This window comes from Siphateles boraxobius, unplaced genomic scaffold, assembly GCF_051911475.1.
Source record: "Siphateles boraxobius isolate OS27281-9 unplaced genomic scaffold, OSU_SipBor_1 41, whole genome shotgun sequence".
NCBI lineage: Eukaryota > Metazoa > Chordata > Actinopteri > Cypriniformes > Leuciscidae > Siphateles > Siphateles boraxobius.
Window position 1 is genome coordinate 39,272,188 of NW_027509042.1, and position 71,246 is coordinate 39,343,433.

At 37.5% G+C, this 71,246-nt stretch overlaps 4 protein-coding genes across 12 annotated transcripts; all 4 read left to right on the forward strand.

Annotated features, from left to right (window-relative positions):
- Positions 1 to 869: 869 nt before the first annotated feature.
- On the forward strand, positions 870 to 36,076 carry myh11a (myosin, heavy chain 11a, smooth muscle). 4 transcript variants are annotated; one of them, XM_077199567.1, is made up of 43 exons: positions 1,159 to 1,298; positions 5,606 to 5,968; positions 6,996 to 7,152; positions 9,831 to 9,858; positions 14,007 to 14,106; positions 14,526 to 14,552; positions 18,385 to 18,477; positions 18,567 to 18,630; positions 18,771 to 18,869; positions 19,057 to 19,200; positions 19,332 to 19,427; positions 19,528 to 19,646; positions 19,791 to 19,943; positions 20,033 to 20,206; positions 20,462 to 20,635; positions 21,079 to 21,193; positions 21,421 to 21,614; positions 21,721 to 21,842; positions 23,851 to 23,920; positions 24,015 to 24,175; positions 24,256 to 24,364; positions 24,540 to 24,671; positions 24,760 to 24,966; positions 25,082 to 25,219; positions 25,302 to 25,425; positions 25,547 to 25,718; positions 25,825 to 26,037; positions 26,162 to 26,306; positions 26,407 to 26,613; positions 26,739 to 26,843; positions 26,976 to 27,128; positions 27,219 to 27,467; positions 27,572 to 27,784; positions 27,881 to 28,093; positions 28,174 to 28,335; positions 29,312 to 29,440; positions 29,838 to 29,926; positions 30,215 to 30,338; positions 30,562 to 30,770; positions 31,492 to 31,600; positions 31,744 to 31,916; positions 32,089 to 32,121; positions 35,156 to 36,076. In XM_077199567.1, exons 2-42 carry the CDS (start codon positions 5,627 to 5,629, stop codon positions 32,111 to 32,113), a joined length of 5,832 nt encoding a protein of 1,943 aa, XP_077055682.1. In that variant the 5' UTR covers positions 1,159 to 1,298; positions 5,606 to 5,626; the 3' UTR covers positions 32,114 to 32,121; positions 35,156 to 36,076. The 4 variants fall into 4 exon arrangements, with proteins under 4 accessions (XP_077055680.1, XP_077055684.1, XP_077055681.1 ...); XM_077199565.1 differs by lacking the exon at positions 32,089 to 32,121 and having other exon boundaries at positions 870 to 1,298; XM_077199569.1 differs by lacking the exon at positions 14,526 to 14,552 and having other exon boundaries at positions 937 to 1,298.
- Positions 36,077 to 37,216: 1,140 nt separating this feature from the next.
- Positions 37,217 to 42,470, forward strand: pglyrp2 (peptidoglycan recognition protein 2). The gene is made up of 5 exons (XM_077199576.1): positions 37,217 to 37,407; positions 39,087 to 39,938; positions 40,039 to 40,249; positions 41,951 to 42,245; positions 42,334 to 42,470. Exons 1-5 carry the CDS (start codon positions 37,344 to 37,346, stop codon positions 42,352 to 42,354), a joined length of 1,443 nt encoding a protein of 480 aa, XP_077055691.1. The 5' UTR covers positions 37,217 to 37,343; the 3' UTR covers positions 42,355 to 42,470.
- A 259-nt stretch (positions 42,471 to 42,729) lies between these two features.
- On the forward strand, positions 42,730 to 52,797 carry rasal3 (RAS protein activator like 3). Of its 6 annotated transcripts, none has more exons than XM_077199571.1 (18): positions 42,730 to 44,033; positions 44,505 to 44,644; positions 44,826 to 44,904; positions 47,277 to 47,344; positions 47,465 to 47,550; positions 47,700 to 47,826; positions 47,948 to 48,046; positions 48,139 to 48,810; positions 48,889 to 49,033; positions 49,125 to 49,269; positions 49,543 to 49,779; positions 49,947 to 50,148; positions 50,294 to 50,385; positions 51,265 to 51,535; positions 51,649 to 51,759; positions 51,927 to 52,117; positions 52,203 to 52,287; positions 52,409 to 52,797. In XM_077199571.1, exons 1-18 carry the CDS (start codon positions 43,487 to 43,489, stop codon positions 52,496 to 52,498), a joined length of 3,387 nt encoding a protein of 1,128 aa, XP_077055686.1. In that variant the 5' UTR covers positions 42,730 to 43,486; the 3' UTR covers positions 52,499 to 52,797. The 6 variants fall into 6 exon arrangements, with proteins under 6 accessions (XP_077055686.1, XP_077055685.1, XP_077055687.1 ...); XM_077199570.1 differs by having other exon boundaries at positions 43,076 to 44,033; positions 51,250 to 51,535; XM_077199572.1 differs by having other exon boundaries at positions 43,076 to 44,033; positions 51,268 to 51,535.
- Positions 52,798 to 58,552: 5,755 nt separating this feature from the next.
- wiza (WIZ zinc finger a) lies at positions 58,553 to 68,612 on the forward strand. Its single transcript, XM_077199578.1, has 10 exons — positions 58,553 to 58,634; positions 59,429 to 59,552; positions 60,709 to 61,248; positions 61,419 to 62,165; positions 63,316 to 63,789; positions 64,220 to 64,540; positions 65,353 to 65,567; positions 65,895 to 66,171; positions 66,286 to 66,451; positions 67,351 to 68,612. The coding sequence occupies exons 2-10, from the start codon at positions 59,450 to 59,452 to the stop codon at positions 67,517 to 67,519; spliced, it is 3,012 nt and encodes a 1,003-aa protein (XP_077055693.1). The 5' UTR covers positions 58,553 to 58,634; positions 59,429 to 59,449; the 3' UTR covers positions 67,520 to 68,612.
- Positions 68,613 to 71,246: the final 2,634 nt, after the last annotated feature.

The following is a 71,246-nucleotide window of genomic DNA, read 5'->3' on the forward strand; positions in this document are numbered from 1 at the left end:
CTCGTCCAGATGTGGCGTATAGCATGTAGTCTAAGCTGGGGAATCTCTGCTTTCTTGTTTCACTCCTTCTGTTTCTTTCCTCTATTCTGTATTTGAGGTATTCCTTGACTGCTCCTGCCGGTCCCCATTCACTTTCATTGAATGGAAGAAGAGAGCAGTCTGAACATACTGCAAAACATCTTCTGTTTCATACAAGAAAGTCATATGGTTTTGGAATAAGATTGGCATACAAAAATAATGACAGTATTAAATTTGGGTGAACCATCATTTTAAATCTGTAATTTTTGAATACTACTGATTCTGCAAAAAATGTTTGAGTACTGCAACTAAATTAGCATTAAAATCCATCATATAATATGAATTAGCTTCTATTTTTTTTTAAAACTATATAAATAAAGAATGGGATAATTCTAATCAATTTCAACATTGCTTGAAAATCATTTCAATCATTTTTTCAAAAATGTCAACTCCTTCAACAGTTGCCAGGAGTAACTTTGTCCGTTATCATTTTCCCCCTCAAGTTAGTGTACTTGACAACTATCAATTAAATATTTAAGCTTAAAATGAACTGAGACCCAATGTGTGAAGAAAACTGAAGAAAAAAAAAATCAAGGTAAATTTTACTTGTAAGCAAATTTTTATTGCGTGTCATTTTCAGTCAAGCTTTCTTTTTGTAATACTATGCAAAAAGGTCTATTTAATTAAATATTAAGCATGTGTATTAAGTAAAAAAATTAAATGCAAGCCATGAAATCAGCCTTAGCAAGTCAAATGTGTGCAATTATATTTTTAGAGTCATTTTATTTAATCCAAAAATAGCATGTATTACCATAATAGAAGGATATTAAGTAGGCTCATTTGAAATGTGTGTGGAAGTGATTTGCAGCGAATTAAATCAAGGCGTTTCTGCTTTAGCAAAAATATGAGCGGAGCATCAGAGTGTGCACTAACGAATTCCTGTTAACTTTCATTTCTCTCTTTTCATCATTACTGCCTCCTGAAAACGTAGCACTTACTCTAATGGGACTTTTTTAACATTTAGGTGTTTCACATTGTGTTGAAGGACATTTAAATGGATGCGACCGAAAAGACTATCGTTCACCTGAAATGTCAAAACGCACTGACCAATAACAGTGCGGATCGATTGTGAGGCCCCGCCCACTCCATCCGCATCTCCGTTTAAATGATGTTCTCATGCTTTTCTGTCTAATTTGGACTGTTCGTCTTTGGAGTACCTCACTGTCGCAGGACTCTCCAAACCCTAACTTTCCAAATCGCGGCATTTCTTCATCAGCCTTGTGAGTATGCAGCGATATTACTAATACTGTATTATATATTTCATTGTACTCATTTAGTTGTGTAGGCTATTGCTTACAGAGGCTTTCAGATAGGCTATGTAAATCATCTGACTTAATGCCAGTAGGTTAAGTTGATACAGTGTGCCAAAAATGTGCTTGGGTTCTGAGCTGTGTGAGAAAAACAGTAATCTTTCACTGAATCAACATTTAACTACTTTGAAAGATGTGTTTGACAGTTGTTCATTCAGTTAATTTATGCCACCATTAAACTGATATTTTACTCAAAATTTAAATTTTGTCAACATTTACTCACCCTCATATTATTCCAAACTTGACTGTATGACTAATTTGTTTTCGTTGAAACATAAAAATACATGAATGTCAGGATGTTAGTTCTTGGCAGCCTCAGTCACCATTCACTTTCATTGTATCTTGTTTTCCATACAATGAAAGTGAATGGTGACCGTCTTTCTGCCAAATTTCATCTGTGCTCTACTTAAGAAATAACTTCTAGTGGGTCTGGAACAGAATGAAGATGAGTAAATGATGACAGAATCGTATTTTATCGTACAACTCGTGCATCTCTGACTTTCTATTCAAAACATCATCATAAAGTATCTTGTGAGCTGAAGTGTGAAAACATACTATCCATCCATTTTTTTAAGCATCATTTTGACATCAGCTGAGTCTGTCATAGGAAATGGTTAAAGAAAGTGCGTAGAATGAGAGAAGCAGTGAGCTTGACAAACCAAAGAGTTTCCTGTTCTCCAAATATGGTTGTCAAATGCAGCTTTCGGCTGAACGTTGTGGTGAACAGACAGAGTCAACTGACTGTCCTCTCGTTTCCCATTGAAGTGATGGCATGCATTGATAGCAGCTAACCATAGACAATAGTGTGATGAAGTCTACGAAGAAGAATCGTGATCTTGTAACAAAGTGCAAGGGAAGTAGTCATTGACTGTGTCATCATTTATCCATTAATGTCTTGATAACATAAACATTCTTAAGAGGCATTCTGAAAGAGTAATGAGGGTTTAAAGAGATTTAAAGAGATTATCACCTAAACATTATTACCATATAGAATAAAAGATAATCTCATCCGCCATGTCTTTCCAAAAAAATGCTGGGTTGTTTTTCAACCCATGTTTGGGTCAAATATGGACAAACCCAACCGTTGGTTTAAATTAACCTAGGTTTAAACTGTTTAATTTAAACCAGTGGTTGGGTTTGTCCATTATGGACCCAAACATAGGTTGAAACAACCCAGCATTTGTTTTAAATGTTTTAGAGTGGATAGTTTTCTTTCTTTTATGGAATTTTAAAAGAATAATCTCTGCACTTTTCTCAATAACATTAAAGTAACTGAGCTGTAAAGGGATCCAAAAAGCATATGTATCATACATGTGACCCATACAACATATGCAGTGAAATTCACTTTTTGTATTCAACAGAAAAAAACAAGTCAGAAAGGTTTAGAACTACATGCAGGTGAATAAATAACAACAGAGTTTTCATTTATGGGGAAAACGTTCCCTTATGTGTGCCTTTTATAAATCAAACCGTTGTATTCCATTAGATACATTTCTGACAGCTTTTTTGGAATATATTTTATAATAATGATAAAAGGGGTTGTGCATGTAGCAGAAGTGAGTTTTAATCTGGCTTAGCAGAAAAAGGAAGTTTAACAATTATATTGGTTAGATCGTTAGACCTAGCAAGTTTTTACCAGTTTACTTGCAGCTATCCTTTAATGGTGAATCAGTTTAGCTGTGTTTTTGACTTTAGCACATTTGTAGTCTATCTTTAGACTGCTTACCTGATTATCACTCTAATGATTTAACACATTTTTGCATCACCTGACAGACTCCTACTTGAACTCTTGTTTATTTCTTCAAACCAGTAGCTGGACTACTGTCTTAACAGTTTAATCCACTCTTATCAAACAATCAATGTGTGTTTTGGAGAGAAAAAAGTTGCCATTAATGGCAACATGTTGTTTAAATGTGCCTGAACTAGGAAGCATTATATTCCGTATATATTGTCATTGCAACAGCTTTTAAAGCTGGTGCCGCTGACCTGGTCTGAACATCCATCTCAATATAAATGTTAATAAAAGAGACTGAAATTACACAGCTGCTCATGAGAAAAAGAAGAAAAAAAAGAGGAGGAGGAGTAGAGAAGAGAGGAGGAAACTTTTCACAGGACCGGGGGTCACAAAAATCCATCCGCACAACATGGTCACATGATTTTCTGGGCTGTAGGCCCATTTGAACACAGGCCAAGGACCCTGATTTGTGCTACCTTTTACTTCTGCCATGTAAAAAAAGAAAATGTTAAAATTTCTTTGAAATAAAACAGCCTTAATTTATTTAGGTAGGATTTGCAGTATGTTTGCAGTGGAGCTCCTGATCCATAAAAAACATCATTGAAAACTCGGATGAGTCTCAAGTGCTGAAATGAAGGAGCTTCCCAAAAAAAGGGGGCTGTGAATCTATGCACAGGACACAGGAAATTCCCACTTTTAATTAAATCAGCTTATCATAGAGAAACTTTGTTTGTTTGTCTCGCTCCCAAACAATTACGGAGCATTTAAATGACCCTTTTCCCTCCGTTGTTTTTTCAATGGATGATTTTTGTCATCATTCGGACAAAAGAATGTGGACTGAAAAACTGGTGGTAGAAAAAGAAGCATTTAAGAGATTCGCATTTCATAAACTCTAAATGTTGTATCTTTTAAACATGTTTATGTCGTATGGTCTTTTTTTCTACAGCACAGACTCTGAAGAAACTTCAGTCATTCTCCATGTTTTAATTGAGCAAGTGCAACACCGGTTTTAGATATTATGCACATTTCTTGCAAATTTGCTGCTGGCTGTACAATTTTAAAATTTAGAATTTAATTCTGCAGTTTATTTTATTTTTAAATTAACTTTTTGTTAGAAAGTCAGTAAGTGGGAACAATATTTTCCTGTTTTTGTTGGACTATTAGACCATACAATGTAAATGTACAAACAATTGGTTATAAATGGAGGAGGAAATCGGTTCATATCTAAGGCGTAGCTCGGATATTGTTTCCCAAAATTGCTTTTAAAGCTCTGGGCTTGCATGAACTCCAAAGCTGCACCTGCTGTTTGCCAACTGTACTGTACTCGAAAATACTTGTGTAAACTTCCCTATATCAGCCACCCAGAGGAAAAGAAGGGTGGGGGAAAGTGGCAGGAAAATTAGACCCCTGACTGTCCCTGCCTAATGTTATCATTTTGGAGTAAACTGTGAGTCCGACTGGAGGCATACTATTCCCTATAAGGGCTTTGTTTGGGAGTTCACTTGCTTCTGCTGTTTAGGTCCACAGAGCGTCCACTGACTCGAAGGCAGCCTTATATGGTCATCGCAGCACGGGACCACAGCTGAACACCAAAAGAAACAAGAAAAACAGCATTTGCTGTGGAGATTGTCACATAATCATATACGTTTTATCCAGTAGGATATGGTTTGTACCATTTTTGGTCAGACTGAGGGATTGTTTGATCAATACAGACAACATTTTGATATTTCCCAGGCATTTTTCTCATCCTTTCATCTAAATAGTGGTGTCCCCTGTGACTTATGTAATGTTTGTTTAGGAAGAGGGTTTGTTTGATTGGTGAAATTGGCAACTTGGTACACTGTGGCAATAGTGAATTGCGACCACATCCAAAAATCGTCCATAGAGTGTTTGTTGGATGTTACATATTCCACTGATAGTTGGCCATTACACTGTCTAATGACATTAGATGACTCTCTAATCAGATTCTGTTTTGAGTTACATGAATCACTTAAATGACAGCCTATATTTTCTATTTAAAATGGTGACTTACTGTATGATTTAACAAAAAGTTTTTCGTTTAGTTGGTCACATCTTACCTCGCACTCTTTCACCAAAGCGTCACACTGGCATTTGTGTATGGTTACGGCGAACAGTAAAGCCTGATTTCTTTTATTTGATATGCCATCTCAACCGATTTGATTTTGACAAGCGCTAAAATATCAAATAATGGAGATGACAATTTGCCCATCAAAAATATAAAATGTAAAAAACCTAACTTTTAAATATTTTCAAATATCAGATATTGGGGATGGGCAATTTGGTCATAATTCTCTATTGTTGGGGGGACCTCAATGTCTGTGGTGGTGGTTACAGCCCTGCCTTTTGCAACTTTTATTTAATTAAAGTCTATTGCACAGATCCAATATTGTTGCCAATATTGTTTACATTTAGAAAGAAAAAATTGTGTTTAAAAATCTGTTTTTTCCTCTTAAATTTGTAGTTATCTTAACCCAGCACCAAAATGACGAAAAAGGGCTTGAGTGAGGACGAGAAATTCCTTTTCACCGACAAAGACTTCATTAACAGCCCCGTCGCACAGGCAGATTGGACAGCCAAAAAGCTGGTGTGGGTCCCCTCTGAGAAACATGGTTTTGAGTCGGCCTGCATCAAAGAGGAACATGGTGATGAGGTCCTGGTGGAGCTGGCGGACAACGGAAAGAAAATCACAGTCAACAAGGATGACATCCAGAAGATGAACCCACCCAAGTTCAGCAAGGTGGAGGATATGGCGGAGCTCACCTGCCTGAATGAAGCATCTGTTCTGCACAACCTGAGGGAGAGATACTACTCAGGGCTCATCTATGTAAGTATGCCTCAGTGCTTTTAAATAATATTAAAAATTATAATAATTGCTTAGTAAATTATAATTAACATGCTCTCTAATTTATAAAGTTGACTTAGGGTCAGTGACTGGCCGGATGTTTTTTGTTGGTAATTTATAAAAAAAAATACATTGAAATGCAATTCATACATACAGTGACTTCAATACACCTCTTATGTGATAAGTGTGTGATACAACTGACAAGATATCATAAAAGCCTGATTGAAAGGATGAAATGCTTCAAAAGAAACCCTTAAGTACCCTTATTAGTGTGTGTGTGTGTGTGTATATCACACTTTACACTCTCGTGTATTCAAGGTGCAAGAAAAATTTTATTTTTTTGCTTGATGTTACACAACATTACATTTTCAGAGTCATTAAAATGTTGAAAATGTTATAAATGTTTCAAGCTCAAATGAAATCAACATTTATAGGAGTATATTTAATATTAATATTTTTATTAATTATCTTGGACACTCACATCTGTCATTGACCCCCTGCTGACATTACTATTACATTACATTGCATAACATTTTATTATCAGCCGATGCATAACATTTAAAAATAACTTTATTGTGGCCGAACCAATACAAAACAATTTTTGCACTGACAACCATCTAGCTTAAAATGGCATTGATGATTTGCAGTATCTAATGCACTGAAGTGTAAGAAAGAGGAAGTATACATTCCTCAAGAGTGAAAGGTTATATAACTTCCACAGGCCTCCAAACTATGTTTGCACTCTGTTTTGGTAACAAACCATTAGTTACTGACATTTTGCTCTGAGGAAATCTTGGGAAAAGGAGTCTTCCATATGGAATATGCATCGCCTAATCTTTCAAATATTATGAGTAAAATATACAGTCTTAATCCGAACTTCCTTATATTTATATTTTAAGACACTCTATATGACTCAGTACTGTGCTGCCATGTTTCCTTGTCGTCGTTTACCTGATGGATTCATAACACTTCATATACAGTGGAAAATTGAGATGTTATCTTTCTTCAGACATACTCTGGGCTGTTTTGTGTGGTGGTGAACCCCTATAAAATGCTGCCAATCTACTCTGAGAAGATCATTGATATGTACAAAGGCAAAAAGCGCCACGAGGTCCCTCCCCATATCTACTCCATCACAGACAACGCCTATAGGAACATGATGCAAGGTAAGGCCCGCACTGCTAGACATTCGCATATTAAATCATAGCTTGCTTCTCTTTAGATTTGAATGTTTGGATTTCACAATAGCCGTTGTCTTGGAAACTTCCAACGCTAGTGAATCCGAAAGGCATTTTTATTTCAATAATTGGCAACAGAACAGTTTAGAATCACTTTATAACAACGAATGTCATTTATGTTTGTTGAAATGGAGTGTGACAGCTCATGTTAACAGGTCCGTCAGTGGTGTGAGGGGTGCATGCACACATGTGCCAGCAGGTCACACATCTAATGCCATTTTAAACACTTTAAAAAAACAGCTGTTGTTACCCGCAGAAGTTTGAAGCAATATTAGTGAGTGAAATTAGGTGTTAAATGAAAAGAAGAACCACAAGATATTTTACACCCCAGACTCACAGCTTTTAGCATGGTCAAAGGTGTTGCTAATGAAGTTGTTGATGCATCAATTCATCGAGAAAAGATAAGTGCTTAAGATAAAACAAAACCTTTGTGCAAAGTTTGCAATGGAAAATTTCAGAAACTGTTATCTCATAAGAAACAGTTAAACTTGCAAAAAAATTGCTTTCAAAAAGCAGAAGTAGGAAAGTGTGCTGTCAAGCTGTTCCTCAAGAGTAATTCTGCTCAGTCCACTCATGCTTACATTAGACATGTGCTGAAAAAACATGCTTAAACCATGTACATGTCCTTATTCATGCAGATCATACCTAAATGTTGTTCACAGTGAGACTCATTTCCTGCTATATGAAGAGAGATAATTTATTGTTCACATAGCACAAAATGTGTCCAGTTATAGCACCTAAAAACCACATGAGGGCAAATTTAAATTCTGTCATTAATTACTCACCCTAATGACGTTCTAAACCCGTAAGACTTTCGTTCATCTTTAGAACACAAATGAAGATATTTTTGATGAAATCTGAGATATTTCTGTCCATCCATTAACAGATACTAAAATTTGGACTCGACCGCTAAATTCATATGGATTAAATTTACGATCTCTTTTTGGAGCTTCAAATTGGTAGTTGTGTAGCTGTCAATCGAGGGACAGAAAGCTCTCAGATTTTATCAAAAAGATCTTCCTTTGTGTTCCAAAGATGAACGAAAGTCTTATGGGTCTAACATGTTTTGAGGGCTTCTTGTAGTGGCAATATCTTGAACTGTTACACTTGATGGCATGAGTAAAAATCCAACATGATCAAGCATGAGTGCCAGTGTTCACATTCCTGCTCAGGGGCTTAAACTGATCTTCCTTTGAAGTCCAGCAAGGTTTCCATGCTCAACCAAATGTGAAATGGTGTAGCCTTGTCGTAAATCAAAACTTTAGGAGCCCATATTGGATAGAATGGAAAATAATAGAAATGCTTTAAAGTATGGTATATTTATTGCATTACATCTATTGGATTTGAAAGCACAACTTTCTACTAGCTTGGATAAAACAATACCTGTGCATCTTGCTTTTTGTCAAACATTCTGGCTGAGGTGCAGTTTCCCCATCGGTGTGTTTAGATTTGGTTTTCTGCCTCCCGAATGCCTCGATTCGTGCCTTAATTAGGAAGAAACAAGGGAACAGACTTCATGTTTTATGTGGAAACCTGCCCAGCTTAAGTCATATCCAAAGTGAGCAATAGCATTGTGTTTACAACAGAAGAAGGTTCTATAGTACATGAGCAGAACAGGCGAGCTCACATTCAGCTGATTTGCTGGTTTGGCGTCCGTCCAGTCTCCAGGATCATAGATAAGAACCAAACTCTGTTTGAATTTAATCTACAAATTCATTGGCTTAGAATTGGTTAGAGAGGATCGTATTTTGTTTGACTTGATCAAAATACAAATTTGATAAATGATCTAATAATAGACGGCATTTTATTTCATTCGGTGGTGTACGGTTAGGATTAGAAAACCTTAAATGGAGCCAAGATCATCTGAGAAGGTTTTCAGGTTCTAATTTTAGCAGCATGAATCAATGATTGTCCCATTGCTGAACTCAGTAAGAATTGAGTTGCAACTCCCAAAAGAATACTGGAGTCAGTTTTTCTTTCTCAGCAAATCAAATTGCTGCACTAAAACATCAAAGATGATTAGATTATGTTCATTATTCAATGTTGTAATGACAATGGTATTTGATCATACACCATTTCACATGGCAGGAACTTGACTTAAAGTGACCGTGAAATCAAAATCGACAAGTCTTGTTTTTTTTTTTTATGAAATATTGCATTATTTATTATAAATGATTTATCCATGCACATAGTTATGTGCTCTCGCAACCTTTAATCAAAATAACTTCCCCTCCCACTTTCAGTGACATCTCTGCTCTTCTCTGATGATGTGTTTACTGGCGGGAGGGCGGGGCAACCTGTCACTCACATTAGATCGACCAATATCAAACCACAACGATCCAATCAATTCCTGATGGACAAAATCAAGCCCTGTCCTACTTTTTTTAAAAGAAGCCATTTAATTTGAATAATAGGGAAAAAAAGACTATCTCAACTTCCATTTCATGCCGACTTTAAGAAAAAAGTTATTTTTTCTAGGCTTAAAAGCAGACCATATGTATTTCATGATGTTCAAAAATGATATGGTATATTCTCTTGCAGTTTCCATGAGCACCAGCCTGACAGTTACCTTAGGCCGCTGTAATGTCTGTCTTTTCTTTCTACAGATCGAGAGGACCAGTCTATCCTTTGCACGTGAGTATTTTCATTGTTTTATTTTACATCACTGCAGTAACTGCTTTTAAACTAACTGGCTTTTAAGCAATGCTTCTCAACCAGGACTTCCATGGAGGGCTGCAGGATGTTTAAATGGATACATTTTTAATTTATTTAAGCAATCAAACTCTAATCTAAATTAAAATGCTAAAAAAAACACATAAAATAATGTAAACCATAATCATACTTTCTCTCTCTACTAAGCTTAATAATGTATTATGTTGTTCTAATTGAAGAACAAGCAGTTCTTGAAATTTGCAATCACAAAATGAATAATTTTGTATTAATTTAATAGCTAGCACTTTATTTAAATAGTCCACTTTAAACATTCTACTAACTATAAGTTGCAACTACATTTTAACTAGCAGTCATTATAGTAATAGTAGACTGTCTGCTTAAGATCTGCTTACACTTTATTTGTATATTCCCCAACAGACATTCTTCTGACAAAAAGTAACTTTGCAAGTATATGTTAACTTGTTCTACAAACCCATAACCTAACCTAACAGTCTACTAATACTCTAATGACAGTTAGTTGACATGTTGCAAAGTTACATTGTAGAATGTCTAAAGTGGACCATCGAAATTGTAACCCATTTAATATATCAGTATTCCCATTTTCTGTTAATAAAAAAGTTCGAAAACAAGCAGCTTTGTCACAATTACAGCAGAAACACCAGAAATATCTTATATGAGGAAAAACATCCTTACAAACAGAGTATGGTAAAGTTAAACTTAATTGACTGAAGTCATGAAGAGAAGAGCGCTGAGAATCCAGTGTTTGTTTGCGATAACACCAGCGCCTTGTAAAGCCTGTTTTATGCTTCTGCGTCGAATCGACGGCGTACCCCCGCAGACCCCTCTGCATCGCCGCGAACCCCTCTCCGACCCCTCCGCCATAGCTCGACGTGCACCTCCAAAAAATTGTAACTACGCGTCGAGGCGACGCAGACTGCAAGGGCTGTGATTGGTCAGATGCACGCAACCTTACGCAGAACCATAAAACGGCCACGACGCCGTAGGAGTGACGGCGTAGCTACGCCGTGGAGTTGACGCAGAAGCATAATGAGGCCTTAAGCCTGTTTTATGCTTCTGCGTCGAATCGACGGCGTATCCCCGCAGACCCCTCTGCGTCGCCGCGAACCCCTCCGCTGTAGCTCGACGTGCACCTCCAAAAAATTGTAACTACGCGTCAAGGCGACGTAGACCACAAGGGCTGTGATTGGTCAGATGCACCGCGATGCAACTCAACCTGACGCAGAACCATAAAACGGCCACGACGCCGTAGGAGTGATGACGTAGCTACGCCGTGGAGTTGACGCAGAAGCATAATGAGGCCTTTAGATGCTTTAATTTTGAAGGTGCCTTTCATGTATTCTCTGCTCCCTTTGATATCCTACATTCCTGTGCAGGCACTTAATATAAATAATAAAAATGGTGTTTGAAATGGATTTTTTAAGTTATAGCATTGCAGTCCCTTTTTGTTAAGTCAATGACTGACTGAACAAGAAGGCAGATGTGTTAGCTTTCAGACACATCTAAAGGTTATCTAATGTCATCTGACAGTGGTTAATACTGTTTACATCCCTGAATAAAGGGATTTAACGGGCAGTCGTGGCTTAACAGTTAGAGACTCTAACCCGAAAGTTGCAGGTTCGATTCTCAATACCGGCAGGAAAATGTTAGCTTAGAAATCTAGACGCACCCTAGCGGCAGCAAAAATTATTTTGCAGCAAAGTGTGGTCTAGCAACAATCCGTTGGCATTCGAGCTGGAAAAACCAAACTCTGGTCAGGCTAATCACATCGTGTATAGAGTTGGTGGGCGGGCTTAACATAATGACGGCAGAGTTGTGACGGTTCCCCCACGTGATTTCCATAGGTGATCTGCTACTTGAAAACAAAGAAGATGCTGCTGGCGAACAGCGGTCTTTCGCTTTGGCCGCGACTCTGGATGATTTGGAGTTAAGAGAACGTCACTTAAGTCATTCTTAAAAAAGGAAGATGTGTTCGGAGTTTTGACGACCGGATACGGCAAAAGTTTAATATATCAACTAGCTCCGCTGATGGAAAAACGCATGGGACTCATTCAGCCACAGCCGTTCGTTGCTCTGGTTGGTTGTATCGCTGTCCTATTGCATGCAGAGGGAATTTGAAAGACAACCGTTTATCCCGCCCCTCGGATTGAAGTATGCCAATTGGGAGTTCCCAGACCTAACAACTTGATAAAATGTAGGATGGGGAGTGAATGAATGCTCTTTTCCCCCTTAATATCTACGACTTGAGGTGCCCTTGAGCAAGGCATCTAATACCCAGTCGCTCCTCGAGCGCCGCAGCACATGGCTGCCCACGGTTTGTAGTGTGTGTTCACTATTCACTGCTCCTAATGTGTGTGCACTAACTTGGATGGGTTGAATGCAGAGGACAAATTCCAAGTATGGGTTAACATTCTTGAACTTCATGTCACTTTTAAAGTTAACAGTTTGACAAATTAAGACTAATGTTAAATCTGGAACTCACTCTTATAAGTTCCTTCTAGTATAATATTCAACAATTAAAAAGACGACATCTTTCAAATATAAACATTATGATTAATAGACATAATTTAAACTAAGAGTCCTTCTACTATGACCTTTTTGTTCCAAAATGTCCTTAGCACTGGGAACGAGGCAGATGAACCCAAGGGTCATGTCTCTTCAGAGTCGACCTACTCGCAGGAAATGTGGCCCCTGCCCTGATTCTAAATCCAGATCATCTTGCATGTTGACTTCATTTGTGTTTGTTTTCCCGAGTCATTATTGGACATTTGGTCTGCGTCTGTAGAGGTGCTAAAAAAAATAGCTGAAATAGCTGTCATAGTATTGAATAGACATAAGGTGATCTTTATAGGCAATATCATTGTTTCACATTTGTGTGATAATTAAACAGCTGTGAAATTTGAAGATGTTAAAATAAAATGTTGTTGATGCAATGCGTCAGTGTAACTTCCTCTGAGTGTGGAGTAGGAAATTGAAGCCATTTAAACTGCTCTTGGGCAACTGTTGCTAAGGCATAGAATTATCTGATGACATCAGGATGTTTCCGCATAGCCCAACTTTCCCATAAAGACACTTTTTTAAGCCGCCTCAAAGTTTTTTTTATTATCATATGATTCATTTGGGAATAACCACCCAAAGTTAAAACACATGGACTGTTAAACTGTTAAAAACACATTGATTGTTAAAAAACAGTGATCTGAAGCAAAAATCTACGTGTTTTCCCATACCTCTTATCTAATGCGGTGTATGGGAATTGTCCAATATTTCAATCACCATTTGTTTACATTGTTGGCAACAGTGACTGTCTGTGATCATCATGAATTTTACTATATCTTATCATAAATGGTAAAAAAAAACTGTGGATCTACAAACATTGCTGTATAAAGTTCTCCATTAAATGGCTTTACTGATCTGAGGGCTTCCTGCTCCTGCCAGAGAATCAGCCCTTCGGCTGCACAGGGCCTGTGGATCCCAGACTCGGTTTTCCTAATATGGAAATGTTAGCGTGTCAGCATGAAGGCTCAGTAATATCTCCCTCGTATCATAGAAGGCGATAGTGCACTGTAAGCTCTTGTAACAAAGTAAATTATAGATGATGAAAAATATATATTTTTATATAAAATTTAGTTTAATTTCTGTCTTTGTTGCATGCATGCATATTTTTTAAACACTATTAATTTTGTTTAGACTACCATTTAAAAGTTTGGGTTTTTTCTTTTGAAAGACAGCGATACATCAAATTGATCAAAATTGACAGTAAATACTTTTAAATTGTTAAAATTTCATGTTTCTAAGTATCATGTCACAATGAAGACTGTAATGATGCTGAAAATTCAGTAAATACACTTTAAAATATAGAAAAAAGTTCATTTAAATTTGAAATATTAATTTACAATATTATTGTTTTTACTGTATTTTTATCAAATAAATGCTGGCTTCGTGAGTATTAGAGAGTATTAACCAAATCGTAAAACCTATACTTACCTGTAATGCTGGTGTTTTGATGCCTTGCAAACACTGGTACTTCCATTACTAGTATTATTCAATGAAAGAAAACACAGTTTTGTCATTCAGTGTTGTTTTTTTCCTAGTGGTGAATCAGGTGCTGGGAAGACAGAAAACACCAAGAAAGTCATCCAGTATTTGGCTGTAGTGGCCTCGTCCCACAAAGGCAAGAAAGACACAAGCGCTGTAAGTATGAACGCTCTGGAAAAACTCTTTCTCTCTTTGATAACCTCTGTCTTCTCCTCAAGCCAGTGCTTATGGGTTCAGTCATCATTTTTATGCTTTGCCCTTGCTTTGACCCTGTTCCTTCAGATCAGAGTCTGGCATTTTGAATCCTCTAATAATGACTTGAGTAATGATGTGCAGTAATGAATCACAAGGTCATATTGTGAACAGATAAGAACACCTTTTCGGTATCATATTCAATTTAGCACAAGATTATGCTGGCTATGATTTTGTCTAATACCAAAATATGATTTGCTATTGAGCCTTTAGTATCTCAAGCAAATAAAGACTTCTACAGATGGAGAACCAGTGAATGCAACAGAATGCCCTTAGTTTGCATTCATCTAATGACAATTTCCTTAATTAATTTCCTCAAATAGCAACAATCAGGACAACAGTTTGCCTATGTGAGTAAAAAGGACTGTGAAAAATTTCTTCTTGTGTGGGTTTGTCAGTTTGCATGCTTGAGTTTCTCACTGAGAGTGACATTAGACTAGTCTTACATGGAGGGACTATCTGAATAAACCACCTGTACGGCTACTGTTCAAATGATTGTAGACAAACAGTGTGCCAAAAAGCCTGAGTGTTCGCATGGTGTTTAAAAAAAATGGTACACTGAAATAATAATATCAAGATTATGTCGTTAGAGCACGTGGAGCCATTCCCCCATCTGAGATGTGGTTAACTTTTTCTTTGCCAGAGCGGATGCCTGGCATTGAAATGGTCTTTCTGAGCACAGTGTGTGTGCATGCCAATTTATAGCCTTTTTAATTGACAATCTCATATCTTTTCCCGTTTTTCCTTGATCACTTGCATCACTTGTCAAGCTCATATGTGTGTGCATTAGGAATATAAATCCCACCTCAATGTAGATCTGCGTTTAATGCGTACTTATGAGGTACGACACAGGAAACAAAAATATATGTGCACATTATAGCGGTTTTTATGACATTTTATGCATAACAGCCATGCATATGAGCTTAAAAGAGATGCCCATAATAGTTATGTTCTTGGTTCCTTTAAAAGTAGTTTTGTTACTTGAATGCACTACTTCGAAAATTACTAAACACTTCTTTTACATACTAGTCCTCTGAAAAGTACAAGGTTGAAATTATTAGTTCTTCTTTCAGTTAAACGTAAATAAGGTTAATTGCATGTGAGCGAGAGAGAACACCTGAGTATGTGAGTGGAGTGAATCGACAGCTATTTCCAGTCAAACTCCACACTGGGTTTTTCATTTCCCGCTCGTCGTTCATCCTCCACTCACTGATGAAAGAAACCCGCTCCGAGTTTACTTTATTTGTTCTATTGTATTCTTTCTGTACATTTCTTTAGCATCATGAAGATTTCGAATTTTGAATAGACTACTTATCTGGAAGAAGATTGGATTTTTAGTTTAATGTAAAAGAAACACTTGGTCGACAACTTTAAATTTCCCCACACTTTATCATTAATTTTTACTAAACATTTTTTTATTTTTGTCTGACTATATTTCACAAATCACATATTATTTTTCGCAGAGGTGGACAAAGTAAACAACTTCCTTACTTGAGTGGAAGTAAAGATACTACTGGTCAAATATTACTCCATTACAAGTAAAAGTTGTAAAGACCTATTTTTACTTAAGTAAAAGTACAGAAGTACTCGTTTTTAAAAGTATCAAAAGTAAATGTCAATGTATTGTTTTATTATTGTTGCATTGCTGTATGTAATACTTACCGTACCTTATGCCTCTGAATCTATGCCTGCCTACCTACCCTCATATCAATATCAGATTTATTTCCATAATGCAGTTCCAGTAGTGGGATTGGATGTGAGATTGAATAAGTGTACTCAATAACGTCCACAATGGTTTCGGACAAATGTTCCCTCAAATAGTGCCCTATTTAGAGTTTTTTGGCTTTTAGTATGAATATGTTAGCCTTACTGTTATCTATAAGCTAGTGTGCTCTAAAACAATGACAAAATTTGCATTTAAAAGACCAAACCCAACGTTGAAAATGAAAATCAGGTTGATGTCAGAATCCAACGTCAGATTGACATTAATCTCCAATTTTGGACAGACGTTGTATTATGGTTGAAAATGAAAATCGAGTTGACGTCAGAAACCAACATCAGTAGGGTTCTGACATCAACCTGACTTTCATTTCCAACCAAAATTCAAAGTCCGTCCGACGTCGGGTTCTGACGTCAAACCGACTTTCATTTCCAACCAAAATGCAACCCCTGCAACCAAAATCATCCACTGACTGATGTTACTACTTTCTACTCAAGGACCTTGACAGAAATGTATTGGAGTAAAAAGTACGATATTTGTCTTTCAAATGTAGTGAAGTTAAAGTAAAAAGTTTCCGGAAAAAATAATACTCAAGTAAAGTACAGATACACAAAAAGTATACTTAAGTACAGTACTAAAGTAAATGTTCTTTCTTACTGTCCACCTCTGCGAGTGCATAATAGTATATTAAAATAGTTTAAAATGTGTTGAATACTTATTATGTAATTGCATTGTGGGTTATTAATGTGTTATGTTCACAATGTCAGCAAGGTCAGAATGATCTTGGCACAAGAGAAAACACGTATGCCCTGACTTTCAAAAATATCGCAGCTCCACTCCGCACCTCTCACATACTCTGAACGGCTCTCTATAGACCAATGAAACTGTCATCTGTTAGTTAATATGCCTCTCTCTCTGCCCTGAGACCAATGAAAGAAGCTGTCGAACTTAGCCAAGTGCTTTAAGAATGTTTATACAGTCTTCACTCTGTCCTCTTTCTTCCCAGCAATCTCTCTGTCAACAGACTCTCTGTCTCCATCATTCTAAAAGTTCCTCTTTCTACTTCTTTTCTTGTTTACTTTATTTGTCTTTGTCAGTGTCTGATGCTATCAGCGATCTTCTTTCCCTCTCAGCAGCAAGCTGCCTCTGGTAGATATCTTTTTCTTTTCTTTTTTTTCTTTTTTTTGATGCTCGTAAGAAAGTAATTGAGAGTCTGTGTCACGGTTAAAAGTTTTTTCTGCTTCATTTAAGTCTAAAAATTAGAATCTAAGGCCCTGTTTACACCTGGAATTAAGATGCGTTTTGGTCGATCGGATCACAATTGGACAACCCTAAATACAGGTGTAAACGAGGTCTATAACACTTTGAACTTGTCCACTTTTGACCACTTTCATAGGTAAAACGCATAAGAAAACGCATTTGACCGGATTGCTTTCGTAGTGTGGTCGAATGTGTTCGACCAAGCCACAAAAGACTGTCTAGTGACCTAATGCGTAAACATTATGTGAAGCTAGCCAGACAAGATTTAAACTTTTATCGGCAGGAGACCCAAGTTTGGTTGGAAGAGGAAAAACGAACCAAGGACAAAGTTCTCTCACCATTCCTGATTTCTAACATGCGTTTCGGCGTCAGAGCAGAAACGAAAGTTCTGGTCGTGTTCATATGTAAATTGCTTATTTGTCCATTAGATCGAAATATCTGAAAAAGCCCATACATTTACCTGCCTATAGACCCTCCCCTCGAAGAAATCAGGACAAAAGTGGTCAAAAGTGGACAAAAGAGACGTATTAAAACACCAAGTGTAAACCTATATGTCTCCATCATCTACTTGTGATCCGATCGACCAAAACGCATCTTAATACCAGGTGTAAACATGGCCTAATTATGCTGTGTGAACCACAGGCAGCACTATTCTCTCTAAGAACTTGGTGTTTCATCCCACAGATTAACTTCTATCTTGTTAAGAGAACTCTTAAACATCTATGGGCCTAATTGAGATCCATTTCATGAACCCTATTACAATGTCCTCTCTCCCCGTGCTTAGTATTCCAGACTGACCTCAACTGCTCCTCTTGATATCCTTGTACGAGGTGGACATGGCAGGCTTGAGATTTAGCAGCTAGTAGAATATCACTCTTTTGATCTAAGGGGATTATGCCAATCTAAATTGACATGACCTAATGTGCTTTGCACTGTTGAAGGAACTTGCATCTTAAATATTGCTTCAGGCCTTTGAAGAAATAATTTGCACCTAAATGTATTAAACTTCACATTTTTTACCTGCCAAACATTTATAGTTAAATGTTGCATTGTATAGAGTACACAATGTAACAAAGAAGAGCCTTTTCATCTGAGTTCTTTTGTTTTATTCCAATCTTGTAGCATGTCCCCTTCTCATTTTTTCCTCCTTGACTTGTTTTCTATGGAATGGTTCTCATTACTTTTTAACCCTGGTACTGTAGGGTGAGCTGGAAAAGCAACTACTGCAGGCCAATCCAATTCTAGAGGCCTTCGGTAATGCCAAGACCATCAAGAATGACAACTCTTCCCGATTCGTAAGTTTGCAAATTTTATATGATAGCAGATGTAACTAAAATAACCAAGACTGTATCTAATGTATGGACTCAAAATCTTTTCTTCACAGGGCAAATTCATCCGCATTAACTTTGATGTGACAGGTTACATTGTTGGAGCCAACATAGAGACCTGTATCCTTTAAGACTTAATATATAGGCCATGTACTGATGCAGATTAATCGTACAACGTGAATTATTAAACAATTCAATTATTTATTATTTTTAACATTTTAATTCTGCAGAGTTTAACCTTAATGTCGAAACCACTTCAGATCTGTTGGAGAAATCTCGCTGTATCAGACAAGCAAAAACAGAAAGAGCCTTCCACATCTTCTACTACATGGTAGCAGGAACAAAGGACAAATTACGCGGTAAGTGGAGACACCTCAATGTGTTCAAACATATTGGCATATGGTGACAGTTTTTCAGCTTGACTCATCAGATCTTTACCTAATGACCGACAGACTAAGATTTCTAAATGCAAAACTGTTTTGAAATGTTCTTGTATCAATGCCATTCTTGCTGGGATATGTCATGATTTTTATTCTCTATCGGCAGAGGAGCTTTTACTCGAAAACTTCAACAAGTACCGTTTCCTCTCGGCTGGCCATGTTCAGGTTCCAGGCAACCAAGATGATGAGATGTATGATGAAACCATGGAGGCCATGGATATCATGGGCTTCACTGTTGAAGAAAGAACAGGTATCAAATGCAATAAAATATACACATGGTATACACATTTTCTGCTTATTTTTACCAACATATGAGCTCAAAATGAAGAGCTTTTCTAGTCTTTGAAAAGATAATCAATTCTGAGAAATTATTTTTGTCAGATGTCCTCAAAGTAGTCTCAACTGTGCTGCAGTTGGGTAACATTGAGTTCAAGAAAGAGAGGAACCAGGAACAGGCTACCATGCCGGACAACACAGGTCAGACTCCTTTGGGAAAATGGCAAATGAAAGACATCTCAGGCTAATATAAATCATTATTACAAACCTAAATTACTGTTGAAATGTGTCTCATTCTCAGCTGCCCAGAAAGTTTGCCATCTCCAAGGCATTAATGTGACGGACTTCACAAGAGCCATTCTGACGCCACGTATTAAAGTGGGTCGTGAGGTTGTGCAAAAGGCCCAAACTAAAGAACAGGTGAAGAGAGAGAGTTTATAGTTGTGCTGCGATGTTGTGGAATTTGTGTAATGTTACTCAGGTCTGTAATGAAACTGGAAAACTGCACGATTATCATTATGGAAGGACGTACAGTATTACCAAAAATATTTTTTTCCTTTTCAGGCTGATTTTGCCACTGAAGCCTTAGCTAAAGCTATGTATGAACGTTTGTTCCGTTGGATCCTTCTAAGAGTTAATAAGGCACTGGACAAGACGAAACGTCAGGGTGCCTCTTTCCTGGGGATCTTGGACATTGCTGGCTTTGAGATCTTCGAGGTTTGGACAAATTTAAAGGAAAGAATTAAATTTGGTAAACAACATCTGTAAAGTGTTAGTGCAAATGGCATACTGTATTTCTCCTTTAGGACAATTCCTTTGAGCAACTCTGCATCAACTACACCAACGAGAAGCTCCAGCAGCTGTTCAACCACACCATGTTCATCCTGGAGCAGGAGGAGTACCAGCGTGAAGGCATCGAATGGAACTTCATTGACTTCGGGCTAGATTTGCAACCTTGCATTGAGCTTATTGAAAGGCCGGTAAGTTTTTGTGTGTGTTGATTTGCAGGAACAGAATGATTCTTATTCTCTGCTGTTTTGAACTGAACCAACTGCTTCTTGCAGAAATTTGGTTAATAATAATGACAATAAGAATGTATTTTCATTTAATACATTTGGCTTGATGGCTGGAACAGGCATTCTTTTGGTATCAAATTCTTTAGGCTGAAATTATGATGTCTTATTTTTACAGTACTGCCAGTAATGTCACTCACGTTTACTGAAACTCCTCCACAGAACAATCCTCCAGGCATCCTGGCTCTGTTGGATGAAGAGTGTTGGTTTCCAAAGGCAACAGATGTTTCCTTTGTGGAGAAACTTTGCAACACTCACGTTAATCATACTAAGTTTGCTAAACCTAAGCAACTGAAGGACAAGACAGAATTCTCTGTGCTTCACTATGCTGGACGGGTGAGTTTTGAAAGATATATTTACTGATTTACATGTGGACAATATCGTGATCCAGATAATAATAACCCAAGGAATACAGACTCTGGGTCAAATACACTACACAGTTTTGCCACTTTTATATGCAGCATTTCAGCACATGTCTCAATCACTGAGCAGTCGCAATCGTGTTTAACTAGGCTTAATGCACTGAAGTAGCAGTGCAGAGTATTTACATCAAGTCATTGTCTGTGCAACCACACCTTTTTTCTATGTAAATTAGACTCACTTTAGATTGCAAAATAGGCCATTGTGCTGTGCAAATAATGTCAAGCTTGAATTTTGTGGTCATTTATACCTTTATTGTATGAAACGTAAAAAAAAATGCAGACAGGGCATCATTGGGCACAGCTAATTCTTCCCTCTGTATTGAATATCATTACCCAAACCTACTCTTGCTCAATTAGGTGGACTACAATGCCACATCATGGTTGACCAAGAACATGGACCCTTTAAATGACAATGTTACATCACTCCTGAATAATTCCTCCAATCTATTTGTGCAAGATCTGTGGAAGGATGGTCAGTATGAGCAACGCATGCTTCTTATATCTCGTCTAAATGTCTAAAAACTAAATATATAGTTGATAAAAATGGTTTATAAAAAAGGCAAATCAGTCAATTGCGACCACTTAATTATTGGTAAACATGTTCTCACTTTTTTGTTTTGGTGAATCAAAGCAGAATATTGGCAAGTATAACTGAGATAAGAATAATGGCTGATATCTTCTATATTTTCTGTTTCTCAGCTGACCGTGTGGTTGGATTGGAAACCATTGCCAAGATGTCCGACAGCTTTGCACCTAGTGCCTCTAAGACCAAGAAGGGAATGTTCCGTACTGTGGGTCAGCTTTACAAAGAGTCTCTGGCTAAGCTAATGACAACATTGCACAACACGCAGCCAAACTTTGTCCGTTGCATTATCCCCAACCATGAGAAACGGGTAAGTCACTATTGCATACCATGTTAAAATTGGCAGTGCCCATGTTGTTTGGGCAAAGGGTACATTATCAGACTAGTTGTGTTAAAGGTACATTTTTCACCTGCAGGCAGGAAAGCTGGATGCCCACCTGGTTCTTGAACAGTTGAGATGTAACGGTGTGCTTGAAGGTATTCGTATCTGCCGCCAAGGATTCCCCAACAGAATTGTCTTCCAAGAGTTCCGGCAGCGGTGGGTAGCTCATGTCATTTTATATGGAGCTTTTCATTTAGAGACTCATTGACTTCTCTAACGGCATATCAACTGTAAAAACAGTATATAATACTCTAGAACAGTTCTTTTTCAAACTTGTCCTGCGGACCCCACACCACTGCACATTTTGGATGTCTCCCTTATCTAAAATGCCTGACTCTACTCACTAGCTCATAGACTTGCACTGCGTCTGAAATCGAATGCTTCCCTACTATTAGTAAGCAAAAAACAGTACACCAAAAGAGAAGTATTTCCGAATGCATAGTATTCGAGAAAAAAAAGAAGGTGCAAAGTCATCGGATGACCTACTACTTCCGCTTAGATTCTGAAGTGTGCTTTCGATTGACACTTTATTATCCCTGTGAGACCATGGAAGGAGATTTATGAATGGAACTGAAGCAGCGCAACTGACACTGGTAGGTCATGTGACAGCATTGGCGGGCCGTGCATTTCACACCTAGGCCTTCAGTGGTGTTCAACCTGAATTAATAAATTGTAATAGTGTAGCAGTGCACAGACTCTCTATAATTCTCATGAAATTGCTGTTTTTATGTTGCACCGGCAGTTATTGGGTTAATGCGGTGAGCTCGGAAAAGGCCGGTAGAGAGAAACGAGCGAGTGAGTTCGGCTTGTGCGTTAGTGTTCAGTTGTTCTTGCGTTCCGATTATAAGTTCAGAAGCAGAGCCTCCCTTTTCTTGTCGTTCAAGGGTTACAGTCCCTTGTTAGACGTTACAATAGTATTAATGTTTGAAAAAAAAAATGAAGTTTCGATCATACATTTCCAAGAAAAATTAAGAAGAAAATCAGCGGGGGCAAAAAAAACCATTATACTCACCAAAACTACTGATTTATTGATTTTTTACACAAAATCCATCCTAATTTCTTTCCTCAAAAAGACTTCAAAAAGGTTATCTGTGCGTTTCAGTCCCAACAACCTTTTCTACCGCCATAGAGACTGATGCTGAAAATTGAGTCTGTCCCGTCGCATTTCTGGCATAAGTTTTACTTCGCTTTAGGGCTGAGAGTGTCTGCTAAACATAAGCAGTGGACACAGGGACAGTCACAGCAAAACATGTTGGTGTGTACAGCTGTCCCATGCTCTCACACAGAGTTTTGAAAGAAATCAATGAGATCAGCTGGACTTTTGCCTTCAAAATCAGACCTGGCATACATCACATTCAGTCAGTAATACATGTACTGTGCTCTGACCATTCAATCAAAGCATGAGAAAATGCCGACGTTATTGTACACCATCTAGATGGCCCCAGTGCAGTCAAAGCGAAATCTGATTGGCTGATTAAATCTGACTGATTATCTGATTGGTTAAAGCAACAGTTTCATTGCCATTCATTTTAAGCTACAGGCGCCAGCACTATTGATTCTGAAGGCCTCAAGGCAGATTTCTTTAGCCACATGATGGCAGAAATATAATTAAATAAAAGCTCTAACATAAACATTCACTACTGGAAGCAGCCAACCAAGAGAAAATCTATGAAATTCAGAGAATTGACTATTTGGAATATTTTAAAACTCATTCATGGAAAAAATATATTAAAGTGCAAGTCAGTGATTCTGATAGTGTTTAGGCCAGCAGAGAAGGCCTTGCTGGCCCTGACGGCCCACCACTGCCCGACAATAGCAACATGGAGGATGTAGTATGTCCGAATTTCATTCATACTACCCATATTCATACTACATAGATTGTACTTTTTAACTGTCGCAAAGTAAATTCAAATTCCAATGTATACCTTCTCAGACACTACGCGATTTCTGACGCAGCGTTGAATTGGGTGTGGCCAATAAAGGAGACATACAAAATGTGTTTGAAAAGCACTGCTCTAGAATCACATTGAAAGATGTGAAAAAATACATCCCTACCTGGATTTAGATTTGCAGTTCAATACAAGTGTGGTGTTTATGTTGTGCCAACTTTATTGCATGGTACAGGTATGTTATGCAATTCTCTTTATTTTACCTTGACGTAAAGATATGAGATCTTGGCAGCGAATGCTATTCCAAAGGGCTTCATGGATGGCAAGCAGGCCTGCTGTCTCATGGTAAGATATGATACAATGAAATCTTGTTAAAGAGCATCATACAACAATAATGATGTAAAAGCTTTTTTTTTTTTATACCTAACCCTTTCTGTAGATCAAGCACCTAGACCTGGACCCAAACCTGTATCGTATTGGTCAGAGCAAAATCTTCTTCCGCACAGGAGTCCTGGCCCAGCTGGAAGAGGAGCGTGATCTAAAGATTACGGTCATAATCATTGCCTTCCAGGCACAGGCCAGGGGATTCCTAGCTAGAAAGTGAGTTAAATTTACAAATAAAGTATTTTACAAAAACGTATTATGCAATTTGAGTTATTCATATATAAAACCGTGTGTAGGGCCTTTGCTAAGAGGCAGCAACAGCTGACAGCTATGAAGGTGATCCAGAGGAACTGTGCTGCTTATCTAAAACTCAGGAACTGGCAGTGGTGGAGACTCTTCACCAAGGTGAGACATTTCTTAGATTCTGAATTTCTTATCTATTGAACAATGTGACTATAAACATAGTTTATATTTCCTGTGACACAACTGGTTGAAAATGGTGCTAACGTGCTAACAATTTGTTTCTAGCAAAAACACTTGTCTATGTTACATCGTAACACATTTCCCTCAATGCCCACAGGTAAAGCCTCTCCTGCAGGTGACACGCCAAGAGGAGGAGATGAGTCTGAAGGATGAGGAGCTCCAAAGGGCCAAAGAATCTTCACAAAAATTTGAAATTGAGCTAAAAGACATTTCACTGAAACACACGCAGGTATGCTGACATCCTTATGTTGTCCTTTTGCATTAAATGCCAATTCATTAAACACTGATTACAAACAATATTATCCTTCCATCTGCAGCTTATGGAAGAAAGGAACGAGCTCCAGGAGAAATTGCAGGCTGAGACGGAGCTCTATGCAGAGGCAGAGGAAATGAGAGTACGGTTAGCTAGCAAGAAACAAGAACTTGAGGAAATCTTGCATGAGATGGAGGCCAGGTTGGAAGAAGAGGAGGATCGTGGTGCAGCCCTACAAATGGAAAAGAAGAAAATGCATGACCAGATCAGAGTAGGTTATCATCTATTGGTTTTCATTCACAGGCTACCAGTACTTCTTCGAATTCTGTCCTTAGATTAAACTCTACCATTTAGTCTCTCTCTTATCTCTCAATGAATGTTCTAAGGATCTTGAGGAACATCTTGAAGAAGAAGAGGATGCTCGTCAGAAGCTGCAACTGGAGAAGGTTACATGTGATGCCAAGATCAAAAAGTTAGAGGATGATATCCTGGTGATGGAGGACCATAACAACAAATTACAGAAGGTTTGACTTCAAACAAGATGGCATATTTTGGCGGTGGTGGTGGAAATTTAGGTGTACTCAATTTTAAGTACTCTGTTTGCAGGAGAGGAAGCTTCTAGAAGAAAGGGTTGCAGATTATAGCTCAAACCTAGCTGAAGAAGAAGAAAAATCTAAAAACCTGACAAAGCTGAAGAATAAGCATGAGTCAATGATCTCAGAACTGGAGGGTTTGTCCATTATTTACTTTTGATATATAATGATAACGTTTGTCTGGAAATTAATCACAATAATGTCTGATTACTGATTGACTCTGTTATAAGTGATAATATATGTTTTTTTTAATCATAGTGCGCTTGAAAAAAGAGGAGAAGACTCGACAGGAGCTAGACAAAGCCAAAAGAAAGTTGGAGGGTGAATCAAATGACCTTCAGGAGCAGATTGCTGAACTTCAAGCTCAGATTGCTGATCTGAAAGCCCAGCTTGCTAAGAAAGAGGAGGAGCTTCAGGCTGCACTGGCACGGTATACTTATAGCAATTTTTCGTCTATTAAGCTAATTTGGAGGTGCTTTCATTTCATATTTCACAAACCTATAGTACATATTGTATTCTCTCTGCATTCGCATCAGAATGGAGGACGAGACAGCTCAGAAAAACAATGCACTGAAGAAGATCAGGGAGCTGGAGGGACACATCTCAGATCTTCAGGAGGACCTAGAGTCAGAGCGGGCTGCCCGGAATAAGGCTGAAAAGACCAAGAGAGACTTAGGAGAAGAGCTTGAAGCTCTCAAATCAGAGCTGGAGGACACATTAGACACCACAGCTACTCAGCAAGAGCTCAGGTGTCTGGATATGATGAACTGATTTTTAATCTGAAGTTTCATTGTATTGATTTAATGTATTACAAATTGAGAAAAGGTTTACTAGACACCATTGACCTGATCGTCAGGATGCATATTTTTTCAGGGCCAAACGTGAGCAGGAGGTGACTCTTTTGAAGAGAGCCATGGAGGAAGAGAGCCGTGTCCACGAGGCTCAGGTGCAAGAGATGAGACAGAAACATACCCAAGCTTTAGAGGAGATAACAGAGCAGCTGGAGCAGTCCAAGAGGGTAGGCCACCATATCTTCTGTTGACATGTTTAGCTTTCTGAAGTACTCTGTGTTATGTAAAATATGTGCTTATGTAAAATATATACAAAATGCTTCTTAGGTGAAGGTAAACCTGGAGAAAGCCAAGCAAGCTCTGGAGAAGGAGACATCAGAACTTCACGTGGAGATCCGTTCTCTTGCTCAGGGCAAACAGGATGGTGAACACAAGAGGAAGAAGGTGGAAGGACAGCTTGTTGACCTGCAGTCTCGCTTTAATGACAGCGAGAAGCAGAAAGCTGAGCTGGGTGATCGGGTCTCTAAAATTACTGTGAGTGATGGATGGATGTATTATTAGATATGTTGCTGTTGGGAGAACCTACAACATGTTTGTAAGTTTATAGGTTTTTGATCTTAGAGCAAACACAGTGTGATTAACATGTGGTTCTTTGACAGGTGGAACTGGAGAGCATTACCAACCTTCTTAATGAAGCAGAGGGGAAAAACATCAAGCTTAGCAAGGATGTGGCAAGCTTGAGTTCTCAAGTCCAAGATACTCAAGTATGTGTTACGTTATGGAGTGTTTTTTAATTATAGCTTCAAAACAGAAGCTTTACGCTAACACCATTATTTATCGATGTGGAAAGGTATTGAGTTGTTAGCTTTAATGTATTTTGACTCTGACGTTTATAGGAGCTGCTGGCTGAAGAGACGAGACAAAAGCTCCAGTTCTCAACCAAACTACGACAAATGGAGGATGAGCGCAATGCCCTACAGGAGCAGCTTGAGGAGGAAGCAGAAGCAAAGAGGAACGTGGAGAGGCATGTCTCCACATTGAACATTCAGGTAAGGTTAGCGAAATTAAGATAAATAATCTGTGGTCTTGCTCCAGTCACACCGTAGTATTTTCCTTTTAAATATCCTTTGCTTCCACAGCTCTCTGACTTCAAGAAGAAGCTGGAAGAGGTGTCAGGTAATGCAGAACTTTTAGAGGAGGGTAAGAAGCGGCTGCAGAAAGACCTGGAGGCATCCAATACTCAGTTTGAGGAGAAGGCAGCAGCCTATGACAAGCTTGAGAAGACCAAGAACAGACTGCAACAGGAGCTTGAGGACACACTGATGGACTTGGACAACCAGAGACAGCTGGTGTCCAATCTTGAGAAGAAACAGAAGAAGTTTGATCAGGTTTCTGATTATCTCTTAAAATATTACGCAATATGTCTACTTAATCAGTTACATGTTTTTCCATTGTGTATGGACATATCTTCATCTCTACTGTTTCCTTTCAGATGCTTGCTGAGGAGAAGAGCATCTCTAATAAGTATGCAGATGAGCGAGATCGTGCAGAGGCTGAGGCCAGAGAGAAGGAGACCAAGGCTCTGTCTTTAGCTAGAGCTCTCGAAGAAGCTCAAGATGCCCGTGAGGAGTTTGAGAGAGCCAATAAAGCCCTTCGTGCTGAAATGGAGGACCTGGTCAGCTCCAAAGATGATGTGGGCAAGAGCGTAAGTTCAAAGTGTAAACCATTAAACAAATCAATCATAAACAAACCTTCCATTGAAGTCAGAGAAATTTCAATCAAACTCATTTTCAAATTTTAGGTGCATGAGCTTGAGAAGTCAAAACGTGGCCTGGATGCTCAGGTAGAAGAGATGAAGACTCAGTTGGAAGAGCTGGAGGATGAATTACAGGCTGCAGAGGATGCAAAATTGCGTCTAGAAGTAAACATGCAGGCTCTAAAGGCCCAGTTTGAGCGAGATCTCCAGGGCAGAGATGAGCAAGGGGAGGAGAAGAAGAGGCAGTTGGTCAAACAGGTGCAGTACCTCTTCTTTGTTCAGACTGTGACATCCACATCCATGTGTATAAGGATTTAAACAAACATCTATACCAACAGGTGCGTGAGCTGGAAACTGAACTTGAAGATGAGCGCAAGCAAAGGACTGCAATAGCTGCTTCCAAGAAGAAACTGGAGGGAGACATAAAAGACCTTGAGGGCCAGATTGAGACATCTAACAAGGGTCGAGACGAGGCGATCAAGCAGCTCCGCAAGCTCCAGGTAAAAACTAAAAATTTTATAAATGGGTGAATTTTAGGGCTAGTCCCTAATAGTCGACTAAAGTTAGTCGACTAGAAGAGGCTTAGTCAACCAAAATTTTATTAGTCGGTTTGTCACAGTCTGTGAAGGACAGATCGTTAACAGTAGTTCTTTGTGGTAAGTGCGGAAACAACTTAAAATCCTCCTTCATGTTCGGTCATACAGATAAGAGTAAAATATTATTTAAAAATGGTCTACTTTACTAAACTTTATTTGTGTAAATTCACAATAAAAACAAAATGTGTGCCTTTGTAACATAAAGAAAACACACAGGATGCGCTCTCTGCCGTCTCTGTCTCCGTGAACTGGAGCGTCACAAAAATGAACCGAAACTCAGCGTATAGGCTACTTGCCTCACAGACCTGAGAAATATATCTAAATAAAGCTTTAAATGTCTACTTTTAAACAAACCAATTCAAATCGAAAAGAAATACTCTCTGCTAATGTAATCCATATGCAAGGTCTATGTCTCTATAAAGACGCCGGTACTAAACTGCGGAGATGGCAAGACAGCATCGTGAACTTTATCTTTCCTGCCGACACTGACGCAGAAAAAAATAGTTCATTTATAAGTAATTAAAATGTCTCCCTGCTATTTTTTCCGACACATTCATAATCATTAGGCTACTATTTGCCTGTGCTTTGTGGCAAGTTTTATGCGTGTGCTTGAGCGTGGAATGGGCTATAGCTTATATTAGGCCTGTATATATTAAACACTCATTACGGATTAGTATTCTCCTCTGTATATATTTAACTAATTAAATTAAAATAAACGTGCAATTAGTCGACAAATGGCTTAAATGAATGACTACTAGTCGACTAGAAAAATCTCTAGTCGGGGGCAGCCCCAGGGAATTTATTGAACTCTAATTATAAATGTAATACTTGTTAGTAATTATTTAGGTGTTTTACTTTTACTTTGGTGTGTATACTTTAGGCTCAAATGAAGGACTTCCAAAGAGAGCTTGATGATGCTCGAACTGCCAGGGAGGAAGTTTTATCCAGTGCCAAGGAGAACGAGAGGAAGGCCAAGACTTTGGAGGCTGAACTTCTACAGATGCAAGAGGTGAGGCTTCAGTAAACAACACACTGAACCAACTAATATATTATTTCCAAACTAATACAATTCTGGATTATTTGAATAGGCTAACTTAGAGTTTCCCAACCAAGGGCTCACAGTACCCCCATGGGTTCATGATGGAACCGCAGAGAGTTTGATTGTGATAGAAATGCAAATAAAGAAATAGTATACTTTGAAAATAATTAAAAAAAAAAGACTGATATAGATCAGTTTAACAATAACAATGGAAAATAACAAAATAAATATTAAACTAGAATATTTTGTGAAATTCATTGTATTTGTTTAAATGCTTGCATTGCTTAAAATCTTAAGGGGTAATTTAAAGTAAAGGGGTTCAGCTGAAGTGATTATTGAAGAATTCAATTAAATTCTTTGAATGTAGGACTTGGCTGCAGCTGAGAGGGTTAAAAAGCAAGCTGAAGCTGAGAGAGATGAACTGGCTGATGAGCTGGCCAGCAACACATCTGGAAAGTGAGTATGACAACATAAAATATCATAGCGATATTCTAATCCTTTGGAATTTAATATTATACTCTGATATATTGACTTCCGTTGGAACATGTGGTTCACTGTTACAATTAATAGTAGACGTACTTCAGTGTGATTGTTTATATGGGAACAGAGTGTAGTTCTAGATTTCTAGAAATATATCACTTTTTAGACATACCAGCACATATTGTGTACCGAAACATTACGGCAAAAATGTGCTCTAAGCAGATTCTGATTTAAACTAATATGTGGCTTGACTGAACCTCAAAGGTCTGCGCTGGCTGACGAGAAGAGACGGTTAGAAGCGAAGATTCAACAGCTGGAAGAAGAGCTGGAGGAGGAGCAGGGCAATATGGAGATGCTCAATGACAGGCTGAGGAAGAGTGTCCAGCAGGTACATGTATTATATTATGGAGCCATGACAATCTGTGGCAGATATCAAGGAAAGTATGATACATTTTGATTTCAAAACTTTGAGAAACATATAAATCACGTAATAAATTAAGGCGTACAATGCGTAGCCATAATCACACTCATAAATGGAAATGACATTACGGAGATTTTGTAATTTGTATGAAAACCGTGTCATTTGCTCAGCTGTTTTCTACATCTTTCAGGTTGACCAGCTAACCAATGAGCTCCAGGCCGAACGCACCACATCCCAAAAGAACGAGAGCGCCAAACAGTTGATGGAGAGACAGAATAAAGAGCTGAAAGCTAAACTCCTGGAGATGGAGAACCAAGTTAAATCCAAATTTAAGTCCTCAATTACTGCTCTTGAGGCCAAAGTGGCACAATTGGAGGAACAACTTGAGCAGGAGAGCAGGCAAGTAGTTTATTCTACAGCTCCCTAAGAGGCGGTAAGGGGAGCAGAGAACGGTTAATTGAAATTAAAAAGATTTCACAAATTCAGTTTTTGTGAGGAAAAATGTGTATTCATCTCTCCCTCATTCATAAATTGTTTGTACATGTGTTTAATGGTTGTGGCATTATTTTCTATAAATATTTATTTTGAAAAGTGTTATACAAGTTTAATTTGATTTAAAATGTCTATCTAATATTGTGTTACTGGGCTTATAAAATCAATACATTTTTAAAGAATTTTTTACAATGAAAATGTTTTCCAGATAATCTTTTGATAATTAGTTTTGACATCAATACACAAATAAATAAACAAAAAGCCTTTAGTTAAAAGGCTTTATAATGGTAAACAACATTTTTCAATAATAAGTATTATATAATAAATGCTGTTATTTTAAACTTGCTATTAATCTTCAGTCTTAAAAAAATATCACAGTTTCCACAAAAATATTAAGCAGCAAAACTGTTTTCAACATTGATAAGACATTTTTCTTGAGCAGAAAATCAGCATATTAGAATGATTTCTTAAATATCATGTGACACTGAAGACTGGAGTAATGATACTGAAAATTCAGCTTTGCATCACAGGAATAAATTAAAAATGGTTGTGCATGTAGATCTCAGGAAGGCCAACTGAAAAAAAAAACTGATTTTGAAAACTGATTTTTTTTTTTTTTCTAATGCAGAGAAAAGCAGAACACAGCAAAGGCAGTTCGCCAGAAGGACAAGAAACTAAAGGATGTTATGACCCAGGTGGAGGATGAACGAAAACAAGCAGAACAATACAAAGACCAGGTTAGCCATACAGCAGCTATACTCTGTCCTCTTTTCCCATAAAATGTAGAGATCATACCTACAGTCAAAAGGAAAATTATCTTATAACTGACTATATTGCAATGTAGTCTGTGCTTGGCCTGAAAAGTGTTTGTTCTTCACAGGCGGATAAGGCGAATGCTCGTGTCAAACAGTTGAAGAGGCAGTTGGAAGAGAGCGAGGAGGAGTCCCAGCGAATCACTGCGGCCCGCAGGAAGCTTCAGAGAGAGCTGGATGAGGCCACAGAGACCAATGATGCCATGAGCCGTGAGGTCTCTACCCTCAAGAGCAAACTCAGGTACGTAGAGCACTCTAAAGACATGGTGTCTAATGTCAAAGTGATTGAGCACAACAGGAAGTAGTGAAATCTTTGGGTAATGAATACACTTTTACACTCAGCGCTTGTTAGCGCAGCCCAAATCCCTTCCTTTTATAAACTACAAACCGAAGATTGTCTATCTCTGTTGCAGAGGCAATCCTGAACCCACACAGTAACTATGCAGGTACCTCTGTGCTCAAAATTTGACACAGAAGATGTACTCTTCACAAATCTTTCCTTTTACTTGTCACAAATATATTTCTTGCCTGCAAGAGTGAAATATGGTTTATTACATATCTTTTAACTATCGCAGTGAACACAAGACTGTTTAAGCAATAGTGGATGAGTAGTAACGTTAGTTTACTGAAAAATCCAAATTCTGTCATCATTTACTTGCTCTCATGTCGTTCTAAACCCATAAGCCTTTAGTTCATTAAAAAAAAAAACACAAATGAAAACACAAATGAAGATCCCTCTTGGAATGACATCTCTTCTCTTCTCTGATGTGTACTGGTGTGAGGGCGGGACAACCTGTCACTCACATGAGATCGACCAATAGCAAACCACATCAACCCAATCTATTCGTATTTCGCCCTACATTTTGTCTTGTGCGAGAAGCTGTTATATACACATATATCACTCGGATATATGTCACTACAGGGAAGAAAAACTATTTCAACTTCCGTTTCATTCCAACAATAAACATACTTGTGTGACATGCGAAAACAAACCTTTTTGGTTTTCTCACATCAAGCAAGCACATTTGAGCGTTGATGTTTATATGTGTAAAAATGAAATTTGTTCATCATATAAGGCGATCATCTCTGGCTTAAACTGCTCAATTTATATAGATTACTTGGTAACACTTTACAATGAGGTTCATTAGTTAACATTTGTTAATGTTTTAATTATAACATGACCTAACAATGAGCAATACATTTGTTACAGTATTTATTAATCTTTGTTAATGTTAGTTAATGCAAATCCCGCTGTTCATTGTTTGTTCATGTTAGTTCATGGTGCATTAACTAACGTTAACAAATACAACCTTTGATTTTGATAATGTATTAGTAAATGTTGCAATTAATATTAACTAAGATTAATTAGTGCTGTAGAATTATTGTTCATTTTTAGTTCATGTTAACTAAGGTAGTTAACTAATGTTAAACAATGACCTTATTGTAAAGTGTTACCGATTACTTAAACAATAATTTATTGACCAATCAGCATCCGTGACCAGAACTTTATTCAAAGAGTTTTATAATTATAAAGTAATACTATGTATTGTTCATAAATGCTTCCATGATTAATGGTCCCTCCTCTACTGTAAATCCTAATTAAATGCACTTGATGGAGAGCTCATTCTTGCACAGTCTTCATTTTAATATTTAACAGACTAGCATATTACACCATATTTCCCTCTTCCGTCTCAAAGCATGGTTCAGTTTTCAGAACCAACCCCATTTAGCCTGTTTACAGGTTTATGAATGAGGTTTTAACGCTGCATTCAACCTTAACAAATCTTAACCGATATCTGATACCAATTTCCACCGTAAAGGATGCTTGTGGCTGAATTCTGGCGACTTACCTATACATTACGATGCTGTTGTAGAAGTGACTTATCGCTTTTTCTCACATATCAGCTGTTACTGAAATTTTTAACATCTTTTAAATCAAGGCCTCTGCGATTAATATATTTTGTGCAATATTCTTTTAATAATAAAACATTTCTCAAACCTGGGTCTGTGGCCCTCCAGGGGGCCTTGAATATATTCATCACTATTTTTCAAAAATGAGAAATATACTCAAATGTTATTACAAAATCTTGAAATATATAGGGTGGCTCAGTGGGTTGCACTAGGGTTGCATGATTAATCGAAATAGAATTAAAATCACAATATGTCTTCTTGCGATTATTAAATCGCAAAGGCTGTAATTTAATGAAATAATGCTTTAACATGCATTTGGGAACACAACATGTGCCCACCATCTTCCCATACTTGTAATGAAAAGCACAAAAGAGAAGCTTTAAGGGCTTTGTGCAATTTTCCTTCAAAGTAAAACTGACGGTTAAACTTTTGAAAATTAAGTAATGGAGACAGCCATAAATATTAGTAATTAATTAGTAACATTACCGTTGTAATGTAAAATTATTATTATATTGTTTTTCTTTAACACCTGGTGCCTGATTTACTAACAGCTTGCTCCAGAGCAAACCCTCTTTTGGTGTAAAACTACTGTCAGGATTTACTAAAGACACGCGGTGAAATATTTGCGCTAAAAAGACATGGACAGGGTTATTTTTGCAGCTGACCTTATTGCACATGCATTTGTAGAAGTTTCCATTTCAGACGCCAAGTTTATGGGAGGAGAGTATTTAAATGAATCGTGCATGGTGATTGAAGTTTGCGGTAGTCAATTTACTGGTATTTGCGCCATTATTTACCGCCCCCAAAAAAGCATTTCTTAAACAGAAGCTGATTTGCGCTGCTCTTGGTAGATTGTATTGGTCATCAGGGAAATGATCCGGCTGCATTGGTTTTCGATGTTTTTGGAATTGCGCTCTCATGCTAAATTGCCCTATTTTTTTATTTTACAGTGAAATTTTACAATAGTAATTTAGTTTTTTATTTATTTAGTTTTTTAGTAGTAATAATAATATAATTATTATGTTGAAGCCACACTGAAATAATATAATCACAAAATTCTGGCCAAATTGTGCCCTACAAACAGGCACAGCAAACATGCATTTTATTTCATCGCATTTTAAAGCATTATAGAGCAAATTTTTTATCAAAAATCACAATTCATGCAGCCCTACAGGTAACAGTCATCTCACAGCGAAAAGGTCCCTTGTTTGAATCCCACCTGAGCCAGGAGGCCCTTCCATGTGGAGTTTTCATGTTCTCGTTATGTTGGCATGGGAACACTTTGGTTGCTCCAGTTTGTATGAATGGAAGACTGCCAAATTGAGCATGTTGGGAGTCATGTACAATTGCTGTAGATCACACTTCAGGATAGTTCACGATAGTTCACTAGAAGTTCTGCAATAAAAAAGTGAAATCACATTAACTTCTTAGGGGCTTCCAGTGAACAGTTTGGAATTATGAAATTGGTTCCTTGGTTCAAAAGGGTTTGAGAAACTTAACTTGCTGCTTAAGGGCTAACCTACATTGAAAGTTTTGTGTTTTATACTAAGATTTGCTGTAACTTTTCAGGCGAGGCAATGAACCATCACCCTTCAGCAGCTCAACGAGGCGCTCTGGAGGTGGTGGCAGACGGGGAATGATTGACAGCTCTGATGCTGCAGAGGATGATGCGGACATGCAGAGTGACTACAATGGAACCAAATCTACTGAATAAATGCATCTTACCATGCTGTCCAAACATGGTATTCTTATCCTCTTATTAAAGAACCACAATTTTATTTTACCAAGGTCATTATTCAGATCATAATTATGTTTCGTTTGACTGCAACAAAGCACTGCTGTTTGACCAGGCATTTGCCCCATACATGATTTAATAGGTTTTTTTTTATTGTTATTATTATTGCCATTATCATGTACCACAACCCCCAATCTTACATTGACCTCTGTGGCTGCAAATATGCTCATATTCCAGTATAGCACCATGAGACTATGTATTCTTTTTTCAGGCTCTTTAATTATTCTTAAACATCTGAATGAAACCTGGTGGTCCCAACACCTAGTTTCTACCCTCACTCAGATCTTGGGTAAAAGACCATCTGTATTTTTATGTCTCAAATTTGTATGTCTCAACTGCGGGTAAATGGCTGTTCACTGTTTTGTACTGCATAATTGTCCTTGAATATACTGCACTTTCTCATTTATTTAGTATATATTCCTGCAATGCATACAGCTCAGACAAGTTAGCAACAAAATGGAATTTTGGATGATACTTTGACTGATTTTTTTGAACATTAAAATGATCCGCTTTACACATCGTGGATAAAACAAATAAAGATTTGTGTTGTGCCAGAAGTGTAATTATATATCATGTAACTATTATATTACCATACAGTCAGGTACCTCGGAAAACTGTAATTTTCTATACCATTTTATGTTCCCTCTGAATGTTTGCTAGAAGTATTATATATAAAACAAAATTTAACAGACAAATATTGTGGTTTTCATTATCCTACAGATATTTCAATATTTGAAATGACACTGAAAGCAAACAAATTCCATCCTATTGACAGACAATGCCTGTAAAAGAACTTTGAAATTATATAAATGTATACAGTATATACATTTTATTTTTCCAATAATTTCACTTGGCACAATCTACAATACATTGGGAATTACATGTCAATGAATTTATTCACTTTTATCTACTTTTATCTATTCATTTGTGAAACCACATGCACATGAAATAAATTCTGGAAAAAAATCTCTGTTGTTTTTTTTTTTTTGTACATGTCAAAATGCCATAATTACTTTAACCTTAAAGAACACCATCAAGACTAAAGTACTAAAGTTTTAAATAAAACTTTAAATTAAAATATGTTCAAATGCTAAGCATGTCATTTATGACATGCAACTGGGTTAAAATCATTATTTCCAGCTCAAACAGCACTTAAGGTGTTTCTCAAAACAATGGGAGCTATTATTAACAAATTTAGAAGTGGTACATTATTGTTAGAAAACTTTGGCTAACGTAGTAACATAGTATTTCTGCAGTAAATAAAACAGTATTTCTACTGTGCATATTGCACATTTTCTGTATACATATAACATACTACTGTTTAAAGTGTTTATTGAATAAAGAATTTCACTAAACAAGTAGTAGGCAGTATACAGTATTCATAAGTAGTAAGCTAGTGTTAAAACAGCCTTGGTCTTTTTGACAAAACATTTTCTGCTGCTTTATTTTCAATGCTTCTCTTGGCCGCAAGAGAGAATATCTCTTAACACAGTTTCTTTCCTGTTCTTGTAAATCAACACATTCATTGAAAAATTGTGGCTTCATAGGCTGTTACTAAATTAAGACAGTTTTTGCTCAGTCTTCAGATAAATGAATGCGCATTCAATTACTTTTTTGCCATTACATTATAAAACACAACATCTAGCTATGACCTTTATCTCCCTCATTTCCAGTAACCTGGTACTCCCCCTTACGCAACAAATAGAACAGCAGATCTGTCACTGCCATCCAAAAATCAATATCTGTAGCTAAATTTAAATTCTGGGGAAGACCTTTACTCACATCAGAGTACACACATACTCTGACACACCACAAAAACATGTTTATCATGGTGGAATACCACCTGACTGACGCTAAATTGACGAATTTGGAGTGTCTTGCCTTCGGTGTTTCAGCATAAGTACTCACACACTGCATTCAAATCAAGCACTTAGTACCAATAAGTAATATTTAGTACTGATAATGACACCTGCAGCACTATGGATTATTACCATGTCTGGGATATGCATAGTCATTCAGACCTCAGGTATGTAAACAATAAATGGCATATTTAATTATATTCAAATTTCCAATATGTTATAAATTTGATGTAACATGTTGTTTCCAAGCACTTCAACATTTTGATTTGTCAGACTTTTGGGTCCCACTTTATATTAAGTGGCTTTAAGTACTATGTACTTACTAGGGCTGGGTAAAAAATATCGATTTCTCGATTTTAATCGATTCTCATTTTTACGAACCGATATCGATTCTTAAATCCCAAGAATCGATTAGTCATCCTGTTTTCAGTTGATGAATGAATGGAACATTATAGCGCGCATCCCATCCAATAAACGCAATAATCTTTGTGCTTTGTTACTATTGATATGAAAAAGTCTCAGATTTCAAATTACGTCCATTTTCTTACGAAATTCAAAAACATAAATACCGTTTTGGCGCTGTGGCGTGAGATCGCTCTGGCGCAGCTCAAGAGAAGCAGCAGCGCCGAGCACACATAATCTTCTCTTCCGCCTTAATATTACCAGTTACAGCGTGAAATAAACATGAATGAGCATCTGAAAGTGTGTTAAAAGATAGAGTATAACTTATCGAAATCCTTGTTGTCACATGGAATCGCTCAATCATTGTTTCAACCGAGGAAAGACGTCAGTGAAACAACTTGTAAACAATGTCATGTAACGTCACATTTACCTCAGAAAAACCATATCCAGTGACCATGAACTCGTTAGTCAGCTAGAAAAATTAACTCTAGAGAGGAGCATTTTGCTAAATATGTGCACCATATTACATATACATTTTATGTTATTTTATAATTATTTTATGTTTTTCAATATTTAATGCATGTTTTAATAAATCTGGCAAGTTTTTATGACAGCCACCATTTAAATATTTATATTTCATATAACTTTAATATTAGAAAAAAAAAGTGTAATTGTTTGTATACAAATCAGTAAATCTTTACCTTTAATATTAGGCTATAGTAGGCTAATGAAACAATTGTAATGATACAACTGACTCCCATAGTTTACAGCATTGGTTAAGAGATTTGTTTTCCTTGAGAAAATTGCCATATATTGTACCTGATATCCAAAATAATCAATATTGAATCGAATCGAATCGTAATCGAAATCGAATCGAATTGCAAGCTTGTGAATCGAAATCGAATTGAATTGTGAAATTTGTGTCAATACCCAGCCCTAGTACTTACATTGAAATTAATAATTTGATGCAATGGACTTATTGTGTACATACATGTTTTTACATTGTACTTATATTTTGAAAATACCTGCATGTAATTACAGCTGTAATTAATGTATGTAATTACATTTGTAATTACCCTACCCTTACACCTTAACCTACCCTTAAACCAACCCATACCACCACACCTGACCCTAACCTTACCAGTATCACATCTCAATAGCAGCAAAAGTATTTTACAATATAACCTGAAGACAATAAGTACATTGTACTTATTTTTCGATGTAAATACATAGTACTTAAAGCCACTTAATATAAAGTGAGACCATATTTTGTATTTTTTCCTGTCCAGTCTGACTAACTTACTAGATATTGTAATTGTAGTTCTGCTTTGTTCAGCATGTATCCATTTTATATTTAACATATTATAAGAGCAGGCACGGCCATTTTAACTTGAATGTGCAAGGCTTCCCATGTCAGTCGCTTAAAGTTATATTATAATTTTAGTTACAGCAGTTCATCTGAGGAACATGGAGAACTTTATTGCTTCTGTTACACACTTAGAAGATTTAAACCCAAGACTAAGTCCGCTGGCTTTAGTGACGAGTCTACACAAGATTGCAGACCAAAGTGACAATATCACACACAACTTCATGGGATCATCTGACAACAGAGATGAAATTCACTTCAAAAACAACAGCTTTACAGAGCAGCTCAATATAAACCACAATCTCTCCAATTTCTTCAACCAAGCCATTCATCATTTCATAACAGATAGTCACGAAGAGAGGGGAGTTGTTCTGACTCCTGATGGCACGACGATTGCCCTTGCTCCCCTTCTTTTAGGTCTTGAATCTGGGCTACGAGCTAATGAATACAGTAACCAGCCTCACGGTTTCTACCTACTCCCATTGGCCAAGAACTTAGGCCTGTCATTTCTGCAGTTTCGGAAAACAACTCCACCTGAGCAACTTGGGCCGGATGGTTGTTGGGACAGTGTATCTGCTCCTATGGTTTTTACTCTTTCAGACGTGCCATCATTGGCCACTGATGCTCTGGTCCACGGTGGCATGGACGGAGCCATACTTGGGAAGCACCTTTCTGTTGTTAACAGCTCTGAAATAAACTTAAGCACAATACTGAGGAACTACTACTCAGCGACTATGGAAGAGTTGGATCATGTCTCAGATACTCTTTTGAGAGGTCGCTATCGCAGACATCATTTTAAAAAGATCACAAATTCATCACTGCTTCAGGAGAAAGTAGCAAATGCACTAGATACTCATCAACAACATGGGGACATCGAGATGGAAAGTCTTATAGAAAAGGGAATTAAAGAGTTTGTGCTACGTTACATGGGTAAGTGCAGGTACGTCCAGTTGACCAAATAAACTTGCCTGTTTAAACACTGGTGTTTGGTGACAATTGCCATGCTGACAAATGTGTAACCCTCCTTCAGAGTGTCCTGCCATCATTCCTAGATGTATATGGGGAGCAGAGCCGCCCCAGGTTCCTCTCGCTCCTCTGTCTCCACCCCTGCAATATCTGTATATTCACCACACAGAGATTCCCAGCAAACCCTGTCTAAACCTTCAGACATGTTCCAAAAATATGAGGGCAATGCAACATTTCCACCAGAAGGGACGGGGTTGGTACGACTTAGGCTACAGGTACAATCTGCTTCAGCATGATTCTGTCACATGTGCTCTATTCCGAAACCTAGTGTACTGCCTACAAAGGTGGACATCCCAGTGTGAAAGCTGTTCCAAACGATTCTTTGTGAGAAACACAATCCCAGAATACATTGCTATGACGTAACTTTTTTTAAGAACACTACAAATCGAAATAAACATTTAGACATATTGAAAATTATATTTTATACATATTTTAAAAATCAGAGTATGCAAAGAAATCTATAACATATTTTAAATATTGTATTAATTGGTGGCTCTTACTGTGACATACTATATTTAAAATAGTAGCAGAATACAGGATATATACTGAGTAATATGCAGTTAGCAATATGTTAATTTTGAGTGTGTCTGAAAATTGCATACTTTCTGAGTAAGTAGGGTAGACCACGTACAGTTGGAACAGAGGGACAGTTGAAACACCTCAAATAACTGCCATGCACATCATTCCTTACCTGTGATTTTTGCTCCACACATACATGGTAGTTTTCCATGACCAAAGAGGATCCTAATATGTATGTGTGGAGAAAAAAAAGAATCATGGGTAAGAAGTGATGCGCACGCAAGTTAAGGTGTTTCAACCGGCCCTCTGTTCCAAGTGTATGCAGTCTAAAATAAGTAATTATTTTGCGACATTTAAAAAAAATATGTTCTATATGAATGTGTGAGGTATGGTAATCGAGACATAGGCCTACTACATTTGTAATTTTTTCCTTGACATGTTTATGAATACTGTAAATACGGACATACTCATTTATATACTGTTTTACGCCTACTGCATATTCAGATGCAATAATAATAAAATAATAAAACATATAGCAATGTTAGCTTAGCAACATGCTAATGCTAATTGTTATTGTAAGTCGAGTCTCCTCAATGCTTTGAGTGAGGAGTGCTTTCAGAATGATGACAGAGTTGCTGGCTATGTCATTTCAAAACAGACCCTTATAAAGTTACATTTAAAGGGATAGTTCAACCAGAAATTTAAATTCATTATTTCACCCTCATGTTGTTCCAAACCCATAAGGCTGTTTTTCATCTTCGAAACATAAATGAAGATCTTTTTGCTGAAATCTGAGAGCTTTCTGTCCCTCCATTGACAGCCAAGCAACTACCACTTTGACGCTTCAAAAAGTTAGCCAAACTAATCCATATGAATTGAGCGGTTTAGTCCAATTTTTTCTGAAGAGACGATCGCTTTATATGATGAACAAATTGAATTTAGGTTTTTATTTACATATAAACATTCATCAACTCACACATCAGTTGAAGTAAATGGAAGCTCAAACATGTTCGTTTGACGCTAGAGAACCAATCAGATTCATTCTTGTGTTACGCGATTAATTTTACGATCTCTTTATGAACTTTTTAAAGCGTCATAGTGGTAGTTGCGTAGCTGTTTATAGATGGTGCAGAAAGCTCTCCGATCTAATCAAAAAGATCTTTGTGTTCCGAAGATGAACGAAAGTCTTACGGGTTTGGAACGACATGAGGGTGAGTAAATAATGACAGAATTTTCCTTTTTGGGTGAACTCCCTTTAAGATCGGATGCTACCTTAGAAGACAGCAACTGGTCTTGGAACAGCTATAATGTTTATATAAAAATGTCAAATGCTTAAAATTGGCAAAAGATCACATTCTGGGTCCTTTTTATGATGTGTATCTGGCTGTCTCTCCAAGCTTTGTAGTTGGGTCTGATGGCTACATCTACGAAGGTCGAGGTTGGATGGGGGCAGGGGCTCATACTAAGGGACGTAATACTGTTGGGTATGGTGTTGCTTTCATCGGGAACTACAGCACTCATTTACCATACCATTATGACATGGAGCTTGTGCGCCATCATCTGGTCAAATGTGGACTGAGCAACGGATTCCTCCAGGAGAATTACACCATTCTGGGACATAGACAAGTAGTAGCCACTGACTGCCCAGGAGATTCCCTGTATTCTGAGATAACCACCTGGGAACACTATAAAGTATGTAGGATTCTGTACTCAAAAATGTTTAATTAACTTCAACATGTAGCCGAAATACCTAACACATCAATCTGTATATTTTTCACAGGATACGGATCCTTTAAAGTAACCGTGTCGACATCTGCTGTCTCTGACATGAAATGACTTGAAGCCCACTCATTTTTAGTATGAAAAATACATATAATTTGAAATATAATGTCAAAGTTAAAAGGATGACACTTAAATGTAAGGTTATCTGCATAAAACATTACATTAGCATTAGTTTGTACATTGGTTGGGAGTCTGTTATTCAAAAACCTTAAAATGCTATGTAAGTGAGAATGACGTGTGCAAAAATAAAGAGAGTGATCTCTAATGTTACATGTTGAATTTTGTATGTGGAAGTTTAAATTCAAGAAAAGGTTGAGAAGATTACTTAGTCTTTACCACGACAGGAAGTGGTTTTCATAGTAGGCCCCAGAGTGAGACAGGAAGTGCTGCTGTTGTGACAGGAAATTTAACCGTCACTGAACAAAACAAGCAGGTATTTAGGTTAAACTGCCAATCTTGTTCATATTTAATCAATAAAAGATAATCTTGATCATGTTACGCTAGGATAATTGTAAGTATTTTTACCGGTCACAATCATACCATTTCAAAATGAAACACTATGTATATGCCTTCAATAAGAACAAAACAAGATCACATGACAGATTATGCTTTCTTAGATTTTCATACATAAGAAGGGCATAGAATAGAACATATCAGAAATGTTGCACTTGTTAGGTCAGCCTGGGAAACATCCTAATCTGTTAGTCTTTTTTAACCTGTGAACCTAACCTGATTTCCCCACCCACAAACTGACTCGCTTCCTGAATGCAGGACGACGAGTACGCACTGAACAAAAATACGTATACCTACAAGAGCTGGGGACCACACAGGACTGCATCATTTAAAACAACGAGCACCAATTTATCAAAGCCAAAAATGTATATATTGACCATATACTGTGAGTTTAAGAGTTAACACTTCAACAAGACTTTAGTGAACAGACAGAATTTTGAAATTGATGATGCACAAAACAATCTGAGGAAGTGGCCAACAGGTGAAGTAAGTGGATGATGAGATCCGGAGCACTCGTTTAAAAAAAAATCTGGTAAGTGCTGAGGAAACCATACACTTTGAGGTACGACAAAAAAATACTTTGCATTCCATACAAAACATAAGAGTTCACAAAACTGGATCACAGAGAAGAAATCTAGATGGGTACGAACAAAGAACCGAGTACGGAGCAGACAGAACCACAGATTGAGGAGAACATGGAACTGTCTTCTGAACAAAACAGCCCGGTTGATCAAGACCCACGGCAACCAGAGGATGGCAAGCTACTCAACACGTACAAGTGGCACACGGGAGCCAAGACTGAGACGCCGGCACAGGGGGCCATCGAGAGGCTGGAGAAAGGGGCTTCAAACAAATGGAATAAAATGCAGAGTTGGCGCAAAGCTCTGAGTGAGGATGCGGGGGAAAAGTATTCGACTGCAGCTCGAGGGGCCGAAAGCCCCTCCAAACCAGACAAGCCTGCAACTTCGAGGAAAAACCCTTTCCGCAGAGCTCTTTCAGAGCCACCAGGGTCCCTCCTATCTTCGGTCCTGTCCTCCTCTTCGACATCTGGGTCCTCCAGCGCACAGGCATCAGGGACTACTGTCCAGGACACAACACAGAGGGGTAAAATAAGAAAGTACCTGCAAACGGTCTCACAGAAGTTTAAGAGGCCGCGTACACAGAGTACTCACATTGCAGAGCATGGTAAGAGCTTTATATTCAGTGCTAAATGTTCTAAAAACATAAACTTAAATAAAGTTGAATCCGGTAAATGCATATGAGGGTTTTTGTAGAGTTCTTAGAAAGACACCTTCTGTTGGACAGTGTAAACTTACTTTCTAACCCTGTAAAGGATTGTACATGCAAATGCCACTAAATGGCGCTAAAGAATGAGGTTGCAACAACAGGATGTGCAAGATGGAGATGAAACAATAGACTACAAAATAACTAACACAGAAGTCCTTAACAAGAAACTGTTTTTCTCCTTTGTACTCAAAGGATAATGACCTAAACATGTAATTGGATGTTAATGACATTACTTATGATCGCTATCATTATTTTAACTATTAAGCCCTGGTGATGTTTGAACTGGATTACAATTTCATGCCATGTTTTGTCTTTGAAGATTTTAGGCCATTTAAATTGAAATGTTTCATGTTTACATTTTATGAAAAGACAAAGAAAAGGGTGAGTCTGAGAATGTGGTCCAAGAGCCTGTTCGGCTCTCCTGGGCCCCCCCACAAGACGTTCCAGTTTGGGACATAAGCAACTGTTTTCTTCAAGATGGACAGATCCTTATCCCACGTGAGGAGGAGGTAATGGACAACAGACACATTCAATAATGCCAACAGATGAGACATTATTTAGCAGATTAAGATATTGGATGTATATGCCCTTAAACTGACTTTGATGTGCCAGTCCAGTTAGTTTGGAAACGCTATTCGACTTAAGGTGAACTTGGTGCCAATACATCACTATCTTTTGAATTGATTTCAGCCTTTGATGAGAGTACGGAACCGGGCCAGCAGTTGTCTCTCCAGCGTCAGTCTCCAGAACATTAGTGGAAGTCACACTGGTCAGTATCACAGAGTTACACTTAAATCAAATTGAAAAATGTATGAATGACATTGCATTAGATACAACATAGCATCTGCAAAATATAAAACATAACCTTTTCTCAGAACCTCACTTTTCTGATCAAATTTTAACCAACTGGTCTCAAGGTAATTTTAGAGGTTCCCCTCAAGTTCATACAGGTGTCCTAAAATATCCTACAACTTGTCCTCTTAATTTATAACAATATATATTTTTAAATGTATCTATTGATATGATTTTAATCACTATATCTTTCATATAACATATATACCGTTCATATAACAAACTCCATTTTGTGAAATGTTTTACTAAAAAACAACGTAAGAAATGTCAAAAAGATTTTTTTTAAATGTTTTTTAAAAATTCAAATAAATTCCACTTGGTTTATCATATGTTATCTTCATATTTATAAGTGTGGCTTAAGGGTTCACATACCACTATTTAAGCAACAACAACAACAAAAAGTGCACAAAAGTTGTATTACTGTATCTTGTGAAGATCATAGTTGGGATTACACTTAATTGAAGTAACAGTCTAAAGTTCTCCGTGTCCATGACTATTTAAAAGCTGGAGATGACTTCAAGAGATGAGAGGTATCATCTGTCCCTATCTAGCCAATGGCTGCTTGTCAGTGACTAAAGTGAAGCAAGATAACATATTCACAGAGGAAATGGTTGACGTGGTTACGTTTGCGCGTGCTTGTAAAATTGCTTCCTTTGAGTTTATGAAGATAGCATCACAACTGGGTGTTCCATACCAGAGGATGACTGAGGCTGATGGGGTGTGCTATCTAGCACTTAACATAAGCATGCAGGACCCTCATTTTAAATGTAAAAAAAATAAAACATAAAAGGGCATTTATGAGTATTGCATTCTGAAAGGAAAACTGATTCTAAGCTACTCCAAAGCATGGGTTTCAGGCGTTGGATTGTATGTGGAGGGGCACTAGGTAAGAAAAAAACATTTCAACTTTGCCTTCTTAAATGAATAAATCTAATTATTTTGCTGGAGAGTATAATGCATGTGAAATACAATCAGCATTAAAACAAATTTAAGGAGACGGCAGAATATAATTGAGTTTAAATTGGTCTTCATTTTCATTTAATTCAGTTGTTTAGCAAAGCACAAAGATATATTATGAGTACTGCTTTCAAATAGAATAGTTTATTAAATTGAATGTCTTAAGCTGTTACTCTACACATGAAGAGAGTAGACAAAATTACCTATTAAGCAGGGCCTGACCTTTAGTACAGACCTTGATTTTTTTTAATATATAAATCTTGATCTGTATTTAGCGGGAAGAAGAAAAGCCTCCAGTGGAGAACATTTTTGAGCTTCCGTAAATATCTCATGGAATTTTGATCTGATCATTTAGAAGCATAAGCCAAATCTGGTTCTGTTCTGTAAGTTTTATATTCCATGGCTTCAGAGACGTCATACGACCTAAAGGCACTTAAAAGTCTGTTGAAGGCATCCTTCCACCGAATTTAATACCGACTGAATGTGGGAAATATGCTGAGAGGTTTTGTGCTTTTAATACCAGGTTATGTATCACAATTGGTCGTGGCAGATAAGCCATCAACTTAGGCCACAAACTTAAAGCTTAATTTATTTTGGGAGCGGTTGCTAATTCAGTCAAATTTGTTGTATTTTTTTAAGGTTGCACTTTTTCCTTCGTTGTAAGTTATTTACTTCGTGTTGCTTTGAAAATTCATGTCAAAATGCAAACTGTCAGACTTCTTTTATATAGCAGACACAAAACATTAATAGGCTCATTCATTTTCACAGCTGCTGCTTTTATAATTGTGATTTCTTTAAAGGATGTGAAGTCCAACCCCCATAATCGTGTATGTCCAAAAATTGGGACCACATCCATTCATTGTTCATTATACTGCTCGTCTGGTCTCCAGCTTTCATAAAGGCACCTGGATGATCAAGTAATAGCAAATTTTTGACATAAAAAATTAAATAAGCCCTTGATTTCTGTTCTGTTTCGTTTTAACAGAATTCAACTAACAAAGTTAAATTTTCGGTTAAACTGGAAATTATTGATCTGATGCACATAAGAAGGAAGGAAATGATATGCTTCCTGTCATGGTTTCGGAATCTGCGATTGCACTGAGATTATCTGTCTTTCTGCAGTATTTTATCCCACTAGACTGAAATAAACAGAAAGACATACAGTACATGCACATGCAAATGTTCATTTCAATAATTGTATTATGGAACATGTTTCATGTTTCAGAAAAGGGACAGACCTCCATCTTCAATGCACATACAACAAACAAAAGAGGAATACAGTGGCATTAAAGTGATGATCTAATATAGAATATGTTCTCTTTCTCTCTTTAGAACTAAATCCAGATCCTGTGGTTCCCCAAAGTGGTACCAAAATAAAAGGGCAAGATGGAGGCGTCAAAGTGAGTATGCATTAGTATGTCTAAGAAATGAGTACCATCTGAAACTGTTGCTGAACAAAAAGCATGCATAAATATATAGATTTTTTTCATGCCGCTCCTTTTCTTTCATTCTCATGCTAGAACTTAATCAAGCGCCGCTTGCAGGGTGATGATAAACGGAAAAGCAGCACACAGATCAATACTGCAGGACTAAGTGGTGCTGGAAGGTAAAGGATAGTTTAAATAATACAGAAAAAGACTGATTTTACCAAAATTCACTCTGTAGTAATGTCTAATATCAATGGGAACAAATATTATCTCTCAATATTATCTGATATGCTATGCCATTTACTAGTCTTTCACACTTTCTATCAAGGTATGGTTCCAGAGAATCTTTATCCATTCCAGTCAGTGCTGCAAAAAGCTTGGATCTGAGTGCAGACCAGACCACCGTCATCAGGCCAGTCCACAGCTCTATTCTAGGGGAAAAGTACTGTTTTCAGGTAGGCCTTGCTGTTGCATATTGAAGAGTAAACCATGTTTAAATTTTCCGAACATTATGTCTATACACAATCCAAACAAATTACTTATTTTCTGGGTATTTCCTTGTCCAACTCACAAAAGGTCATAAACTCAGAGAATAACCACTGCTTTGGGTGCAGTTCAGCTGCAGAAAGAGACCGCTGGATTGAAGACTTGCGTCGTACTGCACATCCAAATAAGGTACCACATATTCTTCAACTTAAATGTCCATCCAAATTTGTCATTATTTGTTATTCTAACAGTATTTGTCTTATACCGTCTTGTTCTTTCAGGACAACTGTGAGCGTACTGAGAACTCCCTAAGCCTTTGGGTTAATGAAGCAAAAGACCTTCCCCCAAAGAAGCGATATTATTGTGAGGTCCACCTTGATGGTACACTGTTTGCTCGTACCAGTAGCCGGTCCGTGGGGAAGTCCGTCCAACGCTCCAGTCAAGCAGTTGATGGAGGATCTGGTGCAGCTGGTACAGGCCATGGTGTTGGTGCTGCAGGAGGTTGCCAGATATTCTGGGGCGAATTTTTTGAACTTGATAACTTGCCCCCTGTCACCCAGATCACCCTGCACCTCTTTAGAGAAGAAGACTCCAAGAAGAAGCGCCATTCCAAGGATGACTCTATGTTGCATCCTCTAGGAAGTGTGGCTCTTGCTCTAACAGACATAAAAGGACGGGCCTTTCAAGAGAAGTGGTATCCCATCGTTCCCTACAAGCCCCTAGGAACAAGTACAGCAAAGGACCAAATTGGACTTCAGGCTTCACTTCGAGTCAAGGCCAAATTTAAGAACCTGAAAATTCTGCCTATTGAGAGGTACAAGGAATTTGCAGAGTATGTCACAGTTGATTATGTGGGTATGTGCAGCAGCCTGGAACCTCTTCTTAATGTACGGGAGAAAGAAGAACTGGCAGGAGCACTTGTTCATGTGCTCCAGAGCATTGGGAAAGCTAAGGTAATTTGCAACAGCAGTAATTATAGGATTAAAGACAGATAAGCTTTACAAATTTCTGAATGGTTTTTGTTTGTGCAGGAGTTCTTGATTGATCTTGGTAGTGCAGAAGTTCAGCGCTTGGGAGAAAATGAGGCTTTGATTTTCAGAGAGAATACACTGGCCACAAAGGCTATTGATGAATATATGAAATTGGTGGGCCAGAAGTATCTCATAGACACACTTGGTAAGGGATATTCTACTGCATCCCTTCTTATAAAACTCCATGTGTCGTTGTATTTACCTCTAATCTCCAATGTAACAATCTTCACCCATAGGCGACTTTATATCCAGACTGTATAGTGGAGGGGAGAGCTGCGAGGTAGACCCACAAAAATGCTCTTCCTCTGATCTACCGATCAACCAGAGACATCTAAAGGAGACATGTGGGGATGTTGTAAAGAGAATCACTGACATGCACGAGTAAGATAAACCTAAACGAAAACACTCTACAAAATATATTTGAAATCGTAGGATATTAGCATAGTTAGCATATTTAGTAAGTAGCTTATTAGCATAGTTAGCTTATTAGCATAAGTATTTTCTGTAGAGAACACATAAGATGACTGAACTGCTGTAATATACTGTGCATAACAGTAAATAGATTTACCTTGTCCACTTAATCTAAATAGGTGTCAGAAATCTTCCAATGGATAATTATTTTTAAATGATCAATTCTGTCCTTTCTATAAACAGCTCATTCCCTGCAGAACTGAATGACATTTTTTCCAGTTGGGTATCAGATTGTGAGGATCGAGGTCTAACGGACATCGGACACCGTCTCATATCAGCATCTCTGTTTCTTCGATTCTTATGCCCAGCAATCCTCAGTCCATCACTCTTCGGCCTCACCCAACCCTATCCAGAGACAAACACCCTTCGCACTCTCACTTTGACAGCCAAGGTCATTCAAAACCTTGCAAACTTCACCTTGTGAGTCCCATCTTTAAATCCAAATTTATTGCATATTGCAAATGTATTAACATCTTCCAGTTAACTTACATCAGGTCTTGGATTATATATCCAAAAGGAAATTAAGATTTTGAAAGATTTGTTTCATATATGATCAGCGAGAACCATTTTATCTCAATATCCACTAGGTTTGGCGAAAAGGAAGAGTACATGTTTTTTATGAATGAGTTTCTAGAACAACACTGGGAGCCTATGCGAGGATTCTTACAGAAAGTATCTGATCCAGACAGTGAAATGGCCATGGCTCGATTTGATGGCTATGTAGACCTGCCCCTTCGTCTAGCGGTCCTTCACAACTTCCTGGTTGATATTATCTCTGTAATGAAACAGGTAACAAAACATCAGGTCTCATCTAAGCCTTTGCTGTAATCTTTGTTCAGAAGACCATGGGATTACTGACTTAAAGATTGTCTTATTTGTTTAAACAATGTGCTCATGCTAAAAATAGTCATTGTCAAAGTCATTGTCTATTTAGGACCAAATAGACAACCTACAACCCTTGCCTTCAATCCTGAACCAGATCACAGAATTCCTTGATCATGATGCTCAACGGATCCCTGTTAGCAGGTACGGTTATTTTACAATGGGTGTGTCAATCAGCTCCCCAGTATCAGAGCACTGATCAGGGAATTGGCCATTTGAAGGGCTGTCGTAAAATCCTTCCAGTACACTTAAACGTTCACTCTCTAAAAAGTCCCACACTGCACCACAAATCACTATGTTCCCTTAACGAAAATTCTGAAGCGCAAAACATAAATCAAGCAAGACAAATTACCAACCATAAAGACACACGATAGAGGTTTTAATTATATTCCAGTGAAACCGGTACTTTACGGAATTTAGTCAGAATTTAAGGAATTCGGACTGGGATCTCTGGCGTGGGAGGCGGGCACGCCAACAATGTACTAACAAGGTAAAGACCGCAGTAGTGAACATAATCTAGCTAACATTTATGGCTGAAATGTTGCAAGTATATGTAACAATCAAACTATTTATCATAATTTACTTTAAATAACATTTAAAAAAATCAGTAAAATATCAGCTCTGCTGTTGCTCATAAATACCAGTAGTGATGTTGTACAACGAGGACGTTATAGATGTCACTATCAGTGTCCCAATGTGTAGTGAGCCAAGGGCCTTACTGTGCTTACCAGTGCCCGAATTTGTGTGCTTGATATACTGATTCACAACCTAAGGAGCTAATGGAGACACAACCAAAATAAACAAAATTCGCCTAGGGAAGGGGTGTCCAACTCTGTTCCAGTTGAGTTTAATTACCCTGAAATAGTTTCACCAGAAACTTCCAGGCAAGTGTGTTGGAGCTGGTTGGAGCTAAACTCTGCAGGACATTGGCCCTCCAAGAGCAGGATTGGACACCCGCAAGGCTTAATAGAAGCTGTATCAAGCTTTAAAATCAATGTTTGTTCAAAGTACTTTTACTTACAGCAGTCATGGAACACCGAAGCCTATATACTTGCCTCCAAGGGATCTCCCCAAGTACAGTCCATTGCAAAACTCCATGCAGCAGCTTCCTGTAGACTCAAAATTCAACCAAGGCAAAGAACGTCAGCGGAAGCAGGTGCAGCGGGCTTTCAGTGTCCCCAACAGACCATCCCGGCAGCAGCGGCAACCAGTTAAGCGGCAAGCAAGCAATGAAGAGCTACCTACGCAGTGCCCGGACCAAGCTCCCAGTTTGGAAATTACATTACCCAGCAATGTAAGTAAGATTGGTTCATATTTACCAGACATTTTGCCAATGATTTGCTGTCAAATATATATATATATATATATGTATATATTATTTGATGTGTATTTTCTGTTTGTTTGTAGTCCATGAAACCCAATACCGGACCAGCAAGAGTATTCTGGGAAATCAAAGATGGCAATGAGCCCCATCAAATAACAGGGCAAGAGCAAGAGGACACAAGCACATTAGATAGGGTGGGTCTTCTCTGCATACTCTAGAAGCAACAGGTTTGGACCATCAAGTGTATTTGAATGCATGAACAAAAAATGTTTTACCTCTACTTTGATGTTTATGAGAAATTACTGAGGAAATGCTTTAATAAAAAGCCACGGAATGTTGACAAATTTGTGGTGTGCCATAGCATGCGCAAGAGTTGGCTGAGCTGCGTTTAGGAGTGGAGCAGGTGACAGAGCGCGAGCTGGAGATGGCCAAGCGGTTAGAAGACTTCATAGTTCTGAGCCAAGACCAGAATACACAGCTACAGGCAGAGGTTCAGGACCTTCGTAATCTGTTAGCCATCCGTGAGGAACAGTTGGCCAGTGCAACTTTCAGGTAATTTTGGTTTAAAAGAAGTAAAAATTAGTTCATTTGTAAATGCAAATAGGACAACTGAGATCATGTACTTATGTTTGTGTAGACTGGGCGTCATAGAAGAGGAAAGGGAGGAAGACGAAAGAAAGCTGAATGTCGCTGTGGCTGCAGTTGAACGCATGAATGTTTTGGTAAGTAATATGGTTTTCTCCTCTTTCTAGTTTTACAAATGCACATCATTCATTCAGGCTTGTACTTATGGCTACTACGTTATGGCTAAGTTAACACTTGCATTTGTGTGTCTGATAACAGGAGGAGCAGTTTGCTGGGTTGTTGAAAGATGTTCACCAACTCTATGCAGTTAACGCTGATGGCATAAGAAAGACGTACATCAATACCTGATGTAACAGAAAGTACTGGTGTGGTGCACGAAATGATGCCCCTTTGCATTGCTGGTAGCTTTTGCCAGATTTCTTTTATTCGTTGGTAACAATGCGCTTACATACCTACCTGTAACAAATAAACCAAATCTTCTTAAAACAAAAACAATCTTACAAAAACAATTAGCAAATTAAAAATGGGACACCCATTTTATTCTGTAGTCCTCATCTTCTAGTTTAACATTAAATATAGACCTTCAGAGACTTTTCTATACCAACTGTTTTGTAGACTTTTCACAAATAAAATGTGTTTTAACCAAACCAAGCTGAATCATCGCTGTTATTATTTTGACTGTAATTGTTGTAAAAAGTAACTGCAATTAGGCTAACTTAAAGCACTGGATACAATACAATTTTCAAGTGACGCAAAAAGTGTGTTTCTTGTTAATGCAATATTCTGGGTTCTGCACAAGATAAACTCCTGTAACAGCATCTGTAGCATAATGTCAGTAATCAATGAAACATCCCTCGATTAAGCAATACTTTTCACTACTCATTAACGCCTGCTAACACTATGGTATGCAGGGACGGAGAAAAGAGGCAGTTTTTTTAAAATGGATGCAAATGGAAGAGAGGCTTTTGTGAGGAAATAGCTTATTTAATTAATCAACAGCCCATCGGCTAATCTTCAGCATGTTTGCTCTTAAACATTCATTTTGGATTCATCTATTTTTGGAGGTTAAAATGAAAAAAATGCTGTTTAACAATAAAAGTCAAGGACAATTGCGTGACAGTTTTAGTTCAGTTTACGGCACTTCTCGTTCATTTCTATGGTATATCCCCAAACAGTGATTGACTGCCCCACAACTCTGAACAAAATTCCAAGACGTCAAGGCTGTAATGTGTTTGGTTATTAAGTGACCAAAGGCACAAGTAATGCAAGTTAGTTGTTATGCTTTTTCCAATGGTAGCGCCATGGACCCTTTAATCTTCAAATCCCAATAATAAGACCCTCTCTGTCTGGACTCCATAGCAGCTTTCATTGGCCAAGGACTCCCCAAGAGGTCGTCTCCCCGACATGTAAAGCAAGCATTTTTTTTTTGGATAGGTCAGTTTGTTTTGTTCAGTGTCATGTTTAGGGGCATGACGATGTAAAGCCGGTGTCCCCATAATAACAGACCAGCGTGCAAGTTTACTGCAACAGTGGTGCTGTGAATGTCACATACTTTTGAAAATCCAGTATTTAGTTGATCTTAATAAACGATCATTGCCACAGATGTAAACATGACTGCTTTCTTCTTCCATAAGAGGGTCTGGAGTCAAGGTGGACTTTGTTTCCAGGTGGTCTGTTAAAGAATGTGAACGCATGTCTCCCAGAAATCCAGGAGAATTCAACTTGTGCATCAGACGTTCAGCCTGACATCCATAGGCGTGACATCTGAGGCTGAGATACAAGTATTTTAATGCTATTTGAGCACAAGAAACAACATTTATGGGACAGTTCATCAGATTAGTACTTCATAGTAGATCTAGTCTGCAAAAGACCAAACCTATATGTACATTCATTTTCATTAATAAAATGTCTTACAAATGATCCCGAGAGTTGTCTGATTTAGTAGACTACTCCTTTGTGGTGACCCGAGGTCGAGGGCCATGGGAGAACAGTGCGATGTCGGTGGTGTGATTAATAATGAGCCACACCTACGCGACGCACCGGTTTCGTATCTCTCACTGAGGAGCGGAAGCATAAAGGAGGAGAGCGATAACTGTGAAGATCGAGAGAGGACCAGGCTTGGACAGTTTTATTTGATGTTGTGTTTTTTTATATGTGACAGCAGTCGACCTTGAGGATTTATTTATTTTATTTATTAAATTTGTTGAATGTTCGCCGGTTCCAGCCTCCTTATTTCCACAAGATCTAACTTTGCTACATCCATGATCTGAGCTGGGTGTGTCGAATAGAGGAGACTTTCAAAATGTGAAGTGCACATTGTGAAACAAGGCGTTTCACAATACCAAGTAGACTGGTCATTTTCAAATGGAACAGCAGTGTACTTGTGGTATATGTGGTTCATGCAACAAATGCCTACTCTGATTATCTTTGTTGTTATGTATAATTATAATAAAAAGAAATATGATTTAAAACACAACCCTAACTTTTTATTTAAATTTTACTTTTAATGAACACTTATAGACATTATAAAAGTATAAGTATAAAATATAAGAAATGTGTACAATATGAAGACAAGCAAATAATTCAGTCAAAGTTACAAAAGCAGAGCTCTAGAACAACATTAAATTAAAATATAAAGTTGTGAAACTTAACTTCGTCCTCAGTCAAAACTATTTGCCCGGGAACACATTTAGGATTTATGTAACCAAAGACTGCCCCTTAGATACAGTCTAACGGAATTATATCTCATGTTTAACCGCTACAGAGACATCAAAGTCAGAGGCCAGTTTCAGAAGGTCTTGCCCAGGTCTCAGTAGGGTTCATGAGTGCTGATCACCTGGATCTCACAACTCTAAAAGCATCGGCACAAATTTACAAATAGGCACTACCTTTATAAATTGAATGCAGTTTTGAAATTTAAACAACTACATTATTGCAAAAAAAAAAAAAAGTGAAACAACAATAGTAGTAAAATGTGGGTTTTCTCCTCCGCTCTCTGGTTGGCGTGAAATGCTCAACTACACACAAGGCATCTCAAGATGCATCCTCGATAAAAGGGATGGAGAAAGAACACATCATGGGATTGTAACTGTACTCGGGCTAGTCCACAAGAACAAAAGTAGGCTACAGAAAAAAATCCATATAAGGAGCCTAAGTCCCTCCCCTTCCGGTGGACCACCATAGGACCTTATTTCGGAAAAATATTGTAGGCTATGGTAGTCAATGGCGAGAGACAACAAATATTTGGATCCCGTTTGAATTGTGCCATGAATTACATACATGATGTTTGACAACTTAAAAGACACATTTTATAGTCAAGAAAGTCGCAGTTTGATGTAAAACTGTTGAGGTATAAGACTGTGAAAATACATAATTACAAAGACTACAAACCCAAAAGGCGCGCATGTGACGTCATACCTTTTCTCTCAGTGAATGAAGCTAACTTTACTGAAGCTAACGTCTGTCATTTTTTCTATAGTCTAACGTTATAATCGTAACGTTACGACGTCATGCCTGTGTGTTTTGTACCAGCCTGCACACACACGAGCTTGGTGACGTATAGTGCGAGACGATAGATGTAGTTCATTGAGCGATTTTTACATAAAACTAAATGTTACTCTTCTGTATTATGACAAACTGTGACTTTCTTGACTTTCATAATTATCTTTTAAATTGACAAACATCATTATGTGTAATTCAGGGCACAGTTCAGATGGAATAAAAAGATAAGTTGTCTCTCGTCATTGACTTCATGAGCCTGAAGCAGAGGGGAGGCTAGGGACTGAGGCCCTGTCCACACGGAGCCGCGTTTAGCTGTATACGTAAAAAATTTATCGGATCGCCGTTTCGTCCAGACGGATCAGGCGTTTTGGGAGACTGAAACCGCTATTTTTTGAAACCGGGTCCCAGGGTGGATAAATCTGAAAACGACACCCTTGCGTCTTCGTGTGTACGGCCAATCCGTATATTTTGTGAAACGATGATGTCATCACCCCACGTGTCGACTTGTCAGACGCGCTTTAATCAATTGGCTAACAGCAACAACAACCTCGACTACTTGCTTGAGTTCATGCTTCAGAAGCTACTGAGCCTCTTTTATTTCTTTATTTATTATTTAGGCCTACTTTAATGGATTTTAATTTTATTTCTTTATTTTACTTCTTTATTTGTTTATATTTCTTTATTATGCTATTATGCTTGTATTTTGTCTGATTAAGACATTTCGTATTTTGTAGGGATGGCCATTTCAAGCAAAAATAATATTCGACGATCGCTGGGAATTATTTGATTATTATTCAAAAAACGCACCTCTGCCCCCTCATGCTCACCGGTAACATGGCGTTCGCTCCGACATTAAATTTATCTGTAGGCCTACATGTTTAAATAATGTATGTTATTTTTTCCATTTCATATATGTTGATTATATGAAAAGTGAACAGCATGAGTAGCCTATCATAAGATGTGCAATATCGAGACATCATTTTGACCACTTCATTAAGTTTTGTTTTATATAAAGCCTTTCTTTAAAGTGAATTTCGTTTTGTATAAATTGTATCTTAATTTTAATCAATGTTTCATCAACCAATTGCCTGGATTTAATAAATAAGAAGCAAATATAGCAGACAATAGCCATCAGGACACGGGGGCGCCGACGCGATATAACTTGCATCCCACGTGAACTGGAGCTTGTCTCATAAATGAACAGAAACTCAGAAATATATCTAAGCTTGAAATGTCTACTTTTAAACAAAACAATTCAAAACGAAAAGAAACAGACAACTCTCTTATAATCCGTATGAAGTGTGCATTTATCTCTATAAGCACCTTCACCTACTGTGAAGGTGGCCAGTCAGCATCGTCACAGAAAACACTAGTTTATTAATAAATAATTAAAATGTCTCCTTGCTATATTTGACACATTCATAATGATTAGGCTATTTGCCGGTTCTTTGTGGCAAGCTTTTCATATTTTGGCACTCATTCCTATTTTGTACCAGGCCATTTATGGTTTTTCATATTGTTCAATAAAGTTCTTGGTTAAAAAGAAAGAAAAAAAAAGAAGCTACTGTTCCTAATATTATTGTATACAGCGCGCAAGGTTTATGCGCAAGTCTTCTTCTCTGTTTTTAGTGTATCTGTGTCAGAAATACAGCGCCTCATACTGGTGTGGCATGTATACTACATCGGTTTCAGTCGGTTTCAGTGGTTTCCTGTGTACGCAGATATTTCTTGAGATGGCGCCGTGTTTACGGAATTTTTTTTAGAACGAGGAAAAAAAGATTGGATAGGGATTAGGGAAAGCTCTGGCTTCGTGTGGACGTGGCCTTAGGCTCTCTATTGAGAAAGGGCTACAGTATGAGAACCCCTGCTTTAAAGTGATAACAAGTGTGGCTAGCAATACGATTGTCTGAGATTAGTAAGTTCGACGCAAAACGTAGAGGTGTGCTAAGAAAGGCTTAAGGCCTCATTATGCTTCTGCGTCAACTCCACGGCGTAGCTACGCCGTCACTCCTACGGCATCGTTGCCGTTTTATGGTTCTGCGACGCAGAGGGGTCTGCGGGGGTACGCCGTCGATTCGACGCAGAAGCATAAAACAGGCTTTAGCCTTGCAACGGCAAAGCAATCATATTTTGCAGAGCAAAGCACCACAGTTGCCCTTATCCAACTGTGCAAACTAGAATCATGATGCTAAATAAACAACAAGTGAAAAAAAAGGTGCTGGCAACATGCAGCCACAAAGTGACTGACAATGGGAATTGAACAACACACAACCTATTTTCTTGCAAAAGCATCACTGTCCACACATGTTGTACTTTATTTAAATACAAATGTATTTAAATAATTTGTATAAATATGGTGCTACAGTGAATAAGGTCTATATGCATACGTTACATAATTTCTATAAGCTACTTTTATTTAGTCTACATACTTCTAATTCATTTATATAGATTAATATTTTGGAGGCAACCAATCAATGACAGTATTTAATCAAATTCATTATATGATATCCTGACATATCAGCTGCAATTAATTGGGTTTAACAATATTTGCTAAGAAAAATTCAACTCACTAATTTGTTTTCCACCAAAAATATCACTAAACGTAGTGACATAACCATACGTTACATCTATGACACGTTATTCTAAAAGACACGATGTTCTATACCTCATTATGTGTTTAGGTATAGAAGCTCACCTGCAGCTTACCATACCTTCACGTTGTTATCTCTTTGTGTGACATTTAATTTTCACATTTAAGATAAGGATATACAATTACTGGCAATCTACAGTGCATTCGTTCTGGTCTTCCAGATTTTTAATGGAAAACATAATATTTAGTTCTAATAGCAACCACGGCTCTGTGAATCGTCCATGTGATGTTTTCTAAATGAGGGATCGATTATTTTGCCTAGCTCGACTGTGCTGTAGTGATTAAAGTGCCTGCTGTCTCCTGTTCCTGTTAGAGAAACCTCGCCACTTTAAGGTAATTTTGACCATTATGTGTTTTAACATTTTGTTTTCAATATAGTTAGCTACGCGTAGCCGACCAGGCCAGAGGCTGTGGCTTTGCACACTATCAAAACAATTTTCAACTTGCAGTGCCTGGTCAATAATCAGCTCGTGCTAGCTGCATGTGCGCGTGTTTTGTGTTAAATGATTGGAACTGATGCATTCGAGATGGAAAGTTTGTTTTTTGTTTATCGTAAGCACACAGCAATAATGACTCCAGTCGTGATTAAAATAAATGATTCTGAGAAAATTTAGCCAGTTAATTTGAAAACATGACTATGAAAACGAGAGAACCAATGGTGCCTTGTCAGTGTCATAGTATGTAAACATTACGAAAAATCACCATGGTAGTCATAGTTCCCGCTTAAATGCAATAGTTGGTACTTTAAAACCATAATAAATAAAAGTAAATGCTGGTTATTTTTCAAACTACGTTAGGAAAATCCAGAATATTATTGTCGTTTTGGTTTATTTTGTATTTTTGTTACATTGATGGTTAATGCATATACAAATATATTTACTGATGTAATGCTATTAATGTAATACTTTTTATTGTAGTAATAGCTGTAGTTATTATTGCATTTTGGTATGAATTGTTACTAGTTTTTCTAACTTGTTAGACTTTTCTAACTTGTAGGTTTTTTCAGACATTTCTACATTTTGAATTTTGCAGCTATGAAAATTTTTTCTTTTTTTTTTCTTTCTTGTCTATGAGTTTCATTCTTAGAAAAGATCGGTCTAAATTTTTAAGCTGCTTTTCTCTGCAAGTGCCAGGGAGAGATTCCAGCCATGGAGAAGACCGCATCAGACACGGCAAAGAAGACAACCACTGCTACATTTTCCAAAGAGTGTCTGGAACCAGTCTTGAATAAAGATTTGGATGACTCTGATTGTAAGTAACACCAAGATGCATGCCTTTTGCCCAGATTTTTGCCACATTGCTAAAAGACATAGGCAGTCTGTAGATATTGGTCAGAAGTTGCAGTAGTGTATGATGATCACATTCTCTGATTATTTTTTTGTATCTTTAGATTATGATTCCATATTTTTTCTGTAACCATTTACAAAGTTGTCAAGTGTATGATGCCTAGTATTTTAAAATCTGTTCAGATTTCAGCCTTAACCTCTAATAAATATACAGTTTAGGATGTGTTCTTTCAAGAGATAGGCTAGTTCACCTAAAAATAAAATGCTGTCTGTATTTACACTCATGTCATTCTAAAACTGTGAGGGACTTTTTTTTGTTGGGTGAACTATTCCTTTAAAGATTACTGACACTTTTGATCAACATTGATTGTTTTATCAGTCCCACCAGGATTATTTTCAGATTTTTGCAGCCTAAAATGACAGATTTTGGAAAACTCGCCAATAATCATGATGCACTTATATAATTGGTGTGACTGTTAGAGTACATTTACCTGTAAATATATTTGTCTGTAATTACTGAAATTGTAGTTCTGGTCCCCCTGCACAATGCAATGGTGACACTAGCATAGACATTCTCATAATTCTGCTTTGCTGAAAATACACAGACACAGTAGCTTGCACATTGTCACTGAATCAGTAACTAACCAGTGACAGTGTTATAAAATTTGTTTTATTATTTATGAACAGTACCATTTAACAACTAAATCATTGTTTATTGTTTTAATACTTTACATATTAAAAAAGTGCATAATATATATTCAGTAAAATAATAAATGTACTTATTTATTGCTGAAATCAGGCATTATGGGATTAGCAAATACACACCCCAATATACATTATGTTCCATATTACATATTGTAGTTTAATAGTACCATTAACTTCTTGAAACTTTCACTGATTTCATTTATTGGGAGCTTTTTATTTAATGCTGACTTGACTTCTTTGCATTACATTCTGTGATCGCAGAATCTTCAAATCCTGGAGGGACTGTTGCATTTATGTCGCAGTCAAAGAAACAATATAGATTCTTCAGGAAAACTGGACAAAACATGCTGTCAAATATTAGTTCATATTCCATACAGGTGTCATTACATTGTTTATTCTATCTCACTTTTTTACAGTAGGCATCCATAGTTGTGAGTTTTGTGGGACCAATTTTGAATCCAGACGAGGTCTCTCCAGTCACGCACGGTATCATCTCAGGCAACTGGGAGTGGCTGTATCCGACAGCAGTGGAGCTCCTATAGACCTTCTGTGCCAGCTGATGAAAGAAAGAGGTGGAACTCTACCCAAGCTCGAAAAACAGGCCATCCCTGTTAAAAAATACAAACCCCAGTCCCACAAACTCAAAAAGGACACTGGGCCCAAATTAAAGATTAAAATATCCAACCTTGTAAAGAAAAAATACGCTCTTTCCTCGTCTTCCCCCTCTGCTGTCAAAGGATCAGCAGCGTCTGGTCACTTTTCTTCGCCTTTCGGTGTAGGGAAGCCTCATAAAACATCTTCAAAGAAGATTTTGGTGTCCACTCCATCTTCACACTTGTCTCCTCTCAAGGCTGTTGAACCCAGGCTCATTGATGGCATCCCATCTACATCCCTCTCACTGGCCTCAGCCAAGCCCCTCTGGGCCCCTCAGGAAACAGACGCTCCTCTCAATTTAAGTAAGTAGCAGTATTAAAAATGTATTGGTTTGTTCTTGGAAGGGGGATGCATTTAAAAAAATAAACGTGGACTAGTAGATTTGACCACTCACCGAAGCGAGCTAGTTAATCTGATGAAGCAATCCTTGCATACAAAATCAATTTTGAAATGTTCTGTGCTTTTTCACCAGCAACTATGATAAAAAATTCCGCTGCGAGGGATGACGTCCATGTGTGTGAATTATGTGGAGCCTGGTACGAGACGCGTAAAGGTCTGTCCAGTCACGCACGGGCCCACTTGCGGCAGTTTGGTGTGAATTTGGAGTCTAAAGGTGCTCCCATAGAGCTGCTCCATAAAATTATTCAGAGCGAGGAATTCCAGGAAAAGGAAAGTTCTGGGCTGCTGGACGGGTCGGACTTTGAGAATCACACTTCACCCTTCTCCGCTCCTTCCACCTCATCATCCAGCGGCAAAAATCCCTCTCTTTCCCCTCTATCGTTTAAAGGACTGACATCCGTTCGTCTAACACCTCCCCCAATCAAAAAGCAGATTTCTCCAAATGTTTCAGGAAACTTTCCCCTCAGCAAGAAAGCAGAATTTAAATCCCCTCCTTCAGCCAAAAAGAAGATGATTCCATTAGATGTTTCAGGGAACATGCCCCTCAGCAGTCAAACAGAATTGAAATCACCTCCCTCAAAGAAAAAGAAGAACATTTCTTCAAATGTTCCAGGGATCTTGCTCCTCATTGGTAAAGGAGAATTGAAATCTCCGCCAACCAAAAAACAGAAGATTTCTGCAGATGTTTCAGAGGCTTTACCTCTTGTTGAGAAAACAGAATTGATATCACCTCCCTCAGCGAAGAAGCAGAAGATTTCTCCAGATGTTTCGGCGGTTTTGCCACTTGACAAAAAAGCTGTATTTAAATCACCCTCTCGAAGTAAGAATATAAATTATGTATTCATTTATTTTGTATTTTTTTATACCAAGTAACTTTTATTTATGTAGTGCTTTATTCAATACAGATAGTTTCAAAGCAGCTTTACAGTGATAACAGGAAAATGATTCAATGATGCTGTACAGCAGCTCTAAAAGAAAATAGCTGAAGTCGGTTCAATGTTGATTCAGTTCCATTGTAAAGATCGTCAATTATTAAATTGATTCATTTCATCTATAAAGCAGTTCTACAGAAAAACAAATGTAGTCGTCCAGCTCAGATTTTTATTTAATTTACATTTTTTGAGGAATGTTTGAATATCTTGACTATGTATGGACTTGGGGGTGGGTGATAATTTATAGCAAAATATGGTATTAAAAACAAACAAATTTTAAAGAGTGTGACACCCATGCCTGGAAAACTCATGTAAATGAATAAAATACAAAAGTCATGGAAATTCCTGTGTAGATATTAAAAGACCAGTTAAATATAGCGTGTTTCTATAGACTAGAGCGCAATCTTTAAAAGTCTTTTCAGTCAAGAACAACTGGAAAGCCATTGAAATGTTATTTTGGTCAGTAACAATATACATATACAGTACTATTCTGACATTACAGGCTTTTACATTGTTACAACAAATTGCAAATAAATGCTGTTCTTTTGACATTTCTATTCATCCTAGAATCCTAAAAAAATATATAATGGGTTCCAAAACAATATAAGCAGCACAATTATTTTAAACATTGATATTAGTGTTTCTGGAATGAGCACCAAAGCTGCATCTTTGAATGATTTCTGAAGGACCCTGTTAATTTCAGCTTGCCATCACAGGAAAAAATTAGATTTTAAAATATATTAAAATTAAAAACAGTCAATTGTAATAAAGAGCATAAAGAAACCTTTTTCAAAAACATTGAAAAGTCTTACCAAACCTAAACTTTTAAACGGTAATGTAGTTTGTAGAAGAACCTTAAGCTTCTTCACAGGGGGTGACGCATGATTTTACATCCAATAACCAACAACCCATTTTTTTAAATGTCTGTGACCTCTGTCTCCAACAATCAAATATACACATACAGTTATGGTACAAAAAAAGTGTCCTAACATACTTTGCTCTGATCATTTATGAAATGCCCTCTTTCTTACCCTCAAGGGGAGTCATCTAAAGGTGTCGCCTGTGAATTCTGTCCCGAGAAGTTTAAGAAGAGTCAGAGCTTGGCCAGTCACGCCCGCTATCACCTGCGCCAGCTGGGCATCACCGAGTGGTCTGTCAACGGGTCTCCCATGGCCACTCTGCGAGAGGTGATGGCCCAACGTGGTAGTTCTACTGGATCTCTCAGTTCCCCTGGACCGCCCTCGCTGACCCCACCGATATCCCCCTCTGCACCTCCCTCCGTACCCCCTCTCCTCTCATCCCCTAAACCCATCACCCAGTCTTCCTCTCCTCCTCCTGTTCCTCACAAAGTTCCAAAGGCCAAGAAAGGCTCCAGGACTGTTTTCCCAAAACCAAAGGACGAACCTGTGGAAGTTGATATCTCTATCATAGAGTCTCCAAAGCCACAAAGCGCACCCACCACCCCTTTAACACCTCCATCTGATTCCAACACCGTTAGATCACCCATGATCGGTGCGTAAAATTTACACTGCATCCAGTTACTTCTTTTATTCTTTTCTTTCTATTTATTTAAACTTTCTGTAGCTTTTTCATCCTTAAGACGTAGTCACACTAGACTAAAAATTTTGCATTTCCTGTCTCCTGTATTCGCATGTGCATAAGTGGAAGTCAAGTGAACAAACGGTGTAGTGTGACCACCCCTTTAGGTGTGTTATTTTAGGATTAGTATACATTTTGGAAATTAATAGATAATTACATAATTGTACAATTTGCATTTGAATTCTGATTATTTGCCTGCTTAATTTTATAGCTTAATGTGATGTTCAATGTTTTAGCATAAAAACATTTAAAAAAACATAAATCAACAGCCACTAGGAATCTCATGTTTTATTGTGAATCCCTTATTTTGTTGAGTTTATAATGACTTGTCTACTTTCCTCAGCTCCTAAGCATGAAAAGCAGGAGCCCAAACAGTTTGTATGCTGCGACTACTGTGGTGAGATGTTTGATACTCGTAAAGCCCTGTCCTGTCACGCACGTGGTCACTTACGACAGATGGGAGCAAGGTGGTCACTGAAAGTCCCGCCCATAGAGGCCCTGTATGAGCTCATGAAGAGGAAGGACTCTGAACGGGCATCCCAAATCAAACCGGAACCTGATTCAGGGGCGGCAGTGCAGTTGAAAAAAACAGTATCCTCACCTCACACTTTTACTCTAACACCTGCGGAAAAAGAGAAACCTGCCTCAGACGACACAACTACAGGTACGTTGACCCAAGAATGATTTGTCTCTTAGTAACTAACATTACAACCTCGCAAAAACTGCTCAAAGACACCTATGCAACTTGTAAACCTAATCAAAGAGTATGTTCAGAATAGCATTCTTCTGTTTTTAATCAAGGTGGCATTATTATTTATTATTTGATCAGGCTGTGAAAACAAGGATATTTCTACAGACAATTAGATAAAATTGCAAAATAACTGTTAAATTCCACGTTGATAACTGGTTCTCATTTGCTGAATGAAACATGCCACAATGTCTTCGTAATGTTTGTTGCATTTTCTGATACCAAAAATAATTTAAATGCTATGGCTGCAAACTTAAAAAATGGCAAATATTAAAGGGGAATACTTTTTTTATTCAAAAAAGTAACCCTTAAAGGGTTAAATTTTTTCCATGATCTTTCGCTATTTCTAGTGCTGTTAGATAAATACATATGCGATAATACAGCGTTTTTAGTCGTTTTTCGGATAAGTGTGAACAGGGACCGTTTTGACAACGTTCCCTATATGCGAAAAAGGCAAAGGGAAAAACCTTTCCATTTTTAAAAAAATCACTATAGTGTGTAATATATATATGTGCATATATATATATATATATATATATATATATATATATATATATATATATATATATATTACGTACTGTTAACTACATTAGTGTTTCATTCTAAATATTAAGTTGCAAAGGACAAACTGACCAAAGCTGATTCTATCCAGACATTATTCAGGATGTTAATGCAATATGTCTACTTTCATGTCTTGTGTTCTCAACTCTCTTCCCTTTCTGCTGTAGGCTATGATGCCACCTGTGAACTCTGTGGTTTTGATTTTGAGAATCGCAAGGCTCTGGCCAGCCACGCAAGAGCCCACTTAAGGCAGCAGGGAGTGGATTGGAAGGTCATCGGCTCTCCTATTGAGACCCTGAAGGCCTGGATGAAAAGTGAGCCTGGGAAGGTAGCAGAGCTCCACAAAAGCTACATGAGGGGGGACTTGCCTTTTGTTAAGAAGGTATGTCCAGGTTGAATTGTTGCCTACCTAGAATGATATTTCTTATCTCTTAAACATAAATTCACTGAAGTTTGTTAGATTTACACTTAAAACTTAAAAAGGGGGTAAAACAAATCTAAATATATATTATGCAGTTTTTCTTCTCAAGTTAAATTAAACTTAATTCAAATTCAAATATTTTAATGGGAAAATAAGACAAAAATAATGATTTATTTGCCTTTTGCAGTGTTTTTGTTCCTTCTTAAGATTAGCATGAACACAAAGTTGTCAGCATCTTGGGTTATCTTTGCTATTCACAAATTGTCTCTCTGTCTTCCTCTGGTGTAGAGCTCCAAAAGATCCTCCACTCCGTACTCTTCCTCAGACTCCGAGTCTGTCCGTCTTGCATCTCACAAGGGTTCATCAGCAGTTCGAGAATCTGCTGGTCAGCCGCAGGTATACCAGCTTTTCAAAGCAACAGTGGCAACAGCTAGAGAGGGCCAAGCAGGAATGAGCCACTCCTCCTCCACATACAAGAAACGGCCTTCATCAGATGAACTTTCCTCAGACAGCCTGTTCCAGACTCCCACGGCCCGCAGGGAACTGAATGTTCGTTTTCCTCGAGGTAAGGCAAATATGAATTTCTTGATCATACTAGAGCTCCAAATCATATATTAGTTCAGTTTAAGCCAATAAGGAAAATTATTATGCATTGTGATCATCACTGTGCTTGTCTTAGGCTGTGAACGGCGTCCTCCAAAGCATTTATCCCACTCTGAGAGTGGATCCAGGGAAACAGAATCTTCAAAGCCCTCTCGGGCAGGAAACATTCCATCCTTGGTGCCTAGACCACCGGAGACCAGCCTAGTAAAGCTGGTTGGGAAGGTGTACTCCCTCAAGTGCAGGTGAGTTGAAAACACAAATCAGTCTGTTCTGTAAACCTGATTGTTTTGCTGTCTGGGAGTGGAGAAGAGCTGTGATGGCCCAGTCTGCTTAGTGCTTAGTGCTTACAGCGTGTGTCAGAAACAAAACGCCCATAACCATATCTTAATTTCAGCTCTGGAAGCTTCCTCAGCACTTGATGGAACAGTAATGATGGCGTCTATATTACAGCATCAATTCAAGCCCGAGTCCGGTAAAAAAAACTTTGGAAGAAATAGCTGATCAACCCGAACCGCGGTTGCAAGCATGACTTGAGCAAGACATTTTTTTTTTAGTGGTAGAGGTTGTTAGCGGGAAGCCAAGGAAGACCATAGGCTGGCGTTAAGCAAATTTGTTACTTACCTATGAAGATTTGTGAATGAAGTAAGACTGGAATAACTCGTTTCAGGCAGTTCAGAATTGACAGTTTATTTTGAGAGACACGAACTCAGTTTATCATTCTCTTTGATCTTTAAAACTTTGCAAACCTTTTACATTCACAAACAGCTGTATTACATGCTACATTAAAGGTGTACAGTATAAATTAAAGCCTGTATATCAGCACTGGTATTGCATTTAATTTTTTTAATGTGATGATTATTTTGTCTTGTAGGAAATGTAAGTATATATTTTAGTTTCTGAAGGCCAGTGCCAAATAAAAAACAATATTGCCTTTAAACAAAATTTAAAAAACAAATCTTCGTGCTTTTAAAAAGTTTAAAGCAGTGCTTGTACTTATGGTGCATGAAGATTTTGAATTTGACCTGCATTATGTCCCACCAATAGTTGTCTATCTCCTTGTCATTAAATGCATTGATTGTAGTTAAATGCCTATAAATAAACTATTAGAACAATAAGAGCTCTTCTATAAATTATTTTATAGGTTCTGTGAGGAGATTTTCCAAGGACCCCTGTCCATACAGGAGGATTGGGTCATGCACCTACAGCAACACATCCTGAAGCTTAAGAAGGATTCGGCCTCAACCTCATCACCTCAGCCTCCTCTCAGTCACACCGAAGCACCGCTTCTTATCGGCCCTCAGGCTGTCTAGATATTCTTTCTGCTGTGGTCTTTATTTTCATCATTTTGAAATTCTGCAATCACACTACACTGACTCTGTCATTACATATATTGCTCTATTACCTGGACCTTAACTGCCAACTGTGATGTGGATTTTATTTTTTATTTTTAGATAAGTTTTGCAAGACACTACTGAAAAAGATTAGGACCACAGCGTTTCTTACATGTCAAAGTGTTTTCCAGATGGGATGTTTTGAATGTATTGTACTTTTTATTGCATTTCACTGTTTTTATTGTATTTTGATGTGTTACCAAATTTTAAGCTGTTTTCTTGGTTAACAAGATTTCAAACCTGTTCTATACTGTACTTAAAGTTTCCAATAGTACTTAATGTGTTAAGTTTTAAAGAATGTTTTGTGAAAAAAAATAGTGTAGACCAGCTTTTGGTCATTGAAATGAAGTTGTTGTTCTTACCTTTTAATATAGTATTTTCAAAACCGCTTCTCACATGTGTGATACAATACGGTCAGATTTTTTCGATGCCAAAAAAAATCAAATAAAAGGGATTTCTACAGATTTTCATTCATATGTATTAATGAAAATTTACTGTTTTTTTTTTTTTGTTTTTGTTTTTTCAAATTTAAGCAGAAACCAGCACTACAGAAAAACCAGGCCATGTCTAGTTATTTCAGCATTAAATTAGGCTTTAATATGCCTTTATGTTCATATGTTTTTACTACTGTATTTTTGATGATCATTTTTTTTCCCCTATATCTTTTAAATTAGTCAACAGTGGTATCCTATTACATGTACTTGTGTATTTGTCTTTGTAAAGCACTGTGCCAGTGTCTGGTTGGAGTAAAGGGTGTTTTATACTCCAGCAGCAGATATTAAATACCTTTCCAGAATGTGTGGAAATTGCATATTTCCATATACGTTATTTCTTGTGTGATAAATGAGGTTTTGTTTCACCATTGTGAGTCAGGCTTTGCAAGATTTTAAGTAAATTGAAACTGCCAATGACAAGCTGTAGTCCTTGTGAAATAATTTGGTAAAATACAGTATTGAAGCTTTTTATACATGCATTTGATTAATAACAAATTAATAAAGACACTTTGAAACCATTTGCTGCTTTGTGGGTCATATACAGTATATTGCAGTACATTTTCATGTTCCTCATCAACTACTGAATCCTCTCCATAAACAATTCAGCGTCTTTTCTGTAGTATATCTTGTATCTGAGACATAAAAGATGGTGATATGATATTCCCAGAGCAACTCTTCCTTTCCATTTTTGCATGGCTGGTTTTCACTCATGAGGTCTGCTAATGCTATATTCCTATGTAAATAAAACCCTCCTGTTTCAAGAGTATCGTCTGCTTCCTGCAGTGAGGAGTCTGTAAACCAGCAATAATTACAGGGCCGACACCTTTATGAAGCTGTTATTTGGATAAAGGGTCTTTTCAAAGAGGGAAAAAGGAAGGTGAAATCGAACACTGGACTGTTCTGTTAGGAAAAAACGAATGATGTGCTTTACATCTCTGAGAGCCTTACCGGTTTAAAAAAGTTTAGCCTATAATATAGGCTTAGCCTACATAGGCCTATATAATGCAAATAACAATTTATGGTCATTTTAAATGTGACGATTAAGATGAATGATAGAATCCCTTTTTCGTTACATTTATGCTATTAGATTAATCATTAACGAAAATGGTCAATTTTTGTAATGCATATTGCCTACTATTAAAGTATTAACAGTAGCCTACTGATGGTCATAGCCTATACCTGACAGACTTTTGCATATGTGTAGGCTAATATTTGCGTTGGCCTATATTTAAAAAATAAAAAATTGTAGGCAAGTTACCAAAATATTATTTCAATCAAGATGGGATATCCCGCCCCTTTTCAGCGCTGCGCTCGATTTGTTCTGTCTACCGGTTTGTATTTAATTTTCCACAGAAAGAAGATAAGATCTTAAGGATTTATAAATGTGAACCGCTCGTTCAAACATTACAATGCTCATGATAACTTTCGTTAACTCTACAATAAACCACTACAGCTAATTTTCAAACATAACATTATAAAGATGGCTGCACATTTTCTCTGGTGCATAAGGTTTAGTCTGTAGTTTTTGTCCATGTCCTTCACTTTCAGTTCAATCCCATTATGCTGTGACATCTCACTAATTAAAATTGCGGTTTCATTTTTCTGACATCATAGTTAATGATACTTTGGAGCTGAAGTGGGAAAATGTGATTTCTGGAAAGTTCAGCAGTAACCTTTTCAAAGGAAATTATTTTTAAAAATCCTAAAATTATCCAGCACAATTATATCAGAATGACCCAGGTGCTCACCAAAGAATGCAGTGTTTTTAGTTCAGCATGAGCCCCTCATGTAGACTAGAGAGATGGACATCTTAATGGAAGTGAGGCACCGGACCCTTGAAAATAGTGTTGGAGACCTAAGGCAATTCAAACAACACCATTCAAATGGATGTATACATGGAAAAATATGGTGGCCGACAAAGGAGGTAGAGTAGTCGAGCTGTGTGGAAAAAAATGGTAACTGGTTTTATTCAAGCCCAAAATATAATATAACATCACTGATTGAACTTAAATTTATCAATTTATACCAACAAAACTTTTTTTATGGATTAAATCAGGTAGAAATAATTGTTCATTGTAACAATTGGAGTTACCACTTTTTAAGTTGTGTACTATGAAAGTCAAATAGACCTGACCTTACATTACACGGGAAGTGTCACAATATTGTGACATGACATTTCTGACATTTCTGAATAACGCTTGAAGCAGTTGACTAATCACAACAAACTGGTCCACCAACCAATCAGAGCACATTTCGCTTTTCGGTAGGAAGGGCTTCATAAAGACAGGAACGAAACAGAGCGTTACTGACAGACTGCGAAGAGAGTTTCTGCAACAGTGTAAAATATTTGAAAAATAATGTGTTTTTTAAACATTCAAGCATGAAAACCTATTTCAGTGAATCCAAAAACAAAATCAAAACTTTGAAAAAAAGAATAATATGTCCCATTGATTGTCTTGATTTACGATCTGCAATTTGAATAAAACAATTAAAAAAAAAACATTTGGAATCTTCAAACTATTATTTTTCTTCTCTAGTCAAAGGTTAATACATTACATTAGATAAATGTATTTCGGCAGCATTTTCAAGGGGGTTGTCCTTTTTGAAGTCCATTACCATTGCAAAGTACAAGAGGCCATTTATCAGAGCTGAGCCAAACACAAAGGTTAAAACTGTAAGATGACAATATTGAGTTACAGTAGAGTATCCAAGCCTTCTTCTCAATTTAAACGAGGCCTGTAATCTTCGAAAGATGATTTATATGCTTCAAGGTTTGGCAGCTGAGAACAGTTTCTTACACGACTTGTGGCTTTGCAATCAGAGCTCTCCGTTTCTCAGGGCAGATGTACTTGTGCTAGAGGATACTTTTTTGTTTTCCATCTTGAGCTGCTTCACAATGTTCTCTATAATTCACATTGTTTATTCTTTAAAACCTTATTGAATGGATGTGCTTTCCATCCTATATTTCTTTCTGTTTTTTGTCATGATAAAAGAATAAACTGCAATGATGATTATATCAACTTTGGCAGTCAACACAAACCCACAATGAAAAAATTACATTAGTAAGGGAACCACAATAAGAAAATCTTAGCATTATTAAAATAATAAAATATAATAAAATGAAATAATAAAATAATTCACAAAATAAAATA

Bases quoted from the DNA above. Each gene is read 5' to 3' on its own strand.
- myh11a (XM_077199565.1), top strand. From the start codon at position 5,627: ATGACGAAAAAGGGCTTGAGTGAGGACGAGAAATTCCTTTTCACCGAC. The intron at 5,969-6,995 runs GTAAGTATGCCT...ATCTTTCTTCAG, and splicing joins ACTACTCAGGGCTCATCTAT to ACATACTCTGGGCTGTTTTG. The intron at 25,220-25,301 runs GTTTGACTTCAA...CTCTGTTTGCAG, and splicing joins ATAACAACAAATTACAGAAG to GAGAGGAAGCTTCTAGAAGA.
- pglyrp2 (XM_077199576.1), top strand. From the start codon at position 37,344: ATGACACCTGCAGCACTATGGATTATTACCATGTCTGGGATATGCATA. The intron at 39,939-40,038 runs GTAAGTGCAGGT...ACCCTCCTTCAG, and splicing joins GTTTGTGCTACGTTACATGG to AGTGTCCTGCCATCATTCCT. The intron at 42,246-42,333 runs GTATGTAGGATT...TATTTTTCACAG, and splicing joins CCACCTGGGAACACTATAAA to GATACGGATCCTTTAAAGTA.
- rasal3 (XM_077199570.1), top strand. From the start codon at position 43,487: ATGGGTACGAACAAAGAACCGAGTACGGAGCAGACAGAACCACAGATT. The intron at 47,827-47,947 runs GTAGGCCTTGCT...AACTCACAAAAG, and splicing joins GGGAAAAGTACTGTTTTCAG to GTCATAAACTCAGAGAATAA. The intron at 48,811-48,888 runs GTAATTTGCAAC...TTGTTTGTGCAG, and splicing joins AGAGCATTGGGAAAGCTAAG to GAGTTCTTGATTGATCTTGG.
- wiza (XM_077199578.1), top strand. From the start codon at position 59,450: ATGGAGAAGACCGCATCAGACACGGCAAAGAAGACAACCACTGCTACA. The intron at 65,568-65,894 runs GTATGTCCAGGT...CCTCTGGTGTAG, and splicing joins ACTTGCCTTTTGTTAAGAAG to AGCTCCAAAAGATCCTCCAC. The intron at 66,452-67,350 runs GTGAGTTGAAAA...ATTATTTTATAG, and splicing joins GTGTACTCCCTCAAGTGCAG to GTTCTGTGAGGAGATTTTCC.